The following is a 72,089-nucleotide window of genomic DNA, read 5'->3' on the forward strand; positions in this document are numbered from 1 at the left end:
GTTTAGTCCCTACTTAATTTTAATAGCATTTTTAGTCCCTATAAAAAAAATTACTTATAATTTTAGTCTATGCTAAAACAAAGTTTGATTAATTATCCTTAAACTCTTAAATTTTTGAACGATATTTTTGAGACAAGATTAGAACACTATAAAAGGTTCGTTTACTAAAATTTTGAATTTTCTGACATGAAATGAATTAAATATGAATTTTTTAAAACGACAAAAGTTAAAGATAAAAAGTAATAAAATCTGGATGTAGAAATCAAATTTTGCGATAATTTTTTGCGGACGAACTTTTAGTAATGTTCTAAACATGTCTGCAAAAAATTGTTCAAAAATTTAAGAGTTTAAGCATAAATTAAACAAATTTGAATTGAGTAGGGACTAATACTCAGTGCAGAAAAACAAAATTAGGGACTAAAAATGCTATTAAAATTAAGTAGGGACTAAACTTACAAGGTCACTATTTTATAGGGACTAGAAACATAATTAACCCTTTATTTTAATTACCTTTTAACCATTACCCTTTTTCCCATTTCCCTTTCCACTTGTTTCACGTAAACGCACACGAGTAGAACGAACAGTAACACAATGGTTTTGGGTCTCTTCCAATTTCGATTCTGAATTTCTATTTCTGAAAGCTGATTCAAAAAGGTATTTGTCTACACTGGATTTCTATTTCGTAATGTTTGTTGTGGGTTGCTTCTTTCTAATTTCTCCGATCTGTGTTCAGTTTTTGTTTTACTATTGCCCATTACCTGTTTGATAAAATGCCAATTCTTGCTTTTGTAGGATAGTGTAAAGTTTGGTTTTTTACATTTCCCATTTTTCACTTGTGTCTCAATTGTATTAAAAAAATATACTTTAGTTATTATATTATTATTGAAACTTATCATGTTGTGGATGATTAAATGATGATTTGAGCTTCCGGGTCGACTCGGTCTTGATGAGAAACCTGACAGTACCTTGTATGACTAGGAAAATAATGCTGAAATTGTATGATTTTTTTATGTAATTCTTTGATCGGAAAATGGGGTTTGTTTGGATTGGCTTATTTGAGTTTATCTGCTAGCATAGGCAATTGTGAGGATGTTTGGTAATTGAAGAGCTTATTGAAGTAGCTTATAACATATCTATAAACTCTTCTGTTTGACTTTATTTTATCTTTTGTTATAGAAATAGCTTATACATAAATGCTTATAGGCTACTACTGTTATTGAGTATAAGTAACGTGGTTTGGTAAATTGCTTCTGATGTAGTGTGACTCTATTCATCTAATCTTACCATTCCGTATGCTTTGATTAGTTGGTAATTAATATATTTTTCCTTCTAAAAAAAGAACTTGTAGATAGGCACTTATGCTATAAACGTTCAATTAGACTGTTTATCCAAACAGAGCCTTAGTGTGAAGGAGTTGGCTTATTAAGCTGTATAGTGCAGCGATCCATACCCTCATGTAATATGTACATATTATAGGGTTTTTCATTTTTATATAATGTTGACTCACTTCCACATGGAGATATGTACTTACCTCGTTACTCATGAGTTTATTTTGTTTTGCTTGATTAATGAAAGAGATTGTGTGAAATCTACATAAAATTTTCCTGAAAATTCTGGTTTAAATCTGTTATGTAGGAGTTCAAGATTCTTTTATTGTTCTAATAGGATGTGCTGGAATATAGTTGAAACAATAAAGTACTTGTCTTACTTTCTCTTGCGTGCTAGTTTTTATTTGATTTGACTTCATTTTAGTTTTACTTCCCTTTATAGAAATTGATTCCTTCCATTGTTTTTTTTCTTTCTTTTTGTTCTTTGAAGTTGGTGCCTTTTGTATAGTCAGTAAAAACAGCAAACATGAATGAAGAGTCTAATTCTTATGGAAATGCTACGGGTCTCTTGCATCAGCTGGAGGATATTCTCGAGTCTGATGCTCTAATGTAAGGTTTACTGATTTCGTACACAAACTTATATTATGCTTACCCCAATTTTTTATTAAGAAATTTGTGGGTTTTGCGACATTTGGTACTGAATCACTACATCATTGCTCATTCCATATCAACATAGTGTGGGGTCATCATTTTAAATGTCATTGCTCAAATGATGAAGTTGTAATATGTTGCTACACACATGGTATTCTCTTAGGCTCCGTTTAAGAGTTTCAAGGGGGAGAGAATGAGAGGGCTTTGGGAGGAGGGAAGGAGAGGAAAAGAGAGAAACATCTCTCACTTTATACGAGAGAATGTTTTTGTAGAGTGAGAAGAAAATACTTATGATTAATATATTTTTAAGATGGAAATGGTTTGAAGATTTTTTCTAAGTCTTCCCCTCCCCTTCTAGACTCACAAACAGAGCCTTACCATTCTACTTTTATGAAAAGTGTTAGTTCAACATATCAAATGTCATTCAAAATTGTTAGAAAGGCCAAGTGTGTTGGATCAACATATTAAATGTCATTCAAAATTGTTAGAAAGCCTAAGTAATTGCTCAAAATTTGGAAGGGATCTGTTTTGCACGTTTTGAGCAAATGTGCTAAGGCCATTACATATATTTTTCTTTAGTTCATGTGTTGATGAACATGTTAAGGGACCTGTGTTCATGTTAATCAATATACCATGTGGCCTTCTTTTCTTGCTTTAACATGTTCATCATAAATGTTTAATTCGTAATATTTTATGTTTGTATAAAAATATGCCAATTTTTCGTTTAATAAATATTTGTGAATTTCACTCTAAGAAGTCTCAAGAGTAGGTCACAAATGTTGTTGAGAAATAATAACCTGGACTGTTAGAATAACACCCTCTTAGCAATCAATTCGTTCAGGTAAATCTTGACTGTTTGTGCTTGATTTTCCCATGTTTTGTTGCTTCTTCTAAACACGTTTTCCCTTATTCTTTTGGATCCAGTGATGAGCTGGGGTTTATTCATCCATCCCAGTTTTCATTGTTAAATGAAGAATCTGGCATTTCGGCTAATTTATCTGATGAACCCGTCCATCAATCAGCAAACAGGGCAGCAAGCTCTGACAAATATTCCAAACAAGAGAAACTATACTTTTGGAACAGAGATCATAAATTGGGAATTTCAACTCATGTTCTTATACCGTTATATAGAGCTGCTAAACATGCATTTATGACGGCGTTTAAACAATACAAGATGGGTGACAATCATTCCGACAACATTGAACTTTGTTTACCTCCTTCAGTATCCCATGACCATCTTGAAAGCATACTTTTGAGACACAGCAGGTCTCTTCTACTGCTAAGCTGTGACTTTATGACTGCTTGGAATTGCAGGTTAACCTCTTATCTTTTTATATTTTCTATACGATGTTATTGAAATTTGTAGTCAACATCATAAGTTGGAAACTCTAAGAAATTGTTTTCAGTTGCTTAAAAGGAACCAAGATAAAAAGATAAAGGCTCATAGTTGATTCTTGGTCCATCCCTACAGTTATCAGGAAAATCTTTTGTATTTCTCCCAAAACAATTATGCTGGTTGTGGCAAGTACATGCCTTCCGTAGTTAACCTCCCTAGCAGAAAACCTATGACATGGGTTTCTTGTGTATATATGCTCAATCATTTTCTTTCAAAGTTTCATACTATGACTCATGAGTTTAATTAACCCTGTATAATTAGAGTCGTTATGTCACATTTGTTCTTAAAGATATGTATTAAAGTGCTTTTTCAATCATTTGACATGCTCTTAGACCTCCTAAACTCGTTCAATTGTTATCTCATGCATTTCTTTCCTAGCTCTTTCCGTACCTCAATATGTATATTTCACCATATTTTAGATATTCTGGATTAGTTCGTAAAAGCGGTAGTTAATCTAATGATTATGTCTTTTCCTGTGGTATTTTAGATATTCTGGATTAGTTCGTAAAAGCGGTAGTTAATCTAATGATTATGTCTTTTCCTGTGGAGTCAAAACTGTGATTTTCTTGAATTGAGCTTATTGTATGATTTTTTTGGCTTTATTGGTTCTGAGAAATCATTAGTGTGATTTGTTTGTAGGTCTTGTGATTTTATGACTTCATATTTGGCTTAAAAACATCATCAATGCAATTTACCTTAAACTTTATATTATGTTTTCTATTATTGTGAGATCACAATTATATTTAAAATGACATTCTAGAATTATAAGGCAAGAAAACATACGAAAATGGAGAAAATAGCTATAAATTTTATATTTGTTCAACAACTCTTTTCCTGTTTGTGCATATTGCAGAAAGTTATTAGTGTCTAAGAAGAAGCAGGTCTCAATGTTTGTAGATGAACTTCTACTGTCAGAACTTGTGCTCTCATGCTCACCCAAAAGTGAACAAGCTTGGAGTCATAGGTATTATATGTAGCAGTTTCCCCTTATGGCTTCCCATCACAAAAGGATAAATATTTTTCAGAGGAGTACCATATATGTTCAAATTTTGAACCCTTATTTTCTATTGTCAAATTTGTTTAATGCTGATTGATCCTAAGGTTTTGAACACCGATATTTTCCAGAAGAGTACTATATATGTTCAAATTTTGAGAACTGATTTTTCTTTTGACAATTTATTTTAGTACCGATTGATCTGAAGGTTTTGGGACATTAATAGGCATCTAACGCATACAAGTATTTTATCTAGGCGATGGGTGATCAAGTCAATATCTGCAAACTGTTCAAATTTCAAAGAGATTTTGGGGAAAGAATCTGAGCTTGTGGAAAAAATAGCCGAGGTCTAAATTCAGTTCAGAATTGCATACTATTTAATTGGAAACGTTTTCTAATGCTCATTTAGTTGATTGGTTTTCTTACCCAAGCGAAGGATAATTGTTACTAGTATATACTAACATTGGCATGTATATCATTTTTCATTTTTTTCTTTAACATCTTTGGTGTGTGAGTGTCAATCCATTTTGTATTAAAAATATTAAATATTCTACAAAACGTTATCTCACTGAAGGGAAAAAGATAGAGGGCCAAAAAACAAGACATGTTCTGTTAATTTTACTTGACTTATGTAATACTTCACCTTTTTGTCATGGAGATTAGGATTACATATCAAACGAACCAGCATATTTTGAGCTAAACACCCATTTTTCATCGTTTTTACCCCTTTAATTTTCAGAGATCAAAGATGAATTATCGTGCTTGGAATCACCGTTGCTGGCTAATCTCATACATGACTAAAGAACAGGTATTGATTCTATGATATTTTTATTTTTGCAAGTATGTATCACAATTCTGGATCAAGTTGTATAGAAAAATAATGAAATCCACTAGCAATAAGTCACGAAATGTTGTGCATGTAGTCTTAAATTCCTAAACGATTATGTACTGTAGTAGCATAGTTATTTCTTCTTTTTAAAAGTATATTGTTGCATTAAGTCTTGTGTTCTTGTGTAGTTGTTGGTTAACCTTAGTTGTTGGAGCCAATTGTCATATTAACCTCATCATTAGCCCATTTTTGGTTGATATAATGTATATATTCCCGTTCCCTGTTTGGTAAGGTCCTTTGAATGAGTATGAGCATGCCTATAGTTGATAGAATGGGTTTTCAATAAAAAGTTAAACATGGAGTAATCCACATTCCACTTCCCCTTTCACCAAAATATGTGAAAAAATAGTTCAGCCCCCGTGGATTACTTTTTTCATCCAAAATCTCTGTTGAGGTCAAATTGTGTTTTGTTATGCCCGACAACATTGTGTTGGACTGACCTGGGCTCTTCCGTACCTGACCAGTAACTTTCGGTCAGCCAAAATCGAGCTAAGCTGAGGCTAGTTAACTGAAAAACTCAAATATATTTTTATTATGAATTATATAAAACTATAGTGCAAATAAAAATGGAGTTAAGTCAAATAACTAAATATACAATTCTTATTCACTCGATACGAAATATGATTTCTTTGTCAATGATTTGATTAATGGGGTTCTCATGAAGTCTAAATTAAAGATGTGCTTATTTAGGTGCTATCTGAGTTGAAGAAATCCAGAAGTTGGGCTGCACTGCATGTTGCTGATAATTGCTGCTTTCATTATCGCAGAGTAAGTTTTGATTTAGTTGTTTGAACCTGATACTGATGGTTATAGTTTTCACGATTTAGACACTTTTTGAGTAAGAAGACAGTTTAATACGCTCTTTGATGTACTTGAAATTTAGCTCTCTTGACAATCATAGCGTACATCATATTGCAGCGGTTACTGCAGAAAATTATGGAGGACCGAAGTAATGCGGAAGAATCTGCATCTTATGGTCATAATGCTTATATTGTCCAAGCAGTGAAGGTAATAATAGCCTTGCTCATTTATTTCATTTATTGTATATGATCTGATGCACTCTTGATTTTGAGTCTTGTCTGAAGTGCCTAAGATTGAAGGACCTTTGATTGCTATCTAGTTTTAAAATAAGTAGTGTGTGTTGCAGATTGTTATATGCGTTTTAGTTTTTGTAGTTTACATACTCTGCCTCCTGCTAGAAAATTCAGCACAATGAGTGAAGTAAGACACTAAGTTCATAAGTAGCCTTTCATGTTTGTAGTTTACATACACTGTCTGTTACATACTCTGACTGATTTGTATGCTTTATTGTAAAATTCATAATGTTTACAGAAAAAATTGATTGAAATTGAAAGGCAAGATAAAATTGGAGCAAGAAGGCTTGCAAAACTTGCAAATTTTTTGTTTTTTTGAAAATGAAATTTGTTTTTCCAAACTAATGAGTTGCTACAAACAATCAAATCTCATTCATTGAGAACCCATCAATATATACTTGGCTGGAAATAATATAACATCCCTATGAGGCTGAATTACTGCTACTGGTTTTGAATTTCTATAATCTTGTTATTGCTTACTTGCTTTCTACTTTAAATTATAGTCTTGATCGTTGGAGTATGTGTGGAAGGTTTGGAAAAAACTTTATCAATGAAACATCCAATGCACTACTTATCGCACTTGTATCACACGTTTCCTTCACAGGAACTTTGAAAGGGAGATAAGAACTCTACATGTTGATGTTACTGTACTGTGTTGATGATTTTTGCCACCTTGTATAGCTTTACTAGTATACGAAATTTTATTTCTTGTAACTATGTGACAGTTATGATTTGTCAGGACGAACTCGATTGGAATGAAATATTGATAAAGCGTTATGTCGGGAGAGAGGTAGGTGGCCATTTTATGTTTATTATTAGTTACTAATTTATCATTTATTGCTATCATTAGTAAGCTTAAGTCTTACATGGATCGGCTGGAGCCATTAAAATAATATCTTCATTCATTATCTATGGGTTTTTGAATTCATGAAATTCATTATCCGAGACTTTTCATGAAATTGTTGTATGTGACCGGTGTTTCAATAAAATATAAAATTCAAATACTAGTAGCATAAATACAGAAAACTTCTGTATAACTCTAGGTGTGCACCAAAGTTAACTTTGATCCCTTTTTACCTTGGTTATAGATGTGCTTATTGAACAAATACATGGTGCCATGGTGGATGCTTTTTGCAGACGAGTTAAGAAAATCGAGAGCAAAAATAAATGTAGTTAGAAATTTAAATGCATATCTAGGAAACACACGGTTTCTGCCTAATTAGGAGTAAAACAAAGTATATCAAATGTAAGTTTAGAAAGAAACGCACAAACAACAGCGTAGGTTGAAAGTTAGAGAGCATGCCATAATAACCCTACCAAAGCCACATTTACATTTATAGATTCCCGAATACAATATGTTTTTCTACTATAGTAAGTTGTTTTAGATGGATAATGTTGTTCGTTTTAAACAGGCTCTATGGCTTCATCGTCGCTTTCTTTCCACGTGCTGGATAAATAATTTTCTAACTGATTCTAGTGATGGATCCGACCATTCCAAGGAGGAAGCTAGCATGTTTCATGACTTTGGCACCTTTCTGCAGAATGAATTATGTCTCCTTCACACCTCGACTTTTGCTGATGACGATTATGGGGATTTCCAAGCACAAGCCACATATTCTGCTAGTTACATACTTTGGTTGAAAGTGGTATGTGAATTCTATTTCCCTAGACTTTCCATTTTGAGACTGCTTATCTAGATTACTTAATCAGGTTGTCTGTGTTATGTGCATCAGCAAGTGCCCAAGCCTCTTGGAAATGAACTCCTTGAGAAGATAAGAGATGTAGATTTGAAGACCTTATTGGATAAGTCATGCCCTGAGAAATCTTCTCTATTTAAATACTTTTTGAGCTAGAGCTATGTGAAGAGTAGTTCCCATATCTCAAGTCAAGGAGCAGGAGTTTCGGTAAAATATTTACAGCTCTAATAGAAGAAAAATGACACCTATGTATTGTTTATTATTTTGATATCTTGTACTCCCTCCGGTCCTATTTATAAGAGAAAATTAGGTCAACAAAAGTTAATGTATTTGGACTGAATTTTTAACTAGATACATTAACTTTTGTTGACCCAAGTTTCTCTTATAAATAGGACCGGAGGGAGTATATAAGTTTTTCCTTGCAAATTTTTGGGCAACACCCAAAATAATTTTACAAATAAAGATTCAGGATTTCCGACGAGTGATTTGTGCAAATAATAATATTGTGTAAGTTGTAGCACAAAATAGGTACAATAGCAAAATAAGTGAAAGAAGACAAAAAAATAGAAAACAATAACCAATGTTATGTGTGAAAAGCACAAAGAAATGTAATCAACCGATACATTATTGATGTATAGCCTATAGTATGAAACAAGAAACAGACATAATACAAAGAAATATAAATAAGTGTCACAAGACAGGGGTGCTGATTGATAATATTCATAAGGTCTTTAGACAGTGTAGTGTCCATTCATGGTATCAATGTCCAAACCCCGTAGCTTGGCAAATGATTCCACTCTTCCTTTCAGAGTGTGAAGCTCTCTCAACCTGCATCATGAGGAAGATTATGATGATGATTGTTAGAGTAAAAAAGCAAAATCATGGATAGCTAAAATAAAATTATGAAACTATTTGAAGATGAACAAATACCTTGCTAACTCCGCTCGTCTCTTAGCCTCGTCTGCCATTGTATTAATTTCTCTATGGTTGTGCTTCTCTGCAAACCCTTTTATCTCAGCAGAGCGAAGACCATGCAAGGTTCTCTGTTCAGCAGCCCATGCAGCCTCACGAGCTTCTTTTCCAAAGTCATTTTTGTTGGTGAATGCAGTCTGTTAATTTTCAGCAACAAAAAACAATTAGTCATATTAATACGTTATCATTCTATATGATTCTTGGAGGCCATGTACACTGACAGTGTCATTTGTAAATAGGTTTTACAGTTAGTCCAACCGGAGTTTATCATCTTTAAGTTTATTTATTTCTTACACAAATCTATTGAAAGTTCCAGTCATGGTACTCACCCTTTGGTTTACCACCAGATTCCACGCCCTTCCGCTTTGTTGATAAGCAACAGCAAACTTTAAAGGATCAAGAAAAACGTAAGTTACAATATTGAACAACCAAATGACTCCTGCCCAGCCCCAACCTATGCCTCTAATTCCAGCAATTTTCCAAGTGGCTTGCGCTGATATAACAGTTGCAACCTGGGAATACAGTGAAATGAGACAGTGAGGCTTTTCCCACATAGAAAAGTCTACTTGATTTATAATCAAGTTTAAACAATGCAAGAAGGTTAGAAAAAAGCGGTACCAGCTGAGCTATAGCAAAGGCAAAAACAAGCAAAAGACCAGGTCTTTCTGTATAAGACCAACCCCTAGACCGTGTCACAAAGATTAAGGCTTGACTAATTGTACTGACTTGAAGATATACAGCAGAAGCCAACTTCTCTGTCATTTCAATAGTGACAGGAGCCTTTAGATCAGGGCGGAAGCGGTGCACACCAAAATTGTCCTGTACCAACAAGTTTGATTATCATGATTCATATCATTCATTGCATTGGAAGAGGAAAAGATAACAAAAGTACTAGACTTTAAGAATAGAAGGAAGATGCTTACAGGAAAGAAGTTTGTTTCCATAACTATCCAGAAGAAGATCACTGTCATTATAGCCAGATAGGTACCAAGAATAATCCCAGTAGCAAAAATTTCACCAAGCTTCCAACTATCAGGAAGTGGTGAAGGTTTAACCCTATCTTTGGATATTGTCATAATGGTACCTATTAATTAAAAAGCCAACACGTAAAGAAAATGGACCATGAAATTATAATGACTTGAGATTAATGTACTAGAAAGTAGCAAACATTACCATCATTGAGAATGGCAATGATAAGAACCATAAAGGGTGGAAAGTCAAAACTCCAAAAGCTGTTGAGTAACATGAAGCCCAACTGAAATTATAAACAAACTGAAAATAAGAAAATGGTTGATGATCCTGTTCATTACTTACTGAATACAATCTATATTGCACAAATAGCTTACCACAATACGAATAGTGATAGATACAGCATATATCTGCAAATGAAAAGAGAAAAGAAATAATGAGTTGTTGTCACACTATGAAATATAAAAAATGTCAACATTTATAGTCACGGGATTACTGTGTAGTTTTTCATCCTCTGGAAAATTGCTCGACTGGTTAAAACTGCACTTATGATGACACTCAAACCAGGTTCTGTCAGCACTATGTCAGAAGCGCTTCTTGCAGCGTCTGTAGAATCTGCTACTGCAATACCTATGTCAGCTATCTTTAAGGCAGGTGCATCATTCACTCCATCACCAGTCATCCCACAAATGTGCTTTCTAGCTTGTAACCTCTTCACAATCTCATACTTGTGCTCTGTGGTAAACACATTACTGTTATCAGAAATTGGATAAGACATTAACTTAAAGCTCCTGTTCGATCAGATAACTACTTGCTTAACTTACCAGGAAAGACACCAGCAAAACCGTCAGCATTCTCAATGAGATCATCAATGGAAACAGCACCTAATTGATCTTTATTATCACCAAGCAGTGATGAAGAAGGATACATGTTAGTCCCCATTCCTAGACGCCTTCCCGTTTCCTTTCCTATTGCAAGTTGATCACCTGAAAGTTTTTTTGTTTTTTTTTTAGCATCAATATAATCCACCATTATCATTAAAAGAGTTTTACTAAATGTCATGTTATGCTATCCAACATATTTGCGATACACAAAATGAACTTCAATTTCAATTAATAGTGATACATACCGGTGATCATTTTGACACTAACGCCAAGATCAAGAGCTCTTCTGATTGTTTCTGCGCTATCATGGCGAGGAGGGTCAAAAAGAGGGAGAAGCGCAACAAATTCCCATGGTCCTCCTGGACTGTCCTTACTTCCCTCAGGTACTTCCTATATGGAGAAAAAACTTTAGTGCTAAATAGAAAATATTCACAGAAATTAACTTATCAGATTAGGAAGCATTCATAGAAGGAAATAAACCTGTCTAGCAACCCCAAGAGAACGAAGTCCACGTTCTGCAAACTTGTCAATCATTGAATGAACCTTTTGTGCAATTTCTGCTTTATTACGTGCAAGATTGAGAATCTACATAGCATATGAGAAAATTTAAATAATGATCAATGGGAGGTTGCTTGGTTCTTAAAATTTAAATATGGATTGTGTACTACCTGCTCTGGTGCACCTTTGCTAACCCTGTGCATATTACCGGCAGCATCAATGTATGTAAGTGCAGTTCTTTTATCAGTTGGATTGAATGGAAGGAAATGAACTTCTTTAATTCCAGTTCGTGCCTTGCGAAACAGAAGGACTATTAGTAGACTAATCAAATTTAAACAACACATGGTGATCGAAAATTGGAAACAAATTTTGAAGAATTTTACAATTAGTAAAGAAAATTTTATGTATGTCAATGTAGAATATACTAACTAAGCTATCATTTACCAAATTGATAAAGATTATATAATTCAATGCAAAAGCAGTAGCAATATGAAGTATTTTCAATCATGTAACTTATAAATTGTAATGCTTCTTTGAATTTGTACCTCCTTTGGGTCTGCCAGCATTGAAACAATTGCACAATCAATTGCATCTTGGTTCTCCAACCTTGATGCTCTTGCAGCCATTAGTACAACCAAATCCTTGTCAACACCTTTGGCAAAAACCTGCCAAATATGGATGATTATTAGCGAAACAAAGTTAACATAAATGTCATATATAGACAAATATATAGATATGTGGAAACATATATTTATGTAGCACTAACAGTTTTAATATGAAAAGGATTTAAGATAAATTGAAAGTTGCTTGTCAATTATTATCATTGCTCTTTGCTTATCATTTTCTGTAATATGTCAAAATTCGTAAAAGCAAGATGTTTATTTAAGAAATTGACCACTCATGTTTTGGTGAAGAATAAAATATGTTTGACAATACATGAAACTTATGTCTAAGTAATCGTGATGTTTAATATTATGTTTAGGAAGATTAAGATTAAAACCTCAATCATATCCTTGTCGACTGTAAGCTTGTTAAGAGTTAATGTGCCTGTTTTGTCACTGCATAACACATCCATTCCAGCCATTTCTTCAATAGCTGTCATTCTCTTTGTTATAGCACCCTGCAAGAAGACATATGATCAAGTTAAACTTTCACAATAATCAATTTTTTATCTTTAAAAAGCTACTGAAATGTTGGAATAATCAATGTACTAAGTGTAGCACTGCAAACCTGCTGAGACAACTTATGTGAACCAATGGCCATTGTAACTGAAAGAACAGTTGGCATTGCAATAGGGATTCCACCAATTAGCAGAACAAGGAGGTTATCAATCCCGTTTCTGTATCCCTTCCCGTGGACGCCGTATATCACGATGATTTCAATAACCATTCCAATAGCAATTGAACAGATGCAGAAATTCCCAATAGATGTTAGAACCTGTAATAATTATGTCATATGTCATAACTCATGAGCATTATTATCCTGATAATATTTCACAAAGAGATGATTTTACACTAGACAGAAAACATTCATTCACACAACATTAAGGAGGTAACAAAAATCATGTGTATGAACCTTCTGGAAATGTCCAACATGTGTTGTGTTTTCGACAAGATGAGCTGCTTTCCCGAAAAATGTGTGAACTCCAGTTGCAATCACAATGGCCTCAATTTCTCCTTGCTTGCAAGTTGAACCAGAGTATACTCCTTCCCCAGGATGTTTTGTTACAGGAAGTGACTCTCCAGTAAGAGCAGACTAAAAGTGCAACAAAAACATATTCATTGATGAAATTTGTTGCGACACTTGAGTCATGCATTGATGATTTTAGAATACTTTTATGAATTTCTTACCTGATCAATCTTCAAAGGGTCGCCTTCAAGGAGACGCGCATCCGCGGGAATAATGTCACCTAGCTTGATACTAACTATGTCTCCAGGGACCAACACTGAAGCATCTTCTTCGCTCCATTTTCCGTCGCGAAGTACCTATACATTAAATATGATTTAGAAGTCAAAGGAACTATGAACAAGACAAGATAACAAAGACGTTATAAGAGAAGAAGAACCTTTGCTTTTGGAGCCAATCTTGCCATAAGGGCAGCTGCTGCATTACCAGCATTATTTTCTTCTATGAAACTTATGGTAGAGTTTATAATTAGCAAAATAATTATGCCAACAAAATCTTGATAATCTCCTGGTTTTTTCTGCACAATCGATGAGTTATTATTACACAAACTTACTGCATGATGGATAGTAGTCTGTGACCAACCAGTTCTCAGAAAGAAAAATTTAACTGATTGATGTTGAAACATGATTTTTCACTTTAAACCTAGGACAATAACTTGAACTGTTACAAGTGCCACAAAATCTTTCTTGTATGTATTCCACAGTCCTTTATAAAATAATTAATTTTTTGTAACATATGAAACATGGACTCCGACATAAACACCTGACACGACGCGCACACACACACACACACGTGTGTGTGTGAATCAAAATTGAGCAATTTGTTCTATTTCGAAACAATATGATAGTCTTTCACACTCATTCGTTCATCCATAGATGTTTGAGACGTGTCCAATGAGTGTATAAGGTGTGTCGGAGCAAAGAAAGGAAGAGATTTACCGTTCCATCCATGTTACGGCCTCCATGTGCCATAGCAATGGCCATGATAGCAGCAGCTTCCATAACCCATGACAAAGGATTCCACATAAACCCTAAAAACTTTAGTATTTTACTTTCCTGCACAAGAAAAGAATAAAACACAAACTATCAGTAAATAAGCAACAAATTGGTAAGAAACTACAAGAACTGAAGTAAAGATTTTAACCTTCTTTTCTTCAAGTTTATTGTATCCAAACAACTCTAGCCTCTCCTGTACTTCCTCACAGGTTAAACCTTCTTTTGTGCATTTGAGATTGTCAAAAACCTCCTCAATAGGAATGTTCTCCTATACATAGAACAAATTCCAAGTTTATCAAATGCTTAATACTGCTCTATTTCATTGCATTTCTTTCACTTTGTTGAGTTTGAACTCAAGAAATACAAAGAAGGGACACAAAAGTTGATTCATTAAATTGTTTAATTTTTCAAAGATAGCAATAAGAAATTCAGATTTTTTTTATAGCAAAAGCTAATTAATTTCTAGACAATTTCCCTACTGTTTAATCAACATCATAGTAATCATGTGGGAAACTTGCATGTAAAAAATTAAGATATGTTACATTTTCAAATGAAGGAGAAGAAAATTAATGCTAGACAAACATACTATGTCATGGATTGATAAAACTTAAGGACATTTGGTACAATGGGACATACATTAATGTATTTTGTAACCCCTTCATACTTTTTTAAAAATTTCTTAGCACCTCTACGATGTTCACATATATTAAGAAAAGTTGATAGCATAGTTAATTTGTATATTTTGTTTATAAGTAATAAATACTAAATTGTCTTTTGTGTTGATGAGTGTAATTCTAACTTTCAATACTTCAAAACAAACTAGTTGTATTACTAACAAGTATATTTAGCAAGGAAAAAAATTAATAAATATATCTAGTAATTTGAAAAAATACTTATATTTAGAGACATGTTATTATTTGAAAGGGGGTTTATAATTAGGAATGGAGGGAGTATTATTCATTTATGTCACATACCAGATCAACAGCTTCCTTTATAACAGCATCAAGAGACATGGTCCCCTCCACCATTTTCCTTCTCTTCCTCTTTCCTGAAGCTGCTTTATTTTCTACTCCCTTCCAATTTTGAGCTCTGAATCAAAATTAGAAACATTAAAATGTACTGTTGATATATAGATGAAAATAATAAAATATAACAATTATGAACCATTGATTTATGTAATATAAGATTTTGGTTCAATATATATATATATATGTATGATCACACAAAAATTGTGAGGATTATTAAACAAAATTTACCTTAGAGAGAGGTTTGATAATGTCTCACCCTTTCAAACTCAATTGGGCTAACTTAGCTTAGAATATATGATATGATAATATCAAAATTCAGGAGATGTTATTTTAAGAATGTCACATATATATAGTAGTAAGAAAAGAAAACATTAATGCACTTTGTTCTTATAAGAGTGACAAAAACTATAGAGATACAAAGCTACTAAAATATAATTATATGCATAGTTAGACTCCGCCGGCCAGCTTCTGCAATGGCATGTAGTAAACAAAGTTGAAAGAATTTGTATGCAAATAATTATTTATTCAAATATAACCTATTTTTTTTCTTCTCTTTTCTAACCCCTGGTCGTCACCACTTTTCTTCTTCTCTCTATCCAAGATGGATGATTCAGGGTAAATTTTGATTCAAAATCACCCATCAGAATTGATTTTCATTCTTTTTAAATCAAATAAGTAATTTCCACGTATTTTCAATTTTTTTCGTTTGTTTTTTTGAATGCGTCGTCTTTTCCCAACTTTGTTTTTTTTAATTACCCGTCTTTGTGCGGTGTGTTTGTTAATTTCTCGTCTTAGTGTGGGGTTTATTTGATTCAGGGTAAAATATTAGCTGTGAACAAGTGCAGATTCAATCAATGACTTTGACGTCGTCAATGTTGCAGATCCAGAGACTTGAATATAGTCATATTTGTAGGCAAAAATTCATCCTTCTTGTTTTTAGCGACTTTGAATTTGTATTATATCGATGTACTCTATCAATTTTAATGAATGAATATCATTTATTTTTGTAAAAAAAAATAATAATATTTTTGCCGCCATGTTTATATATTAATTTACGTAGTAATCCAAAGTTCCTTAGGTATGTTGCTAAATTAAATTAATATATCGACCGTACTCCTCACTATGATATATGTACTTTGTTAGAGTGACAAATATACCAATATGAGTATGAGATTTTTTTTTTTTTTTGAGAGAATGAGTATGAGAATTTAAATACTATTGATTCGGTCACTAGAATCCAATGCTTAAGTTTGAACTTTATTCTTTCGCTAATGTGATTAGCTATAGCATTACTTAGGAAACACGATGTTAGTTTCAATTCTTGGCATATGTCAATATTTGATTTCTCTACGGCAAAATGATTATCTAGTAACAATAAATAATTAATGGTGTCAGCATATATTTTTTTTGTCTATTATTATCTAATCATATACTATAAGTGGCTTGACAACAAAATGACCAAGTCACAAAAGTGATATAATGGATCATAATTTGATGTTAGTTTACAGAAGAACTTTTTGAAATCGAAACTAAAATAGAAGTATGGAATGTTTGCAAAATGTCGAACTTAACATTTATATAGACTACACCCTCCTTTTTCATATTAGCCCTTTTTTTTGTCATTTTAACATATATTTTTTTCCACCCAAGCTTATTAGTGCTTCTTGCACGGGTTTGTTGGTTAATAATATTTTGCCATTTCAAAAAAAAAAAATTGTTAAACTTGAAAGTTATAGTTGAGAAATGGGGTGATAGTTCTCAAGTGTGATTTCTTTTTTGCTTCAATTGATTACATTAAGGAATAAACTTTGTCCCTCTGATACGAGCTTCTTAACTAATCCAAAGAATGTTAAGTACGAAGTTGAGATTTCTGTGAGCTACTAAACTAATGAAAACATGAATAATCATACTACAAAACATCGTGGCATACAAAATTTAGTCCTGACTTGCTTAATAGACTATTCTTGCGAGTAATGCTTGTTTTTTTTTTGTCGGATGTACGTGCCACCCACATTTTCCCTGGTTTCTCCTATCTCGCGACATTTCTGTTTCACTCGTCCACACATGCGTTAATGCTTTAGATCATACTCTTTCCGGTCACTATTATAAGCAAAACTCTTTTTTTTAGATTCATTAATTAATAATTAACCAATGTATATGACATTTAATAGTGACGAAATACATTAGCTATTCAATAAATCTTAAAAATAAACTTTTGCTTATAATAGTGATCGGGGAGAATACCACTGTAAAAGTATATTATAAACTAATTTAAAGCGGACCATACCTTCTTGCATATAATATGTTTTGGAAATGTTAGTAAATGATAATTTCAACTAATAATACAAAAAGCTTAGAAAATCATAATTATGACATGATCATGACATATATTCCCTTTTCCATTAATAGTACTTCAAGAATAGATCAGCCAAGCATGTCCTTAGTTTAATTAATTAAAAATGAGAGATTTTCAGAAGTCTTCAACATTAGGCAAATTTAGAGCCTATTTGGAACCCAAGCCACCACTTTGCATGTAGAATGTTCATTTTATGATTGGAAGCAACGACATCTCCAATATATTCCGTTTTTACTGAGTTCATTCAAACTAGTATTTTTTATATGAGGAATGTTATATCTCTAGAAAAATAACATCAAAAATTCTTCAAGAATAAATAGCAGCCAATAACAATGCACTATTTGCCACAATTCAAGGAGGTGTGGCTGAAAAATAGGAAGTGAACAAATAAATCATGCAGTTAAAACTTGCCAGCTGTGTCTTGAAAAATTCTTGATGCTATTTTTTTAGAGAAATAACATTTTCCTTTTTATATAATATTTTTTGTATGTATTAAAATATGAACAAGATAATATTTGGTGCTTAATCCTATGTAACCAAATGATACAATCAATGTAACATTTCCCACTCAATAATGCAATCATTTCTTGTCCTACCAATGAATTCATGGATTTTATGTAGTATGCTAATATGTTTTATGCAAGAAACATGCAAAAATGGACAACACCAACAAAAATCATTGTCATCCGTACCTATGTCCAACAATAAACCTACCAAAAAAAGACAAAAGACCACAAAAACACACACATGAACTTCATCTAAACAACAAAAAATGCTTTTGTTCTAGTATATGAATAATTGGATTATTAAAAATGCTTTTGTTTTAGTAGAAAAAATACTTTAGAGAGATGGCTCGAAAATAACTTTGAAGTTATCCAAATCTTTGAAAAATAAGTTCAAAGAAATCACAAGTATATGAGCGATCGTAGGTTGGATCAGTTTAATATATCCAAATCAATCATATTTGAGTCAGATCGCACGATAAAGATGTGAAAACTTCTTTTCTCTTCTAATGTTTCTTTTGCTCTCATGTAGATTGGTTAATTCGGACAAAACAAAATAGAAATGTACGATTTTTAAAAAAATAGTAAAAAGTAAAATTTCTAAAGAGGATGTGTAACCAATCATAGTGTTTACTATAGTCTCAATTTATATTTCCTTATAATCCGACCCATGTGCATCCAATTCAAATAACCCTTAAAGTCAAGAATTAAGATGTAATGATTTTAGCTGGCAGAAGCTGTTTTCTCACTTCTACAGACTCTCCTGTTGCATATACTTCGAAACGGATAGTTCAGATTTCCACATTTTTCACAAGTCCAGCTACCTTCAGGATCACTTCTATTTGGACCCTTCTGTGATAAATCATAAAAAACAATCAAAATTCTAAATATGATGTAATAAACATTCTAAAGGTTCACTCTTAATAAATATTAACCATAACACCTTTTACATGTACAATATTTGTTCATAACATAATCATATATTTAAGATGATGATCAAAGCATTAAAACGCAAAGTGAAAGCACACTTACAGGTTTGTCAGCTCTACAGTGTTTGATGTTGCATTTGGTTCTGAAGGCAAAGTTAACATACTCACATTTTGGACAAATCCATTCGCCTTTGGATAATCCATTTGGTCCTGCATGGACAATTCAAATATTTAAGCCAATGTTACTTACTACAAGAGCACCATAAATGTAGAATAACCATACGTTGGCCTCTTGAAAAATTTCAACTCAAATATATGTAAGTTTGACGATATCTTTAGCAATTGAGTTCAAATGGTAAATGAGTTTCACCAAGGACAAATCGTTTGGGAGAATTCGAGTTCGATTGTTAGGAATATCCTTAACTCACGGTCGAACTCCGGATTACTTGGAATATCTTTAGAAGATTTATTTACGATTTAAAATAAGACATCATTAGAATATATGTAATTTATATTTGTTTTTTTTTTAAGATTCGTTTTATTTTTCATATTTCCGTATTTTAAGGTTGTGATTTGGAATTATTTTTGTTTTAGTTCTATAAATAGAACAATGAATAAAAGTTTTGAATGAGTCTTCTCCATATAAAATATAGGGTTAAATAAATGATTGGTCTCTATAGATTATCATATTTTGTTTTTTGTTCCTCTAAAAAATTTCTTCAAACAATGGTCTGGACATGGTTTTAATCAACATTTTTCATCTATGTATTTTTAATCAACTCATGTGTATCTTTCAAAGTTTTAAATTATTTTTTGCATAATGTTTAGTTCATTATAAAAATCTCTCTTGCATAAGTTAAGAATTTTTTTTAACACGGGATGAATTAAAGATGATATTTATGTTTTTGACACATAAAAATTCATATTTAATTCATCTTTAGATAAACAATTATAAATTTTTGTGGGAGAGATAATTCTAATATTCTCAACAAGATTGAAAAAACTCATTCAAAATTTTAAAGTGCACATGTGATTTGACTTATTAATATAGACATAAATGTTGATAGAAAACATTTGAAGCACCATTGTCTAAAAAAAAAATGAGAGATTAAAAACAAAATATAATATATTTATAGGTACTAAAAACTTAATTAACCTTAAAATATAACTCGTATAATTTCCACAATACAAACACACAAAAATCCCATCACTAGTCCAAAACAGATAACAAATATTTGTAATAATGAAATATAATTAAGGGTTAATTAACTAAATGATCTCTATAAATATCATGAATTTCGTTTTTAGTCCTTACAAAAAATCAAATTTTTTAGTTCCTGTAAAATTTTCCATCGACATTTTTAATCCTTGTAAAAATTTTCCGTCAGCATTTTTTGTTCCAAAAAATGTTATAGAGACTAAAATTATTGATTTTATTTATAGAGACTAAAAAAATTATGAATATTTATACGGACCATTTATATAATTAACCCTATAACTAATTATAGTAAGTTCAAAAGTCATTATACGCATATGTGTATATGATAGAGAACACGTCATCTAGCCTACTACAAGTAAGAATCACTTATTGCAACAAAATACTAGAAACTCACTGGTTAATAAAAAAAGTAAAAATAAAAAATAGATATTGATTTGAATGAAAACAGTATCAATAAGTTTTCTTCAAAAAAAAAAAAAAGTATCAATAAGTAATAGATCATTATCATACCTCTACGACGTGGATGAGATGCAAAGTTATTTGTTATTACACCTGTTTCCCTTGAAAGAGGACCTTGAAAGTCATAATCATAGAGATTGATTTTAGGCATTGGACTCACAAAATAGATGTATTGAAATGTTTGGCATCAAATTATGATGCGGAAATGTTTTTATAATAATTTCTACTCAAATTACTCTTTCTATTCTAAAATACGTGTCTTAAGATTTATTCATATGTAGATTAAAAAGACAACAAAAGAATGAATAAGAGTTCCTTCAAAAAAAAAACAATTGTTGTAAATGAATAGTGGTATATAACAACTTGAAAGTAAAACATAACTTATTTTTTTAAAAAAAATATTTTGCTAAAACGACGTATATTTTGGAACAGAAAAGTATGTTTTTGAAATGATCAATATTAATAAGACAATAACCAATATTTTTGTTGTTCCATAAAAGAGAAGAATATGTTTGATTTGAGACAATATCTTCTATTTTTATTTCATGTTTTTTACTTTCAATTCCAAAATGTCATCTTATTTTCACTTTATTCAAATAAATATAGTAAAAATAAGGTGCCATTTTAGCAATCAAAATTGAAAGCAAAAACATGTTTTCTCAAATCAAATTGGTCATAAACTATTTTGTTTTGCTTTTTTTCATTCCATTATGTTGCTCTCATATTTTAGGAAAATAATTGCTACAACCAATAACATACTTGCATCATATTCGAATTATGGTTTTTTTTTTATTCAATTCTACTTGAATTTATTTAGTATGCATCAATAACTTTAATAATATCAAATCAAATAAAGAAGGTAAAAAAATAATTTGTGAAGAAAGTAAAGAACTAGTACCTACGTGAGTGCCTCCAAAACATCCAAGTGAGATAGATGGTATTAGATAAATACCATTATCATCTACTAAACTAAATTAGAAAAATAATGTCCGTGGAAATTACCATTTTGCCCTTCTGAGGGGCATTTTGGTAAAATACAAATTGGACTCCCCTTGCCTATATTTTATATATGTGAAAAGAGAAAAAGAAAAAAAAAGGGAGACATAAACGGGAACGCGAGAAAGAAGGGGGGAACGAGAACGGGAAAGGGAAAGGGAGGAGAATCAATTCTCCAGTCTCCTCTGTCACAACTGCGGCGAAAAACGGCGGCGCCGGTGAGGAAGAGGAAGAGAGAGACGGTCGTCTCCAATCTAAAGCCATGCATGTATAATTCTCTCTGGTTGTTTCATATCGCAGGTTTGTGTCCGGTTCTGTTCACCGCCGTCATCATCTCAGTTTGGTTTCTTGCTTTTTTTCTGCATGCATGTTTCTTCTTTATGTTGTTTTTGATGTTTCTTTACCTCTCTTCTTCATGTAGCTTAGTCGATTGAGAGTTTGTTTGGTTTGTATGTTGTGTTTGTTTTAATTAATTTAGAGACTTTGGTTTAATTTTGTCTGAGTTTATGAATTTGTGTTTTTCTATGTTTGTTTCTGGGTTTGAGTATTTTGTTTTGTTTATTGATTTTGGGTTATGGTAATCTGTTGTGAGACTACAAAATTTCAGTTGGTGACTATATTATTTTTGGTGAGTTTGCTATTCTCCATTTTCAGTTTTGTACGGCGGCGGAAACAGGAAGAGTAACGAAGACGAAAGGGAACACAGTTGTTACAGGCGCAAATTGTAAAGGAACGGCGACGTCGATGTTGATAAGCGCCGATTGTTATCGACGGCGATGGTCGTGAGAAGAGAAGAAGGAAAGGGAACACGGTTGTTAGGTTGTGGATTTGGGAATTTACGATAAGCAAAATTATTTGAATTAAAATGCGAATCTTGAGCCGGCAACGACACATGGGACAACGATAAACTCTGGATTAAAATTCCGAACCAAATCAAAGTTAATAGTAAGTTTATTATGATTTGATATGTTTTTATCTTATTTATAGGTTTCTTATAATGTGTTTTGAGTTGTTGGCAATCAAACGATTCCGAACCAAATCAAAGTTAATAGTTTTCTGGGGTGTTTTGGTTCATAAAGCCAAATCAATGCTGGATGAAAACAATCCAGCTCCGCAACAACAAGACACCATGCCTCAAACACTCAAATCACACTCATTTAATACCTTTACAAGTCCTTTTTCAACTCAGGTGATTACCATTTATTATGTTCAATGCAATGCATGGATATGATACATGATATAACATAATGTTGCAAAAAATATGTTTGTCATTTACATTATTAGTTGAATGGGAATCAACTTATTTCTGTGTGATTTTGCTTTTGTATGGTTATTCAAGCCATTATATCAGCCTTCTGACTATAATAAAAGAATGGGCAATCCTTCGATTCGGAAGGGCTTGGATGCAATTACTACTTCCCTCAATCAGCTAGGTGACACCTTTGAGAAGGCTTTTGAGGTCAATCTGTCTGTGTAAGAATGACACAATACATAATTGTTGATGAGTTTCTCTGAATTTCATGTTTCGATAGAGTACATCAAAGTATTGATATCTTCGATTTTTTTGACAACTCACTTATGATTTTATTTATACATCACATTCTTTAGTTCAATGTTACTTTTGATTCTTTTCAGGAAGGAAAAACAATGGTGGAGAGTAAGACAGCAGACCTGAGATATCAAATCAGGCGAAGAGGAAATGGCTCTGAAGATATAAACCAAGCTTCAGAAATGAGGAATCCGTGGCAGCAATCAGATCAGATACATTCTCCTTCTCGCCATGAAACCCAACTCGAAGGTGGATGGTATTAAGGCTGAAGGTGATGCTAGGTTGTAGAGAAAAGCTGAGGTAATGTTTATGGTGTTGAGAGTTACTGACTTGAAAGCTTATGATTGAAGATTTTATTTTGCTCAATTTACACTATTATAAGAATACCATATATGTGCCAACAAAATCATGGTATTAAAGATGAGAAAATTATTTCTTTTTGATTCTAAATACAACAAAACAAATTTTTTTGAGATAGGTTAGAATAGAATAAGCTAAGAATAGAAGCTACAAATAATGGTTCATCTTCTATATATGTTAGAATAGAAGTTTGGCAAGTTTACAACACACATTGAAAAAAGAGTGTATGCTTATGTTTTCCTTCTATATATGTTTGAATTTGTTGTTGTTTGAGTTTCATTTCCGAAGAGATCAATTGAACCAATAAAATAGCAAACATGAGACAATCATGTGATTTGGAGAGTTGAGTGAATATTTTTTTTTGCAGATTGTGCATTCGATTGCTCTGTTTCGGGTTGACTTCGCAGGAAGAGGAGAGCTTGCTGAGCGCCAGGTCTGTGAATTAGTCATTACTTTAGCCCATTATTTTAATCGCAAAAGTTCCTCTTTTTATTATTTTCTTCTCTAGGTTTGTTTTATGTGAAGGTTTATATGATGTTTTGCTTGATGATGACTTCCTTAAATTTTACTTGCCGTGTTTTATAGGAGCAGTATAGTCTATCTTTTCGACCTTCAAACGTTATGGTTTAAGAAGGATTTCATTGGCTCTATTTTGTGCTGAGAAGAAATATCAATGATTAGTTTCTGATGCAAATATGTCTCTGCAGAAGCTGTTTTTGTGTTTTAAAGGTGTTATAACTTTGTCTAGCATATTTCTATTTTTTTCCTAACTTCCGTGTGATGATTCTTTGCAAAACAGAGAGACATTTCATGGTGCAGTGAGTTTTGCAGCCTCACTTTCCTACTTTGGCTGAATCTATAGCTTTGAGGTGGTAATTGATTTTGTTTTGGATTTGTGTTGTTGATCTTATTCTGTTCATTTTTGTGTTTTAATTTTGCTATATATTTGAAGAATTCCATTTTTGTGTTCTTTACAAGTGTATTGCAGGAGCTATGGGTTGAATCATTCATTCTCAAGATATCTTGACGACAAAAGAAAGAACAAATGGTATGTGTTTCTTATTGTTTTATTTGATATTCATCATATATTTTGAATATTGGTTTGTAAGCATAAGAGGTTTTCGTTTTGGTATTTGATAGTTAAAAGAAAGATTTGTTTTGGTAATTAAGCGCTTTGATTTGGTCATGTTGTGTGCTCTGATATGTGAAGGCGGATTCACAGTGCATCGACAAAAAAATTCCATGTCTGTTTCTACGCCTTTCATTGCATTGTTGGTGATAAGAGTTCTCCCCCTGTAGTTTCTATGTCTTCTTTGGCTCGTGTTTTGAATGCCATTTTATGTTTGATTGCAGCAGTTGGCAAGTTTTGTTGCGGTAGACGTTCTTAAGATACTTTTTCTCAACTTTTTGTCGCATTCTCATCTATGTTCTTACACTAATATCTCTCTTTTTCTGCAGTTTATTCTCAGCTATTTCTTTCCCACCCATTCAACCAAATATCAGGTGAGACACTAAAACAAAACCAAACATTGTCCTCCCTTATAGTTGCCAAGTTTTAGTCATAGTTATTTTGCTATATTTTTCATCCTTTGTTGGACTTTAATTGGTTAGCTAGATATATTGTGTCTTGAACCCACAATGTCATAACAATTTTCGAATTGACATGATCTGCAATCTCAGTGCATGTTTAGTTTTTTAGTTTTAACATTTTGTGACAAACAAGTTTCATTTCTGTTTCAATTGTCAATGGACGAAGATATAAAATATAGAAAATACAATGAAGTGTAATTGCAATTACTGTCAAGTTGCATCATGCTTTATTAGCTGTTTTTAGATGTAGGTCGTGATCACTTCAATATAATTTTGCACAAAAAAGAATAGCGGAGGGGACTGAAAATGGGGTAGGAATATCCCTTTGATTAGAAGGATGGTGTGGCTAGGTTTCTGTTCATATGTTGAAGATGGTGGAGAGTGAGACATTGATGGGAAGGTAATGCTTTGACAGGTTTCTTTCTGCTCCAGGTATTTCACTTTTTACTCTTTCCTTTTTTGTTGTTCTGATGTTGTTTGAGAGCATTTTGTCTCATTTTGATGTGTATATATTTTTTGTTAGATTTTTCTTTTTCAGAATTTGAGGCAGGGGAGGGGAAACTCAAATCATGAGCAAAATGAGAAGGAGAAATTTGAGAAGCTGATTTTGTTTGAGCTTGAATTTGACGGAGAAAGGTTCTTATGGGTAAAGTTTCTTCTTCCACTTTTATTTGTTTCTTTCTCATCTATTTTTCTATAGAAGAAACTAGAATATTCAAATTTGGATGTGCTTTGTTAGATCTTTAATCGTTTGTGAGGGAGTTTTTTCTCCGTGGATGTCGGTGTGTGTTATGTTGTATTATGTGTTTTGTTTATGTAAGTTTTTTTCCTCGGCTACTTCAAATTCAGGTCTGCTTTCGATGTTTCTGTTTAGCCATTTTGTATGATATGCTTTGTTCATTCAATTTTACTATTTGCCTAATCGTTATTCCTACAGATTAATGTATAAATATGTACACGATGTTAGTTAGTGCCATTAATGTATGAACCACTGCTAAAGTATCACAACATGAATGATATGATTCAATGTTTTGTAGTTTTCTTTTCTCCCACACTTTTCTTTAAACAATTCTCATCAAATATATTGTAAAGGCAAACAAGATTAAGCTGATAAATGAAAAACAAAACTAAAGGGGTGCTATTAAATACATTTAATTGTTTATTGCTTTATATAGCCATTCCATGTTTAAATATTCCTAAAATTCTATTATAAACAGAAGCTTCAGCCACCCTTTATTTCACAACATCCAATTCAACAGTCTTCTTATCACATAAACCTAACAGAACAAACAAAATGGCTGATGCACGTACAGTCCCTGGAGTAGTCCTCCCCTCCTCCACCGGATAACGGAAAATGCCGGTGATGGGCCTCGGTACCGTCGGAAGCAACCAGTAAGTTTACTAGAAAAGATGCTGTCCTTGAAGCAATCAGACAAGGTTATAGACATTTTGATGTTGTTGCTGCATATGGTGTACTTCTAAATTATGGGTTACTGATAATCATCCTGAGATCATTGTTCCTGCTCTGCAGAATATCTAAGGTGATTAATTTTTTTTTTCTTCTTAATAGTTAGCTATATTTTTAGTTTTTCTCATAAATTGTGGATATTGATTTGAATGTATCCATGTTTGTTTTTGCAGGACTCTTCAACTAGAATATTTAGACCTCATTTTGATCCATTGGCCAATTACTACTAAACCAGGTGAAGATAAATAACCTATTGAAGTATCAGAGATTGTGGAATTTGATATGAAGCAGAGATAAGCAATTGAAATTTTAATGTATGAATATTATTATCAGTTTTGTCATTGGTTGAATTTTTGTAGAGAATGCATCCCTGCAAAATGTAATGAATACTACCCGAATTACGATCAATCCGGATATATCAGAGGCTGCTGAGTTTAAGAAAGGGTTAGTTATTTTATTTCGATTGTTGTGGTTTTTAATATATGGTTAGATGGATAGTTAACACAACCTTTGCAATTTATCTATTTCCTATAAAAACCTACATAAACTGTGTTAATAGAAAGAGATGATTTTTTCTTCAACTATGGGGAAACTTTTGCTATGATAGCTGCTTCTTTTGTTTCTCTTTTTGAGGTAAGCAATAGGTCCCTTGATAGAATCTCCACAATTTTTTGTTTTGTTTTAATTTTGTATTTTGAACAATGTTCATATTTGCATGTAGTCTACTGGTACATTTTATGCTGCGGCTAGATACGAAAGTGTAACCCCCGTGCCACCTTATGTTACCAGCCGCGGAATTAAATTGTTTGTAGCATTGTTAGTACTTTGTTTTTCGGTGTTGATAGATTCGTATTTCAGGTCTACTTTTTCAAGAGCTCTTATTTTGCTGGTGTTTATGCAAATTGCTTTCTGTTTGAGATTATTCCTCCTGTCATGACTTATATTCATCAACAATCCAAGAAGGGAAAAATCAGGTATGGTTTGTGTTTTCCAAGTAATGCTAATTAGAGTTATACATTTCACGATGTAAAGTACTGACACAGGTACGAATACCAAACACGACACTAACGTCGACTCCGATAATAATTTAAGAAAATGAATTTGTTGAATGTAGTCACATGTGTCAGTGTCGTGCCAGTGTTGGGCACTGTGATGTGTCTGACAACATGTTTCAAAATGTTTGTGTTGCAGAGTTTTACATAACAAAATTAAGCATTCAAAAGAAAGGCACAATGTACCTATGCATTACTGCCCTTCATATTGATGGCATGTCCAACTGACATGACACTGTCACATTTGGATTATTCCATTTTCTCAAATTTCTACCACTGTCGATGTGTCAGTATTCGTGTTGTGTTCGATGTCTGTGTTAGTGCTTCATTGCAGTGCAAACAAGTTATACATATAAACTTACTTTCAATTAATCAATTTTTCAGTCCCTTAGAATTTGTGAAGGAAAAGGTTGTGGTTACTGATATCGAATTTTAATGAATGATTTTAAATGCCAACTTTCATTCAAGGAGGAAATGTGACACTTCTGCTGCTTTTCATTGTCTCGGTCATTTTGGGAATTTGGCATTAGATGTTCGTCAAAAGGCAAGGCTTAGAAGGATTTGGTTTAGCTGCAGTGAAAGTAGTCCGCCGTCATTGCAATCGGCAAATTTCAACTTCTGGGTTGAGATCGGACAGTTCATATTTCAAATTTGTATTTAAATTATGACTTGGTTGTGTCGGAAATCGGAATATGAGTCATCTAATCTTAATCCAACATTCGAGATCTATGAATACTGTAAATGAAGAGTATTTTGACAGTAGACAATTCGGATTCGGTCTAGAAACATGACAAATTCTGTACTAATAATGGAGTTATGAATAAATAATTTTTTTGCATTCTGTCAAGCATTCAAGCCTTTTTCATCCTTTTTGATATTCTAACAGTTCATGGTTAGTAAAAAACCATTCGTTTTTGGTCACAATGCAAGAAGCATCCACATCTCCCCACTTCCCCCCCATAGCGAGAAGTTGCTCCCATCAATTGATAAGGAAGGTAACTGCAGTAAACAAGTAGTGCTGCATTACTGAATATTACATAATAGAAGGTATTGGACAGGCCAAGAGAAATTGTACATCTCAAAATTAAAAAATCAACTCGGTAATGTATTTTTTGGTTGTGGACAGTTCTAACTATAGCAAAATATATCCTTGATATCCTTCCAATTATAAGAATAAGCTAACTTTGGGCTGTGCATAAAGAGTATGAGACCAAAATTAATCTACCTCGAGTAACACAAGTTCTATGACACCAAGTACAAGCCCGGCAGCTCCAACAATTCCAATGGACTCACCAAATAGCACAGCCGCAAGTACAGCCACTGTCAAAGGTTGTGAATCAATAATAACCTGCCATATATCCACTCCAGAGAGTCAAAGCAAGCAACAATTCATGCTCCCACTGCTCCAAATCAACGCAAATTTAACTCAAAACAACTTTTCCTCAAGTCCAATTCTATCATGACACATACAGTATTTACAGTTTGATTTTACCGGTTTAAACATTAATCTCAGCCATACAATGTGCACTAAATAAGGACTATACTGCAGTTTCTAGCAACGACGCAAGAACTAGACATAAACACCCAAACAAAACAGCAACATCAATATAACCTCTGTCCATACATATAAGTCTCATTCGGAAGAAGAAAAAAAGTGTCTCTAAATATAAGTCATGTTACAAATTACTAGACACATTTATTTTAGTTTATTTTCCGAGTATAGCCCCTATGTGTAGTATTGAATCTGAATAAAAGTAAGAAAGTAGATATTTTCAAGTTCTAGGCATCTAAGGAATATAGTATTTAGTATTGTCATGATCAATATCTTCGACAAACTTTTTTTTTTGTAAGATCTTAGTCAAACTTACTATTTTTTTTTTAAAATTAGTTTAAAGTTATAAATTTATCTTTAATCTTCTATGTTTATGTCGATCCTTTTAAACTATTCCAAGAGGTTAATATGCACTTTCAATGTTAAGTTACGGCAAGAAATTATTTTAACCTTTAAGGTATGATTAAATTGAAGGTTTAAGAAGAAAATGGAGGGGAATTGACATGAATAAGCAACAAAGGTCATGTAGGGGAGGAATTGAGTTGACACAATGCTGGAGAAAATTTTGTATTGGTAATGTATTTGTCGATGGAGATGTTCTTGAATTCACATTTAGGAACATTAAGAACAGTGGTTGAGTTGATGTGAAAAAAAATTTGTGATTACTATTTCCCTTAACTTGGTCATTTTTTATCAATGCAGTAATCCTTTTTAGTTTATAAATGTGTAACTTAGAATTATGAATCAGCAACATTTACATCTATGTTCTTAGATAAATTGCATCAACATTATTAAAAAGAGTCGAAGCCTGAGCGCAACTACTAATCGGTTTTACTAATAAACAAATTTTCTAAATTATAACTTATTCAAACAAATAATAAGGAATTTCAGAAACACAATATTCTAACTTGCTTGATTTCCAAATTTATAAAGGGCAGTAATTTCTTAGAAAGATGTAGCTATTTTCTGTAATTTGATCATTTCTCCTTTAGAGCAATTTTTTTCAAAAAACACGTTATTCAACGAAAGGTAGTGGTTACTTTTGGAATTGAAGATGATGGGGCCATTTTGGAAATTTAACTTTGTAATCCATCAAACACAACTACTTTAGAATCTATGTTGTATAACTTTTGTTTTGGTTTCGTTTATGGTAGACCTATCTAGGATTCGATATGTTATGGATCATGGTTTTTTATAGGGTAAATTACATTAACCTCCCCTGAGGTATGTTAAAATGTCACTCACATCCCCTCTATTTTTACAAAAAACACTAACCTCCCCTCCTCTTAACAGTGTTAAACTTCCGTTAGAAAAATAAATGAAAAACTCAACTTTCTGATGTCTCCTACACAATTTTCCAGAATCATACTTTCTCTATTTATTATGTGCCTCGCTCCTGAATAAGTGATGCTATCCACCGTAACAACGCAATTTTACATCCTGCACTTGTTTGGAATCTCTTGAAGGTTGAAGACTTGATACAGATCAACCTTTACATAAATTTGTTGAAAAAGGGTTCCTCAATTCTTAAAAAAAAAAAAAAAAAAAAAAATTAGCAAAACAATCTGAATCTCAATCGTATTTTGCACAATAGAAAATAGAAATCATTTAGTGTCCATAAAGGATCTTAATAAAACTCTATTGTGTGTGACCATAATTTTAAAACGGATGGCAACCAATCTTCTATACATTTGTTACAATTGGTAAACCTTTTTGTCTATTATTTAAATTAGAATATGCTCAATTTTCCTGTGAAGCTTCTATTATTACACTTTTAATTTTGAAAACATGGGATTTTCTTCTTGGTTTCCCTTGATTTTTTTATTTTCTGGGTGTGGAAGGAGGTATTGGTTTTGTTGTGTTTTGCCTTTCCTTAATGTTGGTCAACAAAAAGCCAGGATAAAAATTAAGAGTTTCTAGTCAAAACTCATGATAGAAAACTGTGTGACTCATGAGGGTGAGTGCATGTGATAAGGCGAGAGATTTAACAGAATGTGAGGGCGTTAACAGAAAACTATCTCAGTTAAATAGAAGGGAGGTGTTTGTGACTTGTGTAATATTTTAAGGGAGGTTAATGTTTAATTAAAAATTAGAAGGGGTGTTAGTGCTATTTAATAATACTTTAGGGGAGGTGATTGTAATTTACCCTTTTTTATATTTATATGCATGTAATATCTAAATTTCGAATCAGTTTACTTTTAAGCGTATTAACAAATATGTGTTTGGCAACAAAATTATCCGAAAAAAAGCAATCCACCCCGTGCGAAGCACGGGTTCGTAACTAGTTTTGTAGAAAAAAATATGGTATAGGTGACTCAAATATGCTTGGAATACCATACAGTGGCAGAGGAGTTGCAACACCTCCATGGTAGCATGGAAGATGATCATTTCTGAATGGGCTCATAACTTGAGTAGCCTACAAAAATCAAGCCATTAAACAGTCACAAAAATAAATAAAAAATTATCCAATGTATAAGATTTTTTTTAATGTTAAGTAAGTTTTTTAACCTTTAAAAATAAAATGGAATATTTTCGTTCTACCAAGAAAATTCCTTTTACTTTTGGTCCCTAACGAACATAATTTTGATATGGTCTTAATTTTTTTTAGCATAATATGACATGCAAGGGTTGAACATAATAGATAAACATAACTTGAATACATATTGAACATAAAAGAGTTATAACATTAACATTGATATGAACATAAATTGGCCAATAGGTGTCAAAAATAAAATTTGTTCAGAGGATTAAAAATTTTGTTTCATTTTTAAGGGACTAAAACCAAAATATGTTATATTTTTAAGGATAAAAAACATATTTACCCCTATTTTTATTACAAATTTGTTTGTTTTGTTACATTGAATCCACGAATTTTTTTTTGTCAATGTGAGCTTAGCTCAGTTGGTAAAGGCAATGCATAATATATGCAAGGTCTGAGGTTCAAACCTCAGACACCACCAAAACATGTCTAAATTAACAGCAAAGGCTAACATTGTTTGTAGGATAATTTTGCATGGACTAAAAGTTGCGATATATTTTTAACCGGGATGAAAAAACAGAAGGATAATTTTGCATGGACTAAAAGTTGCGATATATTTTTAACCGGGATGAAAAAACAGTAGGATAATTTTGCATGGACTAAAAGCTGCGATATATTTTTAACCGGGATGAAAAAACAAAATTCTTTAAATTTGTATGAAGAAATTTCAAATCTAACCCGATTTTAAAAGTCCACATCTTTATCCACCCTCCATCCTCTAACTATAATGAAAAAAAAAATACTACAAAATTGTTCTAAGCTCATGTTGCAAGAGAAAGAAAGTAACATATGTTTGATTTTTTGTTTTTGTTTTGAAAACTCGGTATCTAATCTAAGGACTGACTAATCCGAGAGGACCAATCATACTGCCCAGTTGTGGGGTCTCCATTTAAAGCCAGATCAAAGTTTTGTATGGACTTGTCTGCCGAAATTGGCACCATGGGGATCGAACCTGAGACCTTGAGATGAGCACCCTCCAAGATCCTAAACCAACCACTACGCCAACCCAAATGGGTTAGCATATAACTTACATGGAATCAAACGGGTAGCACTTGAGTGACATAGTATTTGGTGACATTGACCAATCACAATGTCTCAATCCTTGTGAAAGAGAGAGAGAAAAAAGCCACTTGTAACATTGTAGTTGGTCAATGTCACCAATTCAATGTTACCCAAATGCTACCTAAATTAACATATGTTTGATTTTAACTTTGAGCTAACAAGAGGTCAACAAACAAGTAAAATACAATCTCTAAAAAAAAACAAGTAAAATACATGAAAAAAGATATGAAATACGACTTAGTAGTAGTTGTTTGGGGTGGCTTTGGTTTTTCAAAACCACGTCTAAAAATCCCGATGAAGTAGAAGCTTGGTTTTCCAGCATCCTATTTTCACAGCAGCTTTGGTTAAAAAACGGCACGTTTCAAAGTCCCACCGCTATACCAAACAGGTGTTTACATGTTTGTCTTTAAAGGAAAAAAAAAAAACTCATTTTGCTTATCTAGGCCATCTATTTGTAAAAATCCAATGTGGGGTTTCACCAATTTGATGATATTTTTCAAATGAAGTTGACCATTCACAAAAAAAAAAAATCTAGGTCAAACGAGAACTTACTAGAATTACTGATGGTCTTGGAGCATTACAGTGTGTTTGATGGCAAACAATTCGAAAAGAAAAATTCAAGTACCCGCAAGTTGTGCATGTCCAATCTCCATCTCTACGTGAAACTAATCATATATGATAAAAACAACATCATCTTAGCATTGTTTTCTCTCAAAAAAAAAAAAAAAATTCATCTTAGTGTTGCAATTTGAAAATCAAACAAATAAGACACTCAATTAAAAATGTCTTTTTTTTTATCGAGGTTTGAACCTCGAATCTTCTATATTTTGCATTGTCCTTTACCAACTGAGCATAAAAAACGGTTAATATTTTCTACATATTAAAAAACCCCTTTACTGCAAAAATAAATAAATAAATAAATCAATATCTTCAACAACATCATCTATAAAGAAAATATATCTCAGCATTACCACTCAAAATTTCAATACGAAGTTGTTAATTAAAATTAATATTGTAATAAAGTTGGTTAATTAGAGGTTGGACACACGCAAACAGGTGTATGTGATTGTGATTGCAAACACCACATAATCTCTCCTCCAACTCTACCTTAAATATCATCTCTAACCAAAATATTCATCATTCTAATGTGAAACAATTAACACAATACATCAAATTAAGGATTAATTCATGCATGAATAATTTAAATTCTAATCACAATATTAACCCTTAAAAGTTTATGAAATAATATCGCAACCACGATTATACTTATCTGTAATTTTCCATAATTTTATGGACTATAACGTAATTGCAATCGCGATCATTTTAAAACAATGGCCAAAACTTAAACTTGTAACATTATCACCAATTAGATACAATAAAATAAAACTTGAACCATTTGTTGCAGAAATCAATAAACACCCAATCAACAAATCATATTTACCATTATATGGAGATTTCTTTGATCCAAATGAAGCTTGATTACCCTCCTGAAAGGAAAATTACAAAACACCAAGGGAGGAAAATATAGGAAAGAATCAAAATTTGATTTCAACAAATTGTAAACAAAATAGGGCAATCAATAAAAATGGAAAAATTGCACGAAAACGAAAGTAAACTCGCCTTGGAAGAAGCCATTGTTAGGGTTCGCGAAGTGAAAGAGGGTGAAGTGGGGGGGGGGGGGGGGGGGGGGGGGAGATAGAGAAAGCAATATTTATACTATTTGATTTTGGTACACATAATGATTGGGACGAATTGAATGGATTGGACCATAGTTGCTTAGACTGATTGGTCCATTCCAATTGCTGACAGACAATCGTTCTAAGTTATCAATATAATAACGGGCTTAATGTATGTTTTGCTTATGATAAATAAGATTATCCATGACTATGGCAAAGGGGTATTACTTTCAACACCCTTGCTTATTTATGAATAATCCTCTCTTTTTTAAAATTAAATAAAAAATCGTCGACAAATAAGTCATTTAACACCCTTTTCCATTCTCAATACTCCAAAAGATCAAAAAACGACCAATTTAGCACCATAAAACGATATGGTGAGATTAGGGTTGGTTCAGGGATAAGATCACTAAAGTCGTTGTATTAAGTCTTACCTAATGAGTGACTCATGATTAATATAAATGAAAAACAATATAAATTCGACACTTAACATTTTAATAGAATTTCATGTATTAATTAATAAATTGAAAGATCTAACATAAACTATGGAGATACGTCTCTTATCTCTTATTAATTTGAAATTCAAACACGATTTATATTATATTTAATTCATTCAAAATTTGTGATCAATTATTGTCTTATTATTACTTGAAATATGAATGATCCCACATAAAACCCGAAGGAAAATCTCTTACTACATTAATTTGAAATTGAATAATATAATTGTAATTTTAATGTATTTGAATATTAAATACAAATATTAAATATGTCACTTGTATAGAGTTAAACGTCCAGATTTAAACACCACGTCTCTATCAAAAATCTTAAAACATTAAGTATACTAGCATGGACACCCGTGCCAAGCACGGGCTAGAATGTCGTTATATTTGATGGAGGGAATATTGTGATGTATCAGGTGTTACTTAAAATTTTAGATGAAGTTTTGGTTGTATCATTATCACTTGTGTAGTTTCTTTTTATCCAAATTGTCGATCTACATCAACGTAGGCTCCCACAGAAAGCCCAACGGTGGTATCACATCCGGGTTCTAGGGGAGCGAGAGTTGTTCTTGGTGGTGGACTACAGACATAAAGATCTTAACACTTAATGGAGAGATGTTAATGTCTCAAGTGCGAGTTAAAATTCCGTATTGTATGCAAGAGTAGATGTGAGAAACATATAAGTGAAATGACTCATATACATAATGTCTTAAGACTTTGAAAGAAGATAGGATGTGAATCTCACTTCTGTGATTGATCTTAGCTTAATGTGATAATACAATCCATTGTAGGATCCTAGCCTAATGTGATGATTTGTTTCGTTATTTTTTGAGTGTCATTTGTTTAATTTTTCATCTTAAATTTTAGTTTTTGAATGTGATAAGCTTTCATGCACACAAAAAAATAACCTTTATCATTTCGAATTCCTTCACTTATGGTATTTCATGGGATCTTGCTATGGAAAAATGTATATGTATGATGAGTTGACAAAATACATATTCGTTAGACATTTTAAATAGATGTACATATTTTCAATAAATCTAATATTTTGGTAGCATTATTGCCCAGTAATATTCAACTTCTTCAACAAATCCATAAAATCACCAGCAATTCATTATGTTTCCTATGCTCTCACGAATAAAACGCACACTCCTTATTTTTTTTTCTCTTTTCATTTCTATCAAGTTCAAATTCATTTTTAATCTTCTTTTCTTTTATAATTTACTTTATCTCTTCTCATGAAAGAAAGAAACAAACACCCCGCCAACCCACTTTTTTTTACCATGTCGTGACTCTGACCTTATGTGATATCTCACCATATCACATACATAATAGTCTCACACTTAAGGGAGAGATGTTTATGTTTCATATGTGAGTTAAACTTGTGTGCAATAATATACATTGAGTAACATATAAGCAAGAAGAACAATATACCTAATGTCTTAAGATTTTACGCAAAGATGTGATGTCAATCTCACTTGTGGAGTTTCTCATAGTCAAATGTGATGGTCCAACCCATTGTAGACTCCCTCATAACTCTAAACATTATAGTGAGTTAAACTTGTGTGCAATAATATACATTGAGTAACGTATAAGCGAGAAGAACAATATACCTAATGACTTAAGATTTTACGCGAAGATGTGCTGTCAATATCACTTGTGGAGTTTCTCATAGTCAAATGTGATGGTCCAACCCATTGTAGACTCCCTCAGAACTCTAAACATTAATTTTTTATTTTTTATTTTTAGATTTTGAATTTCATTTGTTTAACTTTTTATATCAAGTATAAGTTTTTGGATGTCATTTGCTTTCATACAATTTTTTTATCCAATCAATATTATATCAAATACCTCCATATTTGGTCTTTGGGTGAACGAACATGCGAATGGAAAAATACAAATGTGTTATGCTGAATTGAAAAAGTACATGATTATTAAACATTTTATAAAGATGTGGCGTTTTTTTAACCGAGTCTATTTTTTGGTGAAATATTTACTCTTAAATTTCCAACACTTTTTAATTGACCCATAAAATTGTCAGTAACTCGCTATATTTCCGATATTTCCATGGACAAAACACACACTATTTTTTTCCCTTATCATTTCTTTCATGTTCAAATTTCTTTTCATATTCTAATTTAATTTTATTGTTGCTAAATTTATTTCTCTCGTTTCATGAAAGATGGGAACACAAACTTCCCTCCGCAAAAACACCATTAATCCATTTTTTTTAACTATGTTGTGCCTTCGCCTAACCTTATTTGACTATCAACAAATTACAGACGCATTGAGTCTCACACTTTAGAGATATATGTTCATGTGTAAATTGTGACTTAAAGTTCCATATTATTGGATGCCAAAGTAGACGTTGAGAAACATATAAATAAGATGACCAATACACCTAATGCCTTAAGGTTTTCGATAATGATGTGATGTCAATCACAATTGTGTGGTTTCACTTAGCCTAATGTGATAGTCCAACCTACTGTAGACACCCTTAGAACTCTCAACATTACGATAAACGGTTTCGTTAGTTTTGGGATGCCAATTATTTAATTTTTATATCAAATTTATGTTTTTGGGTGTTGTTCACTTTCATGCAATATTTTTTAATCAATCTCTAAGATATTAAATTTCTTATCCTTTGATCTTTGGTGGAATTTAACCATAGATAAACACTTAAGTGTTATGCTGAGTTAACAAAATATGTGCTTAGTAAATTCTTTATATGTTGTTGCGTTTTTTTACCCAAATCTAACATTTTGGTAAAATAGTTTTTTTAACGCAATCTAACTTTTTGGTAAATTAATTACACAAAAATCTTCAACTCCTTTAACAATTTCATAAAATCACTTGCAACTTACTTCGTTCTTTATAACATCATGGACCAAATACACAATTCTTATTTTTTTTAACCGGTATCAGTTCTCTCAATCTCAAATTTATTTTTCATCTTCTAATTTCTTTGATCTCTTCTCATGAAATAAAGGAACAAAAACGCACTTCTATTAAATTACCATTAATCTACCTTTTTGATCATGTTGTACATCGGTTTGACCTTATTTGGTTATGTCACGTAATTACGGACACAGAGAATGTCACACTTGAGGGAGATATGTTATCGTGTAAAATAAGAGTTAAAGTTCTACAATGAAAGGAATAGTAGATATTGAATAAGATATAAGTGAGATGACTCACAAACGTGTTCCTAAATAATTTGGGAGAAATTGTGGTGTCGATATCATTTGTCTAGTTTCTTTTAGCCTAATGCAAAGATACAACCCAATGTAGGTTACGCTTGCAGTCCCGAAATTATGATGATTTGTTTTGTTAGCTTTTGAATGTCATTTGTTTAATTTTTTTTATGTTAAATATTATATTTTGGAAGTCGTTCGCTTTCATGCAATTTTTATTTGTCAAGGCGATAACTTTTTTTTATTTAACCTCTATTATTTTAAGTTCCTTCACTTTTAGTCTTTAGTGGGATATGACAAAGGAAAAACGTTTATGTGTTATGCTGAGTTGAAAAATACATGTTTATTGTACATTTTAAATTGATGTGACATTTTTAATGAGTCTAATATTTTTGGTAGAATAATTACTCAGTAATATCCAACTCCTTCAACAAACTCATAAAACTACCCACAACTCACTCGTTTTCCTTGTCATTTCTTTCTAGTTCGAATAATTTTTCTAATTTAATTTCTCTCTTCTCATAAAATAAATGAGAAAAAAAACACATTCATATGAAACCACCACCAAGCCACCTTTTTTACCATGTTGTGCCTCTGGCCTTATTTGACTATTTCATCATATCATAGACATAGAGAGTCTCACGTTTAAGGGAGAAATGCTAATTTGTCATGTGTGAGTAAAAATTCAATATTGCCAGCAAGATTTGATATTTATGAACATATAAATGAGATGAGTAATATACATATTGTCTTAAGGTTTTGGATGAAGATGTGGGGTTTCTCATTCTGAAACACAATACCTTGGTATATGTTCCTCATCAATATTATTGGACATCCAACTTTAAATCTTAATTTGTGGTTTGAAATATGCAACTGTTAATATCATTCAAGAACTCAATTGAATACCATTTGCTTTGTAACTTTTTATTTTGGTCAGATTGACAAACCGAATCAAAGCTAATATTTTCCTTCTCGTTTTCTGGAAACAACGATAGAATAATATTGTTAAAGTGCTCAAATGGGTCCAAAGTTTGAGCAAGTATCCCTCGCTCTTGATTTTTTTGGATATCTATATATTTTCCAAATTATTTGGATAAACAAAGTCAATAAGGGAACACAATGAATAAGTTTGATCTAACCCACTTGTTTTGGCCTGGGACTACTTTTAAGGTCTCGTGTTTGATTCTCTCTGCTGCCTTCATATCAATTTTAAGGTCTCGTATTTTCTTTTCAAATCCATGTATCAATGCTTCATTGATTTTCAATGGAATATTGAAGGATGAACCGGTTGTACGAACACCTGGAATTAACATGTAAGCTATGACCCTAGGAAAAAATGGTCAAATTGATAATAGATTAGAGCCTCGTAAGTATGTGGATAGCAGTTCAATTTCTGCCTCATGTGTATGGAAAATATTCGGCTGAGATGAGAGAACTCGTCTTATGTATCCCACAAGTTTTCCAACTAAGATTAGTCACTGCTAAGCGGTGATGTAAGCTTTATACCAATTTCATGATAACTCGAAAAAATATCAAATATAAAATTAGTTACCAAACTTAATTGATACATTTAATTAGTATATCTAATAAACATTAAAAATCATTATTTATTATTATTAATAATAATATAATAATAATAACAATAATATTTAAAAATTGATAATTTCAGCAAGCATTTATTTTGTATTATTTTCGACCAAAAATTTTCATCAATAAGTTAATCGATTGTTAGAGCATCCACAATGGACCTCTCCTTTTGGTTGCTTAAATGAGTCTCTATGTACATGTCACTTGCTCTTATAGTTAATACTTAATAAGATTTAATCTTTCAAACTCTAGGAGTATATATGTCACCAGAATAACTCAAGGACTTTCTCTTAGTTCGTTCCTTTTATTTTTCCTTTGGTTTTCTTTACTTTTTATTTTCTTGTTATTTACTTTTTTCTTGGTTTGGTGTTTGCCCCTCAGCTTTTTGCTTAGCTTTATTGAGAAGGTTTTGGTCCATCCCCCAACTCCTTTTGTTCTTGTTTCCTTTTATTTATGCATTTATAAAGTGATGCAGCTGGTTCATAATTGAACCCCATTTAACTAAAAAAATAAAAAAAATCTCAAACTCAACACTTCAAAAAATATTAAATGGGTCTTAGTAATAAATAATTGTTGTGCATTTTATATTAAATGTGTAGTTTTTTAATAAATAATAGTTGTTTTCAATAAGAAGTTATTACTTTCAGTTGCTTTAACATGTGCAATATTGCTTCTAAAAACCCACAGGTCTAGCCACTGTATATGTTCTACACCTAATTTTCTAGTTCTATCTAGTGGAGGTTCGGTTTAAAATTAACATAAAAAAAAAACACATTTGTTGGCTAGTGCCCCTTTTAAAATAGATATATTTTGATTAATGTGTATATACACTCTTTACAACTTTGTTTGTATGAGAGGTAGTACAATACTTATATTATTGAGTAAACGTGTTTTATTCAAAATATTGATTGTTTAAATGATTTTTTTAAATTACCATTTACTTGCTCTTCAAAGTCAAATGAGGTTTGGGTTTTATCATTTTTTAAAAGTGAAAACGAACCAAACTGAATCGATGGTGTACGGTTTGGTTCGACCAAAACTGCATTTAAATAAAAGAGGAATTCCCTCAAAAAAAATAAAAGAGGAATTTTTTCTTCTTCAAATGTTTGTATTTATTTAATACTGAAAATAAAATATATGAAATTCCGTGAGAACACATAATTCAGAAATAAAGTTGCAAAAAAAATTTAGATTTTTTTTTTTAGCAAAATTCAGAAATAATCATAGTAATAAAATTCAGAAAAACTTTTGCAACGTAAGAATCTAGAATATGTCAAAAAAGAAACTTAAGAATCCAGAAGAGAAGCTGCAACAAAGAAAAATGAAACCCTAATTCAAAATTCTTATAATGTAACGCTAATCCAAACAACAAAGAAGAAAAATAAACAAAAGCCTTAAAAAGACTAAAATACACACTTATTACATATGATTCGTGGTATAAAATGAGTAAATGACAAATTACCAAAAAAACTAAAGTTTGGCCCTGACAGTTAATATAGGATGTGCGACCTTGAACTGAATATATAGATAGGAAACTACTTTGTTCTCAATATTATAAAGGTCTCTGCAAAATAATGAACACATTGTAAACAAAACCGATAAAAGAAATTTCAATAATGTTGAGTTTCCTCCCAATTAGAAGAAACACAACCAAACTGGAAGGAATTAAAGTCGATTAAACTGAGATATACTTTAGTTATAAATCCGATAAGTTCTTTGTAAATTTGAGGAACATTGGGTAGCAATATGGTCATCCACAAACAAATATATGGGAAAATAAATATGTTACATTAATAGCAAAAGAAATTTAATGAATAAGATCATATCGTTATATGATGAAAATAATGTCTCAAATGAAACATTTTCAAAAATGATATATAGTAGACAATTATTTGGAACAAAATATAAATCATGAGAGAATTGGAACAAAATATAAATCATGAGAGAAGATTCAAGATCCCTTTCGTTTATGCCTTTCTTCAGCTTCAAAATCAATTTCTCAACAAATTATTTGATAACTACATTCTCCCTCTTATTTTCTCCTGTACAGCTAAAAATCCAACTATTAGCAATAAAATCCTAAACCATGGTCACAAACCATGATGAAGGGGAACGGTCTGATGCAATCAACAATAAAATTTGATGAAATTGTAGGAACTAAAGGTGTTCTTGATCTTCTTACCGTTCTCAAAACCATTTTTGAAAAATAGTAATAGTGATGAGAATAGGATGGGAGATAAAGATCTGAGCTATTTTATTTCCTTTTTGTGTCAAAAAGAATCATTACCTTTCACTATTTTATTTTGGTTTTAATTTGATTTTAATAGGTGAGAAACAATTCAACGATAGTCTTGAATTAGACCAATTGTCAACATTCTTTTTTAGGACTGTTATAAGTGTTGCATAATTTGAATTTAATTTCATTAATTGGCAGTTGATAGTTTCTTGTTTGATTTTTTTATGGGCAGTTTCTTGTTTGATTTGATATCAGGCAATTAAATTTCTAGATATCATTTTGATCATAATAATAAATCGAATGATTTCTTAAAATAGAGGCAGTATATGGAAGTATATGTTGAGACTGAAATACCAGGTGCTAAGCATATACCATGTAATGGAAATTTGAATTTTTCTAGCATTAATTAGCCTGACATTAATTAGAATGAGACTATAACATGCCATATGTACTTTTGAATGAAAATGGTTTCACTTGTTTATATTGTAGATGTAGATGTAGATTGTAGATGTAGATAAGGATACGGATAGAAATATTGATAGTTTAGCCGAGATTGTTGTCTTTTTTTTTAATATAATTTTAAAATAAATAAAAAAATATGGGTATGAAATAAAGGCAAATAAATATTATCGATGTTGATGAGTGACTCAAACAACCATAAGTATGTGTTTTATCATGCAATTTGTAAAAAAATTAACAAAGAAGTTTGAGTATGTGTTGATGGTAGAAATAAATAAATATGGGGAGATAAAAATGGAATGCTTGATTAGGTGATAAAGAGTATTTGATGCATGTGAACTAATTTATCAAATGAAATGAATGGATGAGATTTGATGTTAAAATAATTTATGTGAAATAATGTATATCAACGCCATGTTTAGTGAAAATGAGTGATTGACAATAGAAACGAAAAAACTTAATAAATTAAATCAGTTCTTTTGAATATGAGCAAATGAAAATAATAAAGAAAATAGTGAGGTTTAGATAAAATTCATTGAAAAAAAAATAACTAAAATAAATTTTCTACATTTTCGCAGGGGTCGGTCTTGTTTTACAACATACATGAATAGTTTGCACCACAAAAATGTAAGATAAAAATATAATATCTTGAGAACTATCAACTAATATGTTACCCAAAAATACCTGAGAATTCTCTGTTTTTTTTTTTAAGGAAGAATTCTCTTTTATATGCACAACTTCAACGTTGGAAGAACAAAACATTGACATGCCTTTCACATATCTCTCATTATTAATAGTGGCAAAAAAAATAGTTTTGGAATGAAGAAATCTGATTCAAAACGTCTTTCAATTACGTCGCTTCAAATTAATAGAAAAATAATGAAATTCATTAAAACGTGAAGCAAACTTTTTCAAAAGGTGTAAATATATATGGGGATGAAAACCCTAAAATTAACAGAGCCGACAGCTAAACCTATAAAAGGGAATCAAAATTCAGAAGGAAAAAAAAGGTACCTAAATCAATTTGATAATAATGAAATCAATAAAATTGAATTGGTCAGGAGGTAGAAATATTTGCATTTCAAATAAATGATATTATAAACAATTTGTACGAAAGGAAGATGCATATACAAATGATGAAAGACAAATTGACTATATATAGGAAAAAAAACTCAAGACTGGCTAACTTAATATGATGATGTGTTGATTACAATTTGATTGGATGATAATTAAGAATTATGTACCAACATGTAATAATTGGTACATATCTTGTCATAAGCCGTTAGAACTCGAGGGTATCATAGGATGAATATGTGAATTTGAACAAAATACATGGATATATACAATATGTGAATTTGAACAAAATACATGGATATATACAACATGGAGTAATATCATAAATTGAATCAATTTTTGAAATTAGAGTGATGAAAAAAATATGTTAAGAAGAAAAGTGTTTCAATAAAATAAAAGAGAGATTTTGAGAATAATTTTAAAATTTTAGTATGAATTCTAAATGATGTGAAGATGTTCGAGACGGACAAACAATATTTATAGGAAAAAAGAAGCAAGTAAGTCACATCAATTATGCCATTAATTTAGTAATGAAATTAGTAACACATTAAATAGCAAAAATAATTTGAATAAAATATTCCATTTATTTTTTTGTCATTATAAGTCTTTTAGTCAACTTGCATAATCATGGCAATTACATAAGTCTTGCACAAATCACATAATATGTACCAATTACACAAAACATTAAATGCACCTTTCAATATAAGGATGCCATGTGTACTATCAAAATAAAATAGTGCAAATATATATAATAAAGATTCAAGCATCCTCATTTGTGTATTAATCATTCCTTATATCATGAGATTTGCACCGTGTTGATGTTATTAATCATTCCTTATATCATGAAATATGCACCTTTCACTTGTTTATATCATGAAATTATCACGATTTATATTATATTTAATTCATTCAAAATTTGTGATCAATTATTGTCTTATTATTACTTGAAATATGAATGATCCCACATAAAACCCGAAGGAAAATCTCTTACTACATTAATTTGAAATTGAATAATATAATTGTAATTTTAATGTATTTGAATATTAAATACAAATATTAAATATGTCACTTGTATAGAGTTAAACGTCCAGATTTAAACACCACGTCTCTATCAAAAATCTTAAAACATTAAGTATATAAGTCTATTTTCTTATACAACAACGTTTCCTGCATTTCTAGCAAACGTGAGAGATAATTACTCATACTTGATTTCGAAAAGCACTGTTGGACAATAACTATAAGAATGATGTCTGCACATCTAAAAGAGAGAATTGATCTTTTTTCAGAAATTAGATAGACTTATTTCATTAATGATCAAACGATCAAGTAACTAAAATATGGAAAAGATAAAAGATATGAGGGCTACTAGGCTAGTATAAGATAGTGAATCAGTTGTTAGTAATTATTGAGTACAAAACAATTTTTTAAGGCCAATGAAGTGCAAAGGTATCACTTGCAGTACCTCAAAATGTAAATATTAATTTATTTTTTTTTGACAAAAATGTAAATATTAATTAAAAAATTAATTGGGAAAAAAATTTAGGGATTAGACCAAAACCCTAGAAAATAATCGTTTAAAATGATACACCAATGGTTCATTAAAAATTATAGCAAAAACCTAATGAGACAAAATAATAGTGTAGGAAAAAAATAGTGCATTGCAAACAACAATGTGACCAAGAAGAGAAAATCACATTGAATTCGGAGATTAATCTAACCTTTTTAATTTTCTATTTCAACATCAAGTATGCCCCCCAAGCAATTTAGCATGAAGCATTGTGGAAACACCCAACTTTATGCATAAAACCAGAAAATTCCTTGGAGACAACGTTAATGTTGTACTCTAACCAACATCTAAGCGGAGGGAACCAGTTAACCTGAATAATAATCAGTGGTAGAGAAGGGAGACACTTTGTATTGAAGAATTTAAGGACTTTAAAACTCTTTAATAGGAATTTATATACCCCCCTTAGAATAAAAAACAAAAAAAAATTAATTTCACTCCTTAAAGAATTCAACATATAACTCGACAGGGTCATCTTATTATCAAAAACCCATCTTCTACTGATAATTTCAAATCATCCAATTGATAATGGTTTGTATTTTTTCTTTTATTGAATTCTAATTTTCATTGTATTTTTTTTACATAAGTATTTTTTATATTATGTTATTATTATATATGTGATTTGATTTATTTTATATATATAATTTGATTTATTATTATCATTTTTATTTATTATATTATACTCTGATATTAAAATAAAATATAAAAGAAAAAATCAATTTGGATTTGTAAATATATATATAAAAATACTTCTAAAATAGAAAAATAAAATAAATATTTGAAAATAAAAAATTGGAAAACAATGGAATATAAAAAGTCAAATATTGAATTCATATTTATAGATACTAGCGAAAAGATGGACACTCACGTGCCCGGCTTTCTGCTCTTTTTATTACGCTAACCTTTGAAAATTATTAACAATTTTTTTTATCAAATTTTGATTTGGATTAAAACTAAAAATATAAATGTGTGTTGCTTTCAATTTTTTTTTGGTTACATAAAGTTTAGGTGGGTTCGGCTCCGGTCACCACCAGGGTCAGGGCACGCCTCCGGGCCCAAAGGGCACTTACAGATCACCCACCAACACTGCCCTCACATCGGCAGAGGGAATCGAACACACAACCTTCTGCAAGGAAGTGGCCCGTTCCTTACCAACTGAGCCAACGTGTGTTGGTTTGTTGCTTTCAATTTATAACAAACCAAACTAATCATGATTATTTATTTGGGTTAAATATGTTTTTAGTCCCTACAAAATCATGAGTTTTCAAGTTTAGTCCCTATAAAATTTTAATAGTAATTTTAGTCTTTCATAATGTTATAGTTTGTAAGAATAATCCCTATTTTAAAAACTTTTTACAAAAAATGAATACTTTTAGTCTCCAAAATAGTTCCTATAAAATGCAAATACGGACTAAAAGTGAATAAAAAAATTGTAGGTTATAAACTTAAAAACTTGTAATTTTGTAGTAACTAAAAACATTTTAACCCTATTTATTTCAATGACACCAACAATATAACAAAAAAATATAATCTAAATTTTTTTAATGACACCAACAACAATATTGTAGAAAAAGTTGTTTAAGGGTATAATTGGGAAAATAAAAAAAATAAGCGCGCACACACACGCACACGCACATTCAAAATTGAGGGCATTTTTGGAAAGAGAAAAAACCAACCCAAAAAAATTGAAATATGTTGTTTTCTTATATATAGATATAGGAATATTACTAAATTAGTAATAAAATTTAAAAAAATAATCAACTAAGACCGCATCCTCAACCCCTTTTTCATTTGAAATGGATATAAGTTCAAAACAATTTCATTCTAGATATGCATAAATCGAAGAAATCATATATTCATACAATATCTTAATTGAATTCTATGTACTGAAATCTCTCCCATTAATATTTTTTTTGTTAATCCTCTGATTCTCACGAATAAGAGGCTCTGGTTATCCGTAGTCTGGCCAAAAATTGTTCCACACCTACTTGTTTTTTACTAAAATTTTCCATTAACTTTTTTTTTTGTACAAGAGAGGGGCAAAAGCCCAAGAAAAAAAAACTAAAAAGTTATATTAACATTTTGAGGCATACAAGCACTAGATATGTCATAAAAAAAGAGTCTTTGAAGATTTCTAATGGGAGCCTACAAAACATGCAAATCAAACGAGTTTGAAGTTAGGCTAAAATTTTCTAGCTAATCAGTTGATCTATTTTCTTCAAGCCATGGGGGGTTGATATGAACTTACTAGTTCATGTTCTTCAAGTCATGAATGTGATCAATCAAGGTAGAAATATTTTCATTTCTATTGCAGTTTCTTGTTACCATGTCAACTAGTACCTTCGAATCACTATCTACTTGAAAGGTGGGTAGTCCCTCCCCGCCGTGTTAAATCCATACCAATGTACATGCCCCGCATCTCAACATAGAGCGCATAGCAAGCTCCAATCATACGGGCATAACTAACCAAGAAAGTACAACTATTACCCCGAAGAATACCCCCACACCCCAAAAGATGAACATAGCTTTTATAGGCGCCATCACAATTGAGCTTGACCCAGCCCTCCAAAGGCCGCTTCCAACCAATGAAAATAGTATCTTTTTAATATGGATCACCAGTCATATGTCTTTGCTCACAACTATTAATCTTTTTTGTCATCTTGAGAGTCATCTGAGTTGGATTGGTGGGGCGATGGAATCTCGCTTCAAATATACTTTTATTTATGCATGTCCAAAGGTACCAATAAGTTACCTTGAAAACGTTCTTCCACTCATTCTTGTGAGCTCGAGCCATCTCATTATCCAAGTTCCCAAAGATCTAGTCCCTGCAATTCAAAGAAAAAAATTAGTAATGTGATTGGAAGGAAAAACGTAGTACCAATTAAATAAATTAAAGGACATATATGCACTTTTTTTAATAAGGGACCAATATGAACCCCGAAATAAAGATAAAGGACCAAAAAGGTATTTAAGTCATCATATAATTAACCAATTGAACACGATGCATCATAGATAACATATCACCTTTCCAGAATGCTAGCTTTAACTTGATTTTATCTACAATAGGTTGTAAATGCAGGACTTTAGGGATTTCCTTCATAAATAGAAACGAACTTGATTTTATCTATAATAGGTTGTAAGAGCAGAACTTTAGGCTTTCCTTGTATTGATAAAAAAAAACATTAAAATTCATGCATTCTTCAGCAAAAAAAATTAAAGGTAAAGAATTCAAAAACTCATACGATTTAATTTTATAACCGAAGAATTCATAAGTTTTAATGTTGTTGCAAAACATAGACCCTAAATATGGCATGTAATGGGACGCGATTATTATGTTGTGGATTGTTTATGAATATGTTGGATGTGGAAATTGTATCAGGAAACAACGCTGGAAAACTTATTTTTATCCCTTAAATGAGTTCCTAAAGTGAAGGTTAGGGTCCCAAACTAATGTACTAAGTGAGTGAGGAAGTGTATTTAGAAGTATATTTAGGGTCCCAACCCTATTTTTAAAACCTTGAGTTCTAATTAAAAGACTGAAATCGCCAAAAGCTATACGCGACGGCGCGACAGTTGTTTAATATCTGGGGTAAAAAAAGTTGCAGCGTTATTTTTATTTCGAAGGGAGCTGCAATTTTAGTATAAATAAGTTAGTGAGCCGCAAAATATTAACCCACTACTCATCATTATCACTTGTTACTCTCTCACTCCTCTCTCTTTTCTATAGATTTCTTTACAAGTAAACCAGATGTCTCCTTTAAAGAATTTTGGATAAAGCGACTACTACAATAGCAATAAGGTGTTGTGGCTGTTCTTCTTAGCGTGTTACGTTGCAAACATCATCCATGCTGCGTTTGAAGGATATAGAAAGTTGAAACAAAAGTGGAACACGGTGAAAATGGAATGCAAGAAATTTCAACTTTGCTCTCCAAGGTTTTATCAAGATTCAACATTATGGAGGAGCAACATGAAATGATGTTATGGTTGGATCAATCATGTGTCACTTCATACGGATCACACTCACACCGCGGTGATTGTAGATACCGTGCATTGTCCAATTACCCAAGATGATCAAGAGTGATGAAAAGTTAGTTAGTTATTATATAGTTTTTTTTTTTTACACAATTATCTATAATCTATATAGTTAGTTTATCTTTTCTGTTCTTTCTTTTACACCTCATTGTAATATAATATTAATAAGTGAAATAGTTTCTATTGAATTTGTTTATGACTTATTTATATTTTTTGTCGAACTCCATTTATTGTGATGTGATTGATTGTGTTGGTTCATATAAAGATTATTATAATACAATTTATTAAAATGAAAGATGGTAATTTCATGGCAAAATTTGAGAAACGATCATGTTCTTTATTCAATTAGAGCTATTTTCAATTACAGCTATCGTTAATGCCACCATAATTGTAGCATTTGTCAATGCTATCAGATCTTTAAAGCGAAGTTAATTTATTTTAAAGAAATACAGAAATTTGTATTTATTATACGAGTCTTATCCATACTTTACACTATTAAAAATATAGTTATAGACACCTTATGTAACGACATTTCTTTAAATTCATCATGATTTTGTTTTTGGACAAAAAGAAATTTTTTTAAAGATTGAGAACCCACTCTTTTTAGCATAATTCTCATAAAATCTAAAACTCTGTCCTCACTAAAAAACATTGCTCAATTGCTTCCTGCTCATTGTTGCTCAAATCAATTACTTCATATTATAAATTATCACATGATTTATTATTTTGAAGATTGTTCAAATCAATTAAATTTGAATCAATTACTTCATATTATAAATTATCACATGGTTTATTATTTGGAAGATTGTTCAAATCAATTAAATTTGTGACTCTCAACCTACAGAAATAAATTCATATTATCAACAGATTGCTAAAAAAAAAGTAAAATGATATTACCAGCTTTTTTTTTTGCAACTACCACAAAATATTATTATTGAAATCGTAAATAAGGGATTAGTGGTGAAATACTTGTAAAAGTAACAACTATATGCTTGAGTGATACTATACTGTGCATGAGTGCATGTTTGACAAGCTTGTTGTATGCTTCTGTGTGTGAGTGTATGTAAGTTAAGATGCATATGTGAAAAACGTTTGATATAATTATAACAGATGAATTATAATAGTTTTTTTTAATATGAGAACATATAAATTATAGTATTAGTTAATTTAGATAAAAGTGAAAGCAATTGAGAACATATGAGAAAAAAAAAACGTGAAAGAAATTCAAAGAAAGTATATGTATAGCTACCATTTGTCAACAAAAAAAAAATATGTATAGCTACCATACGAGAACAAATGGATGAGTTTAGTCCACTTCCCATATCCTTAAAAAAAAAAAAAAAAATTGAAGCTGAAGGAAAAAATAATGTGAAAGAAAAAAAGCTTAACTGTATTGAGTTGAGTTGTAATTAGAAGACGAGTATTTAGTTTTCTTAGTTTTTCACAAGATAAAATAAATAAAATGGTTAATCAATAGGGGGAGGGAGAGAGGGGGTTAACATTTACGATCAAATTTTATTTCTAACCTATATAATACTCATTCTCACATTACATGCATGACTCAAATAGTCGTATATATACACAGAGTATGAGAAATATGTATTATATGTAAGATATATTGATGGTTCTTGAATGTAGTTGGTTGTTTCTTTTGTGATTGAAATGCATGACTTCAAGAGCAATGTTTAATGCATGAGAATGAAAGAAACATTTTATCAAACCTATTTTTTAACCTATTTTTTCTGCTTTTTCGTTGGGACTGGTTCTTGTTTGTATATCCTTATTATATATTTTATCAAACTCCCATTTTGTAGCTGCATCACAGCTACTTATTTACGTGGGAGCTATTAACATTTTAATCATATTTGCTGTGATGTTCATGAATAGTTCCGAATATTACCAAGATTTTAATCTTTGGACTGTTGGGGATGGAATTACTTTGATAGTTTGTACAAGTATTTTTGTTTCACTAATAACTATTATTCCAGATACTTCATGGTACGGAATTATTTGGACTACAAGACCAAATCAGATTATTGAGCAAGATTTGATAAGTATATTTAATATACAAAATTAATTTTTTTAATCTAAATTTAAACATAATTAATTGCGTTTTTATTTTTTCTCTAATTAAAAAACAATAGATTCATAAATATCTGATAGCTTTCTAAAATACTTCTCTTTGTTAACTGAGTCCAGCAAATTTTGAATCAATTCATAAAAACATTAAATGTTGCAATGACATTTTTTAGCATGATAAATTTTGTTGTTTATTGGGATTGTGACTTGACATGTTTTGAAAAGAATAGTTGATGGTGTTATCTTGTATTTTTTGTTGTAATTTTTCTTAGATTTATTTATTTGACTATTATGCAATGACATGTCTTTCTTCTATTCTCTAATTATGAAACTTAATGTCTACCAAAAATACAATCTTGCCCCTTCTTAATTTTTTGACACGTCATCAAAATTATATCTTTTTGTGTCTTTTACTTCAACTTCCCCCGATTTTTTCTCTTTTAAAAACAAATTAAAACAAACTCACTGATAAACACACTAACATAATCTTTTTTAAAGAACAAACAAACTTAATCTTAATCTCAATCAAAACAAATTTTTCTATAATTCAACTTCTAAATATATTAATAGTTAAAAACAATTTATAATCTATTTTATTTTTCTGTAATTCTATTCTCTAATTATGAAACTTAATTTTTTTTTGAGGGAAATTATGAAACTTAATGTTTACCAAAAATACAATCTTGCCCCATCTTAATTTTTTGACATGTCATCAAAATTATATCATTTTATGTCGTTTGCTTCAACCTCCCCCTATTTTTTCTCTCTTACAAACAAATTAAAACAAACTCACTTGATAAAACACAATAACATAATCTTTTTTTAAAGGAAAAAAAACATAATCTAATCCCAATCAAAAAAAATTTCCTATAATTCAACTTCTAAATATCTAAAGAGTTGAAAACAATTTAAAATCTATTTTATCTTTGCATAATTATGAAATTCTCTAATTATGATAGTTAATGACCAGTAAAACAATAATTTTGTCCCATCTTAATATCTTGACACATCAACATATATTTACCTTTATGTATCTTTTGTAACAAAAGTTCATGTTTAGTTTATGATGTTCATGTGTTTTTTTAGTTTTTAGGATACAATAGAACTACCTTCGTATGAGTTTTTTCTTTTGTAGGTAATCTAATGAAAAAATATTCACTAATCATGAGCATTAGACCTGACTCAGGTATAACCCAAAATAGGGATAAAACATAATAAATTAGACCAAGTAGGTCGACTTTAATCTATCCTAAAAAATTCACTAATCACAGGCGCAATCCATCAAATTAGTATACAGGTGCGAAACCAATTTAAAAAAAAAATGAAAAGTGAACATATGCGAAGAACAATTAATGGATCGACCGTCAGCATGATATCAAAATCCAAGTGCCAACAACCCTGAACAAATTTGAAAACATAAAAGCTCTTTTGCGTTTGAAAAACCAGAGTGTATGCAAACAGGACATCTTGCAACCTGCAGATCTCAACATATTTAGAAACAACAGAGAATCAAAGACGTTAGACCAACATGTCATATTATAAATAATATTTTTTTTATTATTGTAGATTATTAATTATTATATCTTTTAGAAATATGACTATAAAAAACACTGAAAAAACGTAAATGAGTCACTAAATAATATAGTTGTACAATTCATACACGGGACTCCTAACGACATCTTTATCAATAATAAAATCTTTATTATTTTTAATATTTTTACATAATTTTAGCTTACCACTTCATATTCTTTAATAACAACTATTTCAATGATTTTAACATTGGCAAATTACTCTTTTAAAAAAAATCATGTTTTAATTACACTAGCCTCCCTTAAGGCTTTCTTAAATAACACAAACATCCACTCTATTTTTTAACTAAACACTAATCTCCCTTTTTTTTTTTACCAAATTGACAAGCACTTCCCTTATAATGTAAGGTTTAAAACTTTGCTAATTCCATTTTTTTGAACAATTAACTTTTTCATATGAGTATGAACTCACATAATTTTCAACTTTTTTTTTTTCATTTTTCACTTAGGTGATTTTTCCAACTTATTGTTCCTCGATCAAAGTGGTTTAATTTTTAAACTCTAATGTAATAAAACAGATATATCAAAGATTATTTCCTTTTCATTGATCAACCACAATGTTCATCTACCAAAAAAAATCTTCTCATTTCTATATTCTCTTTCGACCTCTTCTGTAATTGCTGATGTTTTGTTCTATTCGATGGTAAAAAGAAATGTTATTATTGTTTCTCCATTGTAAAAAAAAACCTCATTTAACTTAATTGTGAGAAGAGAAAACAGATAGAAACAAAACAAAATGACTAAAATTAAATTGTATATTTACAAAGTTATTGAAATGGATAAAATGAGGGGAGATTGATGTGTTTGAAAACTTAGAAAGGGTTTTTATGTTATTTAAGAAAATCACAAGGGAAGTAAATACAATTTGCCCTTTTATCATTAATGTCGATTTTATCTTTTGTTTTTTCCATCTTATTTTCTCAATTCATATAACATTGCGCTTTGATGTATAGCCCCACCCCACCCCCTGCTTCATATTAGCCTGTGCTTAGCACGGGTTTGCTGCTAGTTATTTTGATTGGTTTTACATGTTGAGGCAAAATTTCTAATGATGTTTTAAAATAACACATGCATGCATAAAGAAGTTACCCTAACAACATTTTGAACTCATAAAGTTTTAACTGAAGTTCAGAATGTTCATAAGTTTTTCTCAGGATAACACTTTAAAAGTTTTAACATTTTGAACCAATAACTTGCAATCAAACTATAATCCTTGCACTTTCTAAATGTTTATCTGCAATCACATATAACAACCCACTCTCAACTATATATTTGGGTTTTATTTTTAGAGTGAAGTTTTTTCTCGAGCCTATCATCTTTAGATTGAGCCTTTTATCCTAAGCAATCATTCTCTTGTAAACATTTTCATCTCACCTTTAAGATTATAAAAGTAAGTATGAGTGAGTGAAATTGTTGTAAATTCCTACATGACTTAGAAAAAAAGTTAGTAAGTCTGTGTTGAGTTGAGGCTATATAATATACAATTTGTAAAAAGTTCCAAGTAACTGAAGTCTTAGGTGTAGTTGTTGAGAAATTTTCTCGAGTACCACAGTGAAAAATCTCACTACAGCCAAGGAATAGACTAACTTATATCAAGTGAACCAGTATAAACTCTCGTGTGTTGAAGGTTTGAATTCACTTCACACACTAGCATAAATTTTTTCATTACTTAACAAAAATCTAAGGACTGAACCATCTGAACAAAGCTCAATTTTGATAATTTAATTAAGAGTGACCCCATTATTTTAGTTTGCCTATGGAACCAATAATCTAAGGACCGAACTTAAGGGTAATGGGTCATTATGAGTTCAAAACAAACTTATCGAGAACTAAAGGGTTATGCTTTGTTGTGAGTTCAAAACAAACCGTTTGTTGGTTGGATAACTAACAGATTTATTTCAATTACTAGTTTCTTATTTTTACCTTTTTTTAATGGTAGTATTGTTATACCCTAATTTTGGACCTAAAAATACTTGTTCAATTCTTCTTTTCTTGCATGTTGAAGTCATTTGAACTGTCTCTGATCAATTGCATTTTTCTCTGCATTTTATTTCAATGTTACTTGCAAAATTCACATAAAAGGGCATTTTAGTCATTTCCTGTGTTAAATTTTCTTTCAGTCTTTTAAAAATTTGTTTGAGTCCTTTCAAATAGTTTGAATAAGTCTTCATTTCAATTCTATGTCAAAACCCAGTTCAAAAATTGCATTTGAAGTCATTTTGAGTCAGTTTTGCCCCTAGGGGCATTTTGGTCTTTTCATGTGTCAAAGCTCTGTTTAAACTCTTAAAATTGTCTGTGTCTTTTAATTTTGTTCGTATAAAGTCTTGCTTTAAGTCCCTGTTAAAAATCCATTTTTAAAATTTGCATCTGAGTCATTTTTAGTCGTTTTAGCCCCAGGGGCATTTTGGTCATTTCACACGAAATTTCGGCAGAGAGAGGTTACTTTAAAGTACCTCATTTAAGCCATTGGTTCGTTTTAGTCCGTTTTGTCAATTTTAGTCGTTTCACTTTACGTTATTTTCCGGTTACCAATTTTAATTCATTTTATTTTTATTTTTATTTTAAGTCTTAGAATTCTAAAAATTGCATTTTAGTCCATATTGTCCAAGTCATTAGTCCAGTACACGTGTCAGTTTTTCATTTGTCCAAGAGTTAGTTACGCCACATGGCAGTCCATCATTGGTCCAGATACTCCAGTCATCAGCTATATAAGCCACATCACAGTCAAAGTCAAGACTCACCAATCATTTTCTGCACAATCATCACAAACACTTTACAATTTCTCTCTGCACTCAAAACAAATCAAAACCGTAACAAACTCTGAAAAATCTGAAGAACATTGAAGAATGAAGATGAATCTTCATCTTTGTTATACCCTAATTTTGGACCTAAAAATACTTGTTCAATTCTTCTTTTCTTGCATTATAAGTCATCTGATATGTCTCTGATCAATTGCATCTTTCTCTGCATTTTATTTCAATGTTATTTGCAAAATTTACATGCAAGGGTATTTTAGTCATTTCCTATGTCAAATGTCTCTCAATCTTTCAAAATTTTGTTTGAGTCTTTTCAAGTAGTCTGAATAAGTCTTTGTTTCATTCTATGTCGAAACCCTTGCCAAAAATTGCATTTGAAGTCATTTTGAGTCAGTTTTGCCCCTAGGGACATTTTGGTCTTTTCATGTGTCAAAACCCTGTTTAAATCCTAAAAATTGCCTCTGAGTCTTTTAATTTTGATTGTATGAGGCTTTGCTTCAAATTCTTGTAAAAAATCCATTTTAAAATTTGTATCTGAGTCATTTTCAGTCGTTTTAGCCCTAGGGGCATTTTGGTCATTTCACACGAAATTTCGGCAGAGAGAGGTTACTTTAAAGTACCTCATTTAGGCCATTGGTTCGTTTTAGTCCGTTTTGTCAATTTTAATCGTTTCACTGTACGTTATTTTCCAATTACCAATTTTAATTCATTTTATTTTATTTTTTAGTCCTAAATTCCTAAAAATTGCATTTTAGTCCATTTTTGTCCAAGTCATGGTCCAGTGCCACATGTCAGTCTTTTACTTGTCCAAAAAGTTTGTTAAGTCCAGTGCCACGTGTCAGATTTTTATTAGTCCAGTCAGTTACAGTCTATGTCCACATGGCAGTGTCCAATTGGTCCTGGAATTTACACATCAGCTATAAATAGCCCAGTCAAGGGCCAAGTCACACAGAACCATTGATTCAGTGCCACATCACAACCACTTTTCAGAAACAGATTCCACTTTTCTCCCTCTCTTTCTCATGCATCAAAGCACCAAAAATTACCAGAAAAATCAAGAACATTCAAGAACACTCTTGAATGTTCAAACCCTAACAATCCATAACCGCCACTGTAACTAACCAAAACCACCACTCACGCCACCGTCAACCACCGTTATCATCTGAAAAATCACCAAATTCCAGTACCAAATCGCTCAGGTTCGAATTCAATTCCAACACCAAGAACACAGAATTTCGAATTCGACTCCAGCACAAGAACACAGAAGTTCAAATCCATTCCAATACAAGGACTCAATTTCGAACCGTAACTCACCACCAGAATTTGTCACAAGATTGTAACAAACTCCACTGATTCAAGATTCAACAACACAGTTCGCAGCAAGATTCAGCGCTAACGGAGAAAGGCAAGATCAACGATACGACGAATATAAACGGTATCATCTTCTCCATTTCCTTTTTAAATTTTCGAAACTTGCATGTGTAGATCTAGGTAGTTTTACGGTGTTGTTCTGAAAACTAAGTGTGGATCTGAAGAGAGAAGAAGAAGACGATCGTTTTGGTACAAAAAGCTTCGAAAAAGTGCAAGGAAGAGTCTCCGGTGCGGCGGCGCTCCGAGCAGCCACCGTACCGGAAGACGTTTCCGATCGTCTTCTCCGTTCGCTTATTTTCAGAGCTTCTCTCTCTAGGATCAAGTTAGAGAGAGAAACGTTTTAGAGTATGAGTGATTCTGGCTGTTGTTTGGCTTTTATACCCTGGCTTAATTCAGTACACGCTTGCCTACGCCATTACTGTGTTCTTTCGCGTGTTGTAGCCTTAGGATCTCAGATCTGATCCAATTGGACTGATCTGATGGACCTTAGGCATTGTGCTGACCCGTTTTTCAGCTGGATGTGGGCCTGGACTTGATCTGTCTGTTGGATTCATCGTTTTATAATTTTCTTGCTATTTTAACACTGTTCAGTGCTGTTTACACCATGTTTTTACCCAAAAATCCTTTAAAAATTCCTAAAAAGTTTTCTATGTGTTCTTGATTGTTTTTTGACATTTTTGTGATGCTGATTATGTTTTAAAATCTTGATTGAAAAGTATGTAGTATTTTCTTGTGAAATGTTTACTTGTTTTGTTAAAAAATTGTGAAGTTTATATGTAGTTTGAGTCCAAAAATCTTGTGAAAAATTCTAAAAATTTTCATACACATTTCTTGATAACTTTGTGGTGTTCTTGTGTCAATTTTACATAATAAAAATTGGTGAACATAATGTGGATAATTTTCCTACTATTTTGTGATATTTTGTGCTAAAAATGAATGAAAATTTGCTTGATTTTAATCCAAATTGCTTGATGAATATTGGTGACCTATACCACTTGATTTCATAGGGTTTTAGCTACTGTTTGTGTTTGATATTGTTGCATAATTGTGAATCTTGGTTAATTGCTTAGGTTACAAGTTACTTGTGTAAATAAATAATGCAAATATGCTTAAAATTTGTTTTAAAATGCCAATTAAATCATGTTGCCTTAATTCCCATTCCAAGACTTGATTCTAAACCTTTAACATGTATTGGAATGTGAGAAATATAGGTCATATGGTTCTTGCATTCTATGAACAAATTTTAGTCATGTTTGCACTCTTTTTGCCTTTATTTTGGTTTATTTTCTATCCTTTATGCTCTAGCATTTCTCTTGCTTTATTTCCTTTGATATTGTCATATGTTACTAACCATTTCATTTCATGTCTCATATTCTCCATAAGCATTTCCATTTCATTCCATATCTCATCTCTTTCTCCGCTTTTATTTCTTGCATTTTAAGTTTCAATTCCATACAAAAATTAGAATGTAAAGATTTAGGAATTCTTGTACAATTTTACTTTCATGCTTTTAATTTCTTGGCAAAGAGGCCATAGAATGTATCTAGGGTATGATGTAAAGGACAATGGACTCTAATGATGTACACCGACACAAGCACCGACACATGCACACACATCACTATATAGCTAGAATATGCATGTTTAGATGTATGTTTAGGATTGTATGTTTAGATGAATGCCTAGGGTTTATACTTAGAAAAAAATCAATTTTCCAAAAAACTTGAACAAACTTCACTCAAACATTTTTCATGATAAACCTTGGGGTCAAAACCCAATTGAATTTTCCTTTTATTTTCTTAATCAAACTTTAATGAAAAATAATCAAACTTGGACCATATTTTGCAAATGACTAATTCAACCTCACAATTTCCTAATCTCATGCCCTTGAGGCCTCTTCCTATTCTTCAAACTCCAATTTTCAAAGTTAAAATCAACCAACAAAAACAAAAACATTTTTGGAAGAGAACTACGGTGGATTTGATCCCTTAAACGAGTACGTAGGCAAGGAACAAAATTCCTTCAATTCAAATAAAATAAAAAATCCAAAAACATTCTTCTCCATCCAATTCTTCATTTAGTAACTTTTAGGTATGAATAACATTTCAAAATAGCATTTAAAAATAAAGCGCGCGCGTAGACATTAAAGACGGTTCCTATAGGATACTATAGTCGTTATGGGTGCCTAACACCTTCCCGTAGCGAAAACAACTCCCGGACCTCGATTCTCAAGGGTTTTGCTTACTTTTTCCCTTCCCAAGAAAAAATAAGATATCACCGGTTAAAAGGTCCAAACGTAATCAATGTTTGACACCCGAAAACCAAGATAAAACAGCTGGCGACTTCACTGGGGAGATTCGAGAGTTACGCCTAGTCTTTATTTCCACGCTTGCGCTTGTATTTTTACTTGCTTCTTTTACTTGCTTTCCTATGTGAATAAATGTTTAATTTCTTGCAAACGTGTGGGGTGAGAATATCAAAAGTCCTGCACCCGGGCTGAGTGAACTTAGGATTTAGGAGGGATATAATCGACAATTCATTCCGGGGGTTGCCTCGTGTTTTGGATTATGCGATCAATCCCACATAGCTGAGGCATTTTGGGGGTGATGTTGTCGGCGCGTGTTGTCGCGTTTAGGCACTTTACTTCTAATTGTTCTATGACGCTATGAACCGTAGATAACCAAACCCATCCATGGCCATTTTCTAGGATGTAGTGCGGAGGCTAAACCGAGTGTTGTCTCGAGTTTTAGTCGTCACGCGATACTACACTCAAGTTAGACCTTCCGCGGATAATCATGGAGCGAGTGTTGTCTCGTGACACCGTGATATACGTCGGAGAGGTTGCAGCTTGGGAACCTTTTTAGAACCCGGTTACTATTTCCTAAAGCCCTAGATTCACCGGACACCGTGTCCACCCATGACTCCTCGACTTTGAACTTCAAACCCACCATGTTTTCACCGAACTTGAACATAATCATGCATTCATGCATACATGCATACATGCATAAACTTTTTCCATGCATTGTTATCGAAGGGCTTAGACAAGTTGAATTTGTAAACATTGTACGAATGAAGAGGACTAATTCCTACAAGTTCAAGGAAGTGGATTTGGCTAGTTTGAGAGATTTGGCACTCAAGATTGAGGATCCGACTGGTTTCCGACATCGCTACGGGGCTTTACTTACTATTCTCCAGACCAATGCGGACGAGAAGCTTGTGCACACTCTAGTGCAATTCTATGATCGGGACTATCGGTGCTTTACTTTTCCGGACTTTCAGCTGGTGCCTACTCTAGAGGCTTATTCTTCCTTGTGTTTACGTTGGATTTTCGTAAACAACCGCTGGTTTACACATGGTAACTTGCAAGATCAACCAGTAAATCTTAGGACATATTGTGTTTGTTCTTGTTGTTAGAAATTCTGTGTTTTGGTGTCGAAAATATAAGAAATACAATAAAAACAATCGAATTCAATCCACTTGAACTCAATCGAACTTAACAAAGTAAAGTGCAAGAACACTTAAAGAAAAAAGGGTAAATTGCATTGATTAAATAAGAGTTGGTACACAGATTCATACATTGCAACTTGTGACTCGTTTCTCGCTTCCATACGGATACTTTGAGTGTAAGTTTGTATGATGGAATTGTGACCTGTTTTTCCTATGAAAAACTACTATTTATACTAAGTCTAGAAATAACTACACTTCTTTGAAATTCAAACTACAACTGCCACAAGTCGACAGTTTTACTTATTTGAAAACAAACTTAAAATACAAACTGACTTAAAGAATAACTGTTGATAACCACCTTCGAAAACTGCTTTATCGAAGTCTTCTACCATCTTCGAACCCATATTTGCTTTCAATACAACACTCTGTTCGAATCTTCTTTAAATCTAGGTCAACTATACTTTGACCACATTTATTACAGCTAGTAAAATATATTGGCTAACAAATTGCCCCCCAGAAACGCCATTTTCGATTTCACCGAAGAAGAAAAAGACGTTTTTGAAAAAAAATAACTAACATTCTCCATCGAAATGAATGATGTCAGTATTTAATTCAAAACTAATTCAAATTTCCTTTAAATACTGACCCCACAATCTTAGTTAGTGGGCCACGTTCTCTAACATTGGAAAAGACAACACTTTAATGGTAAAACTGTCAAAATAAGATCTTGACATGTGTCATGATCAAAGGTCCATATAAAAACAAACTCACCTTTACTCTTCTCACTTTTCACCATTTCATTTTCACTTTCACTGTTCCTCTTCTCCGCCAAAAATTTTCTCGAAGAAAACACTTTGAATTTTCTGCAACTTCTATCTTTAACCACGAAATCTTCACTATTCATCAAATTCTCACAAAAACACTTAAACAATGACGAACGCAGCAGGAACTTCTCATGTGAATCGCGAAGAACCCATTGATTTTACTAAAGAAATCGCCAGTGCTGCTCCTGCTTTTATGAATGAACCAGAGATCAATGAAGCTGAAAAAGCTATCTGGAAAACCCAGGTAATCATCCCTTGTACTGATACTCCACATGCATTCTTAGGCTCCATTTCTCTAGAACCTGAAACTCCAGAGATTAACTCTCTTTTCCCATGCATCGAAACTCAACCTCCTTTAATTTTCACAAAAGGTCCTTTTGACCTAAGTTTTGTAAAATCCAAAATTAGGACTGAACCAAAAACTTATCCAGAATACATTGCTTGGTTAGACAAAGTTCAAAAACAAAAGGGACAATTCTGGAAGGAGAAAGGGATTTTTGATCTCATCCAAATATCTCGATATGGTCCAAAGTACCATAATGAATTGATATTTGCTGCTTTACATTTTTGGAACCCATCGAACAACAGCCTTCACTTGAAATGTGGAATGCTCACTCCTACCCTTTTAGATGTGGCTGGCCTTACTAGCTTAAAACCAACTGGATACACCTTTAATCCAGATGTTACCACCTCTCAATACTCAGTAAATTTCGATAGCCCTGCCTATGGTTTGTTTATAGCTAACAACCATGATACCGAATGTGCTGAAGTATCTGCAGATGAACATGTAGCTTTCTTGACCTACTGGTTATCTATGCATGTTTTTTGCTCAAGGTCAGTACAAGTCCCTAAGAAATTCATGTGTCTAGCTAGTCAATTACATGAAGGAACAGATATCTGTTTAAGCAAACTGATTCTAGGTTCTTTGTATGAAACCCTTAACCATACAACTAATAATCTTAGAGATTATCCCCAAACTGGTGGGAATTTAGTTGTATCAGGACCCATATGGTTGTTCCAACTATGGCTTTTAGCCATTTTTGGATCAAAACTTGCTTCGATCCTACCTTCCTCTTACACATCAGCATACTCAGACAAGACCACTGAAGGTATAGGCTTAGCTATGTTTCACCCCGATGGGAATAAGTCTTCACAACAACTTTTTGAGAATGCTTATGAAACCCTGCTTGATTGTCCCATTTTCACCCCTATGATGGCACCATTTACCACTAGGAAATATGGACCTAACTGGTTCAAAGAGGACTTTCCCACTACTTCGAAAGCAGCCAACAAAACAGAAATCAATGCTATATGGGAAGCTTATTTGACCCCTACCTATCTATCTAGCAGACTTACACCTGGTAGTCCTTATGGAGTATATGGTTATCAACCTAACCATGTAGCTAGACAGTTTGGTATGGTTCAATCGAAACCCAGCTCTTTGTTCAAAAGTATAAGTGAATGGAAAATTCCTCTGATCGAACCTGTGTGGAAATCCATAATTCAAGCCAGGAAAACAACTGTGTTCGAGCCTACATATTTCTCAACATCATTTGCATGCTCTGAAGCATTCTTTCGATGGTGGCGAAATTATTACACACGCCAATCCAATCGAGGGAATCCTGATGAATTGCTGCCTCAACTGACCAGTACTTTTCACACTTTGCAGAACAAAGACAAGAAGACTAGAGGTACGCACATTAAAGAAATTCAGCAATTTCAAAGATATTATCAAACAACATATGACCCTTTACATCCAAAGAGGACAGTATATTATGCTGCTCAAACTCTGAGAGATAAAGTTCGAGAAAAAAATTCCAGAAACAATTTTTCCCCCTGGAACACCCAATAAATATCTTTATGTTTTAGAAAAGAAAATGAAACTAGCAAAACTTCCATCTTGTAATCTTGCTTTGGCCTTTAGGCCACCATACCCAAAATGGTTACTTTATAATTTCAAATTCCCACAAAATAATTTAGTAACCTATGCTAAATGCCATTTATACCAATATAATGGTGAACTTGGCTATGAATTATCCCAAGTTCGAATCGAAACTCCCAGTATCATGGGTATGATTTTTCTTTTACTAAAATATATTAATACTATTTTTAGAAGAAATAGTACTTATCTGTATAATCACATATTTCAGCTTTGCCTTTAACTCCAGGAGAAGCAAAGCTCGATGATGCCAGCACCCAGAACACTTCGAAAAGCAAGTCTGACAAGAAGAAAAAGAAAGCTTCCCAAACTAAAGAAGTTGAATCGAAGAAATCTGAGACTGCATCAAAGGAACCTTCTAAATCAAAGGAACCCAAAGTGAAAACAACTTCATCAAAAAGATCTTCTAGATCAAAGAACAAGAAAGAACAAGCAACTGTCGATCTCTCTGATGATGATAGCGAGGTGGAGATAACTAAAGAACAGATTGAAGCTTCCAAAGTAACACTTCCCAAAGTCCATACTGAAGGAAGAAGGAAAAGAAAACAAGAACAAATTTCACTTGTCCAAGAAAAGGAAGTCGAAGTGGAAGCTTCTGAAGGTTCTCCCCCCATCTCACCATCTAAACCATTCAAACGTCTTCGAAAGACTTCTCATTCTAGTGCTCATTCACATGTTGGTGATAATGGTTCGAAGGTATTTTATCAAAACCATATTTTATACGCAATGTTTCTAAGTATCTTGTTTTAAGCATTGATCTTATTCTTTTTAGGGTATCGAACAAGAACAAACTAATCCATCACAACATGGGCAAGTTCTTCCTTCTTCGAAGACCACTTCACCAATTGCTGAAGACAAAGAAGATGAGCATGATGATGCTAGCAGTCCAGAAGGTCTTAAAGTGGATCCTCCTCAACAACAACAAACAGAAACACCCACTGATGACTTGGTAAATGATGAATCACTCAACAATGATCAATCTTATTCTGCACCCACCCTTGGAGATAATGTATCAAACTTTGCTACTGAAGATACAAACATAACTACTCGACAAAATGCTCCGGGTGATGCAGAAATGATTGCTCAACAAGATACCCCTATGATCGATCTAGAAGAAATCGATCGATTGGCCAAAGATGATCCTTTCAATGCCTTTGCCTTGATAGCTAAGAGTAATACTCTTTTCTCAACTAGCACTGGCCAAACGTCTGATTCATCCAAGGGAAATCCCTCTGAGACTTCAAAGAACAACCTGCTAGCAGAATTTCAAAAGAAGATCATCGAAGCCAACTTGCTAGAGTTGATTGAAAAAGATGCTGGAGCTCTTGCTGAAATCAGGAGTTTATTTGAAAAACTTGGTGCTCTCCCAACTGGTTGGAAATTTCGAAACCTGTTTAATTATCTTGAACCAATGTTGGAGAGTGCTAATCAAAACTTCCAGAAGAGGAAAACTGATCAAGCTCAAATGGCAGAGAAGAAAGCGCATCATGATCAAATTGTAATCGAACTGTCATCCTTCCAAGAGAAATTTAAAACTCTTCAGCAAGAAAGAAACAATGCGAAGCAGCAAGTGGTTGACATCGATGCCAAAATTAAAGAACTGGAAACTCAAAAAGCTGAAATTTTGGCTAAGGATGAAGCCAGAAATCGAGAAGCCAATGAAGCTATTAACAAATTCAAGCTCTCCAAGGAACTAGAGTCTACCATTGCTCAACTTGCAAGTGACAACCATGCTCTCGATACTCAACTGGCTGAATACAAGAGCCAAATCGAGAAACTCATCTCATCATTTGAGATTTAGTTCTGTTTCTATTTTATTCTCTAAGACTTTTATTTTATTTCAGCCTTATCGAATATCTTGGTCTGTAATGTCTTTATAACAATTCGTGGACCATTTTCTATTTCGAACGACAATTTCTTTTCAATCATCGAAATTCCTTTCTTATTTTCTTATATCGAATTTAAATTTTATTTAAATCCAAATAAGATTGGAACAATTTCCAAGACATTTTAATGATGAGGAAACAAAAAAGTAACTTTTTTGTTTAACCCAACAAGTTAAACTTGCCTAGGAAGTTGAAAAGAAATAAAACAAATAAATGACCTTTTAACACAGATTAATCCTTTTTTTTTTTAAAAAAAAAAAAAACCTTTAAAACTTCCCTCAGGTTACGAAGTTAAGTAACCATTGGCCATCGGAATAACTGTTCCCACGTGTCATCATCTTCAAAGCAAGAAGAACCGTTTGATTGAGCCACTTCTTTCAACTTCCCTCCACTATAAATATGATTTTCCTTTTTATAAAAATCACTCTTTTCTTTGTTTCGTCTTCGTCTGAAAAATCCTTCTTACTCAAAGCTTTTTCTTTCTTAAATCATCATGACCACCATTGATAATCTGAGTGATGATCTTTTAGTCAAGATTGCTGCAAAGATTGCTGCTCAAAGCAGGAAAGATCTTTTCGCTTTTCGCCATACCAATAGCAGGCATTGGCGCGTCAGTGAGGATTCTGAAGTTCCTAGGGCTTTTGGAAATGATGTCCTCTACTTCCTCTACGACCCCAATGAATGGTACAACAATGCTATGGTGGCTCATTCTAAGTTTGCTTTTAAACTTAGACTCTGGAATCATGGCAACGCCATGTTCTGTATTCTTCGAAGCACTCAACACATGTTGGATGCTAATCCAAACATTGAAGAAATAAAACGCCTCCTTACTACTGCTATCAACACCACTGGCTCTCTGAGTGCAAGGTACTACCTTCTTCTCATCAATGCGCTCTCCATGCCTATGCCAGAAAACATCCTCGAAAACTTCGAAGATCTTGCATGGACACATCGATTGGCAGAATTTCGAAGCGACATTTTGGGAGGAACTTCAACTTATCGATTTCGCTGTCCTTGGTGGAATAGGCCCATGCCTATTTGGCTTACTAGGCGTCGTTTTTGCAACAACTACCACAACTGTGCAGGAGATGGGAGAATTGGAGGTTGGTATTCACTTCTACCTGGGCCAGATCATGAATACTACTTGGTCAATGCTTGCTTCAAGTGTCGTCTCGATACAGAAATTCGCTGGTTTCTCGATCGTTTTGGGATTGTAACTGAATGGTGAAAACCATCTTTAAATGCTTTTAGTCTTTAAGTACTTTGTGTTTTCTTTTGTAATGGTTTTTCCATTTTAAGCATTTCGATGTAACCAGCCCATCAGTTGGCATTTTTAAATTAATGCCAAGTTTTTATTTCGAATCAAATTACTCTTGTGTAATTTTAATTTCTTGTAACATCGGTTTATATTTTTTCAAATATTTACCGTTTATGCGTATAATTCTCTGATCTTCTTGTAATTCTTCGATCTCATACGCATTATTCGAAAAAACTCTTAGAATTTTCCATGGTCCTTCCCAACTAGGAGACCATTTTCCTAAACATCGATCCTTTTTATCCATCGGCAAGATAACTTTCCAAACTAAGTCCCCTTGCAGGAATAATTTCGATTTAACTCTTTTGTTATAGGCTTTTGCTATTCTTTCTTTTTGCTTTGTAAGCACTTCTAAAGCCATTAATCTTTCTTCATCAATATCTACTAATTCATCCAACATCATATCCAAATATTGATTTGTTGGAATTTCGATTTGTCTTTGAATTCGAGTAGATTGAAGTAAGATTTCTGTTGGCAATACAGCATCATGGCCAAATGTTAATCGAAAAGGAGTAGTATTTATAGATTCTTTAGGAGAAGTTCGAACTGCCCATAAAGCTTCATAAAGAAACTCATGCCATTCTTTGGGTTTTTTCTTTTGGCTAGCTTTTCTTTTGATTATAGTAATCAAATTCTTATTTGCTGCTTCTACCTGACCATTTGCCTGAGCATAATATGGTGTTGAAGTCAACAACTTATATCCTATTTCTTCAGCAAATTTTACCATCTTTCGACCAGTAAATACAGATCCTTGATCCGTAGTAATAGTTTCTGGTATGCCAAATCTATAAATAATAAATTTTTGAATGAAGTTTATAACTTCATCTTGAGTAACATCTTTTAGTGGAACAGCTTCTATCCATTTAGTGAAATAATCTATTCCAACCAAAATATATTTGTAGCCTTTGGATGACTTAGGTTTGATTTCCCCAATTACATCTAAAGCCCATCCTCTGAATGGCCAAGGTTTCACTATTGAATGTAATTCACTAGCTGGTACTTTTTGAATTCCAGCATGTTCTTGACATTCTTTACAACCTTTAGCAAAATTTATGCAATCTTTTAACATGGTTGGCCAATAAACACCTTGTCGAAACAAAAGCCATTTTATTTTATGGCCTGCTTGATGTGTACCACAAGCACCACTATGAGTATTCGATACAGCCAAATATGCTTCTGCTTCACTAAGGCATTTAAGTAAAACTCCTTCTGGAGTCTTTTAAAATAATTCATTGCCTATTATCACATAACTCAAGGCTCTATACTTGACTTTCCTACAAGTTGTGCCATCTGGATCTTCCAAAAAATTGACTATGGGTTTTCGCCAATCATTATCATCCAAATTGTTAATGACCAAAATTTCAGAAAATTTTTCACTCTGAAGGTATCCTTGAGATGCTTCCATGCCCCCAAGTTTTGGTCTTAACAATTTGTTAGGCACAATATCTATCGAATTACGCTTTGTTTTAATTTCAATAACCTCTTGCTCTTGTTCCTTCGAAAGTTTGTACCCAGAAGCCAATTGAGCTAAATCATTAGCTTCTTGATTTTCTGCTCTAGGAACATGTTGAACTTCAATTTGAGCAAAATGTTTAAGTAATGCATTAACTATAGTGTAATACATTATCAAAGTTTCTTTGAGGCATTTATATTCTTTTGTTATTTGCTTTATTACTAATTCAGAATCACCTCTAATAATTAAACATTTCGCCCCCAGTTCGAGCAAAATCTCTAAACCATTTATTAAGGCTTCATATTCTGCCTCATTATTCGAACAATATTGGCTAATTCGAAATTTATATTTGGTTACCTCATTTGTTGGTGAAACAATAACTATACCTATTCCAGAACCATTTTTATGACTAGACCCGTCGAAATATAATGTCCATGGAAATGTTTCGATGCCCCCAGTCACAGGTTCTTCAATGGAATGATCAGCAATAAAGTCAGCCACTATTTGGCCTTTCACAGTTTTCAAAGATTGATAAGTTAAAGAATATTCTGTGAGTGCCAAAGCCCATTTACCAACTCTACTATGCAGAATAGGTTTAGATAACATGTGCTTAATAATATCGAAATGGGAATAAACATAAACATCAAAAGGCTTTATATAATGCTTAAGTTTCATACATGAAAAATATAAACAAAGACATAATTTCTCACTAGGATGATATCTTGTTTCAACATCACTTAAAACTCTACTAAGATAATAAATGGCTCTTTCTACACCATTTTCATCCTCTTGTGCTAACATACTCCCTATAGTTCTTTCAGATGATGCTATGTATAACTTCATCTTTTTGTCTTTCAACAAAGGTGAAAGAATAGGAGGATTAGATAAATATGACTTTATGTCTTCAAATGCCTTTTGGTGTTCAGGCTCCCATCTAAAAATTTCCTCTTTCTTTAATCGAAGTAATGACGAGAATGCTTGCGCTCTGCCACTTAGATTAGATATAAATCTTCTGAGGAAATTTATTTTGCCTAATAAAGACTGCAACTCTTTTTTGGTAGAGGGTGCTTTAGCCTCCATTATAGCTTTAGTCTTATTTTGATTGATTTCGATGCCCTTTTTATGGACAACAAATCCTAAAAAATCACCTGCACAAACACCTGAAGGTGAGAAAAACACAAGAAGGGGGGTTGAATTGTGTTTTGAAAAATTCTTCGTTTCTCTAAATAACTGAATACACTGATCAGAAGCTAAGTGAGACAGCTTCTGAAGTGATGATCAGAATCTAAATGCAGCGGAATAAAACAGAGAGAGAGAAGAAGAACGACACAAAGCAATTATACTGGTTCCTTCCACAATCCGGAAGTAGTCCAGTCCCCCTTGCACTTCCAAGGAGATTTCACTATGAGTAATATCTGATTACAAATGCTCAAGCACACAAGCAAGAGACTTCCAATGCTCAAGCACACAAGCAAGAGACTTCCTTTGCTCAAGAACACAATCAAGAGACTTCCTGCTCAAGCACAACTGCAAGAGACTTCCTAACTAAACAAAATTACACAGAAAATTGTTTAAGGTTGAACACTTGATATACAATCAGAGGTGCTCACAATACAAATCAGATACAGACTCAATGGACTTAAGAATTTCTAAGATATGACTTTGAGACACAGAAATTCTAAGTGAATGCAGAACAATTTCAGCAGAGGTTTGGTACTTGTGAAAATCTTGTGAGTCTTTCGTTCAGCGTTCTTGCATTACCAATTCTCTAGGTCTTCACTCCTTTATATAGAGGTGTGAAAGAGACGTTGTGAAATTGCCAGCACACCAAAGAGTCGTTGTTGAAGCTTGATCTTTCACCAATGATCTTTTGCCTGATTTGGTTGTTGTCCTATGAAGAACAAATTTGAAATCCATTCCTTATCCAAAGGAACATCTATGCAGGCGAGACCGTATTCTGGAGCTGTTTTCTTGTCTTGAAGTGCAGACACAAAACAGAGTAGTGGAGAACGTGGTTGTACAATTCGTACAAAGTACAATGTCAACGCTTTCGTCCAAATTGCAAACACACACACCTTCAAACACCTTTGAAATGACCGTTGCAAGCTCCACTAATCCTTTGTTTGTGTTTTCGAATCCAATAGACAGCTTTTGCATTGATGATTCTTCAATTCTTGATTCTTTGCAAATCCAGTTGATATTCAGCTTCTGGTGAAATGGCTTCTGATGAGGCAGCTTCTGATGATGCAGCTTCTGATGATGCAGCTTCTGATGATGTGACTTCTGGACCTCTTGTCTTCAGGAGCACTATTCTTCAGGAGCGCTATTTCTTCAGGAGCAGCTTGACTTCAGGAGCGCTTTTTCTTCAGGAGCAAGTTGCCTTCAGGAGCGTCCAAGCTTCAAATTTTTGTTGTTTCCATAGCTCTTTATTTGCTCATTCAGAACCAATGATGATGTAACTTTATAATTATGGTCCTGTACACTTGAACAAATATTAGCTAATCCAATTTACAATTTTTAATACCTTGTTATCATCAAAACTCTTTAAGGTTTATTGTTAAACACATTTTGTTCCAACAATCTCCCCCTTTTTGATGATGACAAACAAAAGTATTTAAAATTGATCAATTGTTGTTAATCTAATTAACAAGTTGACTTTGGGGTTCTGAGGTTTGTAAGCTCAGAATCTGAGGTTTGTAAGCTCAAACTCCCCCTGAGTCTGATAGTCTTTAAGGTGAGGTTTGTAAGCTCCCCCTAAGTTCTATCCAGGTTAATTAAATTTATTTTGTGCGCAATAATTATTATCAGAGCTTAAAAGCAAAATTGAATCATTGAAAGAATTTACTTATAGATAAGAAGAATGGTTCAATTAACTTTACTTGAAATTTTGATACTCCTTCGTTCATTCATAGCTTATACCAATAAGGTAAAAAGATAGAAGTTTTTCAAAAATTTCAAATGCCATTAATGGGGCTCAGAGCCTTTAAATACTTGTCACATATACTCCCCCTTTTGTCATTATAAAAAAAAATTAAAATAAATCTAAGCACAAAAGACAAAAAGATATGAGAAAAACTCAAACGTGAGAGAGTATACTAAGCAATGAACTAAATAAATCAGAGCAAAAAAAAAAAAAACATGTATATTCAATTGTCAGAAGCAACTAAACAGTCAGAATCAGTAAGCATTCAGAAGCAAAGAGAATTAAAACAGAATGGTTTCAGAAGCAGGAACTAGGAATTCAAAACAAACAACAACCAAAAAGAAAAACACAAGGGTGTGCAACTAAGTGTTGGTTTGATGTTGTTTCTTCATCTCCTCCATTTCTTCAATCTTCTTCTGCAACAGTTCTTCAAGCTGTTGTTGCCTCTGGAGAAGAGCCTGTTCCCTTTCCTTAGCTTCTTGCTGCTGCTGTGCCATCTGTTTCTTCAGAAGCTTACACAACCTTGCTTCTCTGGTCAAGTAATCCGTTTCTAAGAAGAAAGGCTGGTTTGCCAGGAGCAGTGTAGAACTTCTTACTCTGAGACTCTGATTCAGATGCTCCATTAACTTCCTGACAGAAGCTTCCTTGCTTCTGATGCACTTAGCCCTTAAGCTTTCAATTAGCTCAGTTGCCCGGTTCTGAAGTGATGCCCAGGAGTCTTCATATGCACTTGTGAGATCAATTGTCCTTCGTTGATCCACAAGATTAAGCAATTGACTAAGGATTGTCTGAAGCTCAGAATTGATATATCCAGATTCCAGGATGTTTGTGGGTGGATGTTCAAGGATTTCAAGATCAGAATCACTGATTTCTAAGTCTTGAATAGGGTTAGGAACTGGAATGGTAAGGTGTGTTTGTGTGTTAGAAGATGAGGGCTGGTCAGAATCAATGTGTGTGGTGGAGGTTGAGGCTTGAACATTGACTAGAGAGATGTCAACATCCATGGGAGTTGGTTCAGGAGAGTGTTCAGGTAAAGGTTGAAATTCAGTTTCAGATGGTGGTTGTTGTGGTGAAGTTGATGTTTGAGTGTTGAGTTGGGGGTCAATGGTAGCTGTTGGTGATTGTGGGGGTGTTGTGGGTTTTTGTGGTTCAGGTGTTTGTTGATGGGGGTTTTCTGAAACAACGTTTTCAGAAGCAGCTGCTTCTGGAGTTGCTTCAGAGGCTTTTTCTGAGGCTTTGTCTATGGGTGACTTACCTGAGTAGTGGAGAGCAAGATTGTCTAAGACAGAAGTGTCTTCTATTGGTTCAGGTGCTGATGGTGAAGAGGGTGAAGTGGGGATAGAGGTGACTGGAATCTGGATTACCTGATCTGCAGGGCCAGCTTCAGAAGTGATAGTACTAGGTGCTTTCAGAACCGCTTCTGAAGCTTTAACAGCCACTTCCTTGACTTCTTCAGACTTCTTCTTGAAAAAT

The 72,089-nt window shown here is 32.4% G+C and overlaps 3 protein-coding genes across 20 annotated transcripts; 2 read left to right on the forward strand and 1 right to left on the reverse strand.

Annotated features, from left to right (window-relative positions):
* Window positions 1-550: 550 nt before the first annotated feature.
* Window positions 551-8,530, forward strand: LOC146896313 (Protein prenylyltransferase superfamily protein). 8 transcript variants are annotated; one of them, XR_015023780.1, is made up of 12 exons: window positions 551-654; window positions 1,819-1,937; window positions 2,904-3,293; window positions 4,229-4,339; window positions 4,626-4,716; window positions 5,109-5,177; window positions 5,949-6,026; window positions 6,177-6,266; window positions 7,092-7,142; window positions 7,765-7,998; window positions 8,086-8,323; window positions 8,453-8,530. XR_015023780.1 is itself a non-coding variant. In XM_085738307.1 (12 exons), exons 3-12 carry the CDS (start codon window positions 1,855-1,857, stop codon window positions 8,203-8,205), a joined length of 1,317 nt encoding a protein of 438 aa, XP_085594433.1. In that variant the 5' UTR covers window positions 551-654; window positions 1,636-1,695; window positions 1,819-1,854; the 3' UTR covers window positions 8,206-8,326. The 8 variants fall into 8 exon arrangements, 7 of the variants coding, with proteins under 7 accessions (XP_085594433.1, XP_085594436.1, XP_085594431.1 ...); XM_085738307.1 differs by lacking the exon at window positions 8,453-8,530 and adding an exon at window positions 1,636-1,695 and having other exon boundaries at window positions 8,086-8,326; XM_085738310.1 differs by lacking the exon at window positions 8,453-8,530 and adding an exon at window positions 2,737-2,820 and having other exon boundaries at window positions 8,086-8,326.
* Window positions 8,531-8,613: 83 nt separating this feature from the next.
* On the reverse strand, window positions 8,614-15,403 carry LOC146896314 (plasma membrane ATPase 1-like). Its single transcript, XM_085738304.1, has 22 exons — window positions 15,310-15,403; window positions 15,028-15,142; window positions 14,202-14,321; window positions 13,997-14,113; window positions 13,438-13,575; window positions 13,223-13,357; window positions 12,948-13,127; window positions 12,603-12,809; window positions 12,373-12,492; window positions 11,918-12,037; window positions 11,543-11,665; window positions 11,355-11,459; window positions 11,120-11,264; window positions 10,815-10,976; window positions 10,487-10,725; window positions 10,368-10,400; window positions 10,195-10,276; window positions 9,945-10,105; window positions 9,640-9,840; window positions 9,351-9,533; window positions 8,980-9,158; window positions 8,614-8,877 (listed from the first exon to the last, which is right to left on the reverse strand). The coding sequence occupies exons 2-22, from the start codon at window positions 15,079-15,081 to the stop codon at window positions 8,781-8,783; spliced, it is 2,901 nt and encodes a 966-aa protein (XP_085594430.1). The 5' UTR covers window positions 15,082-15,142; window positions 15,310-15,403; the 3' UTR covers window positions 8,614-8,780.
* Window positions 15,404-21,524: 6,121 nt separating this feature from the next.
* LOC146896315 (uncharacterized) lies at window positions 21,525-28,409 on the forward strand. 11 transcript variants are annotated; one of them, XM_085734566.1, is made up of 17 exons: window positions 21,531-21,843; window positions 22,198-22,488; window positions 22,596-22,732; window positions 22,883-23,002; window positions 23,179-23,392; window positions 23,820-23,885; window positions 24,252-24,321; window positions 24,431-24,500; window positions 24,806-24,826; window positions 24,911-24,955; window positions 25,287-25,474; window positions 25,566-25,688; window positions 26,260-26,583; window positions 26,684-26,745; window positions 26,870-26,954; window positions 27,369-27,484; window positions 27,947-28,409. In XM_085734566.1, the coding sequence occupies exons 3-5, from the start codon at window positions 22,631-22,633 to the stop codon at window positions 23,353-23,355; spliced, it is 399 nt and encodes a 132-aa protein (XP_085590692.1). In that variant the 5' UTR covers window positions 21,531-21,843; window positions 22,198-22,488; window positions 22,596-22,630; the 3' UTR covers window positions 23,356-23,392; window positions 23,820-23,885; window positions 24,252-24,321; window positions 24,431-24,500; window positions 24,806-24,826; window positions 24,911-24,955; window positions 25,287-25,474; window positions 25,566-25,688; window positions 26,260-26,583; window positions 26,684-26,745; window positions 26,870-26,954; window positions 27,369-27,484; window positions 27,947-28,409. The 11 variants fall into 11 exon arrangements, 10 of the variants coding, with proteins under 10 accessions (XP_085590692.1, XP_085590695.1, XP_085590696.1 ...); XR_015022326.1 differs by lacking the exon at window positions 24,806-24,826 and having other exon boundaries at window positions 21,525-21,843; window positions 22,883-23,016; XM_085734569.1 differs by lacking the exon at window positions 24,806-24,826 and having other exon boundaries at window positions 24,252-24,324.
* The last annotated feature ends 43,680 nt before the right edge of the window (window positions 28,410-72,089 follow it).

The sequence above is a fragment of the Medicago sativa genome, chromosome 8 (assembly GCF_051527215.1).
Source record: "Medicago sativa cultivar Bolivia chromosome 8, Bolivia_mono, whole genome shotgun sequence".
NCBI classification, from domain to species: domain Eukaryota; kingdom Viridiplantae; phylum Streptophyta; class Magnoliopsida; order Fabales; family Fabaceae; genus Medicago; species Medicago sativa.

Excerpts from the sequence above, each read along its gene's own strand:
- LOC146896313 (XM_085738307.1), top strand. The coding sequence starts at position 1,855 with ATGAATGAAGAGTCTAATTCTTATGGAAATGCTACGGGTCTCTTGCAT. Across the intron at positions 1,938-2,903 it reads CTCGAGTCTGATGCTCTAAT|TGATGAGCTGGGGTTTATTC; the intron begins GTAAGGTTTACT and ends TTTTGGATCCAG. Across the intron at positions 3,294-4,228 it reads ATGACTGCTTGGAATTGCAG|AAAGTTATTAGTGTCTAAGA; the intron begins GTTAACCTCTTA and ends TGCATATTGCAG.
- LOC146896314 (XM_085738304.1), bottom strand. The coding sequence starts at position 15,081 with ATGGTGGAGGGGACCATGTCTCTTGATGCTGTTATAAAGGAAGCTGTT. Across the intron at positions 11,666-11,917 it reads TGCTGGCAGACCCAAAGGAG|GCACGAACTGGAATTAAAGA; the intron begins GTACAAATTCAA and ends CTGTTTCGCAAG. Across the intron at positions 10,106-10,194 it reads CATTGCCATTCTCAATGATG|GTACCATTATGACAATATCC; the intron begins GTAATGTTTGCT and ends TTTAATTAATAG.
- LOC146896315 (XM_085734569.1), top strand. The coding sequence starts at position 22,631 with ATGCTGGATGAAAACAATCCAGCTCCGCAACAACAAGACACCATGCCT. Across the intron at positions 22,733-22,882 it reads CAAGTCCTTTTTCAACTCAG|CCATTATATCAGCCTTCTGA; the intron begins GTGATTACCATT and ends TGGTTATTCAAG. Across the intron at positions 23,003-23,178 it reads CCTTTGAGAAGGCTTTTGAG|GAAGGAAAAACAATGGTGGA; the intron begins GTCAATCTGTCT and ends GATTCTTTTCAG.